The sequence below is a fragment of the Canis lupus genome, chromosome 15 (assembly GCF_048164855.1).
Source record: "Canis lupus baileyi chromosome 15, mCanLup2.hap1, whole genome shotgun sequence".
Taxonomy (NCBI): Eukaryota; Metazoa; Chordata; class Mammalia; order Carnivora; family Canidae; genus Canis; species Canis lupus.
Window position 1 is genome coordinate 5,609,586 of NC_132852.1, and position 72,089 is coordinate 5,681,674.

General features: G+C 47.5%; 1 protein-coding gene across 1 annotated transcript; it reads left to right on the top strand.

Moving 5' to 3' along the window:
* The first annotated feature begins 7,817 nt into the window (after positions 1-7,817).
* LOC140605398 (ubiquitin carboxyl-terminal hydrolase 17-like protein 6) lies at positions 7,818-27,000 on the top strand. The gene is made up of 4 exons (XM_072777665.1): positions 7,818-9,341; positions 24,337-24,530; positions 26,058-26,246; positions 26,838-27,000. The coding sequence occupies exons 1-4, from the start codon at positions 7,818-7,820 to the stop codon at positions 26,998-27,000; spliced, it is 2,070 nt and encodes a 689-aa protein (XP_072633766.1).
* The last annotated feature ends 45,089 nt before the right edge of the window (positions 27,001-72,089 follow it).

The following is a 72,089-nucleotide window of genomic DNA, read 5'->3' on the forward strand; positions in this document are numbered from 1 at the left end:
GTAACATTGCTCGTGAGAGCTATTCCTCAGCCCTCCTTCCCTGCTTGGAAGGTCCTGGCCAGGGGTGAAGCAGGAGGACCCATTACTCGCAGGGCAATATTATCAGAAACTTCCTGGCACTTACAGGGTCACAACCTGATCTACTCTTTTCCAAACCAATATTGACCTCCCAGTAGGGCCTCCAGGCTTCCAATGAAAGCCATGGTTTCCCCAGGTGCAGGGGCTGCACAGGGGATGAGCAAGGACTGCGGAGCATTGGAAGCACAGCACAGGAAAGATTTTTCTCCTTTCCTCAGCAGGCAGTGTCCAGCTGTGGCAACATTAGAGTTGCAAGGTGGGAACCACGTCCCCAGACCTTCTGTCAATACTCATCGTGCCTCTGCAGCTCTAGCAAATGCACACGCTGCAGCCCAAAGTGTGGAGCTGCACACCTGCCAGCCTGAGCAGCTGCACAAAGTGGGGTCCTCCTGGAAGCCTAGGAACAACTTGGGCTGGCCAGCGTCGCCCTCTGCTGGTCTGAGCTCATGGTGCAAGGCTCCTTCCTGTGACCTCCCCTATGCAATGGGAATAGGTGGGTGGACTTGCTCAGGTGTGGATAGCACAGGTGGGAGAAGGTCATCCGGGAGGTGCTGGCCACAGCGTGCAGGGAGCTGAATGGATGATTCTGTGGGTTTTCATAGTGTGGGTGTGTGAGCGTGTGTGTGTGTGTGTGTGTGTGTCTGAATGCAGATGTTAATCCAGCAGAGGTTTGGATACAGAAATTTATACACATTGACTTGCATATGTGGATTTTTCTGTGGCTTTTTCCTTCATCATTCATGTGTCCTGCCCTATTGCCATTTCACTTAAGATTCCTGTCAGTTCAGATCAAATCAACAATAAAAGACACTTCATTGGATGTAGTCATTCAAAATCTAACTCCACTTTGTGAATTTAAACCCTTTAATTCCAAAAATACTTGTCAGTCTTCATTCATCTAGAATTCCTGGATCCAGGGCTGTAGAGGATGGTTGGTTTTCCAAAGCGGCTCCGGCCAGAATGACTGACACAGGATTTCAGGGCACAGAGGGAACTATTTAGGAGGAGATCCACAGCCCAGGCTCAGAGTCACAACTCGACTTAGACATGATTGTTGTCGGAGAGAGAAAATTTCAGGAAGAGTGACAGGTCACTCATCACTAGAATTTTCAGGGTAGTTGGGGCTTTGGAGGACAGGGGTGTGGGATGGGCAAGGTCTGCTCTTCCTCCAGGTAGACCCTCTTTCCTGAAACAAACCCCCAACACACACAGATACTCAAAGAATACACACATTCATACATAAAGGAATGATTATAAATGCTGTATTAGAAAGTCAAATGGTTTTCCACATGTATTCATACCTCATTAGGTCTGGTGTCAATGTATTTTAACTTTTTGAAGCAAGTGACACATATTTATTTTACGTTATAAAAGAGAAGAGGATACTTTCTCTACATGTGTGTGGATTCCTCAGGATAGGGAAACCACCAGCTATGCCTGAGCATCCTCTATTAAATAAGCAAAGGTAGAGTCATCAGATCCTGCCACATCAGTTAAACAACAGTTGAGCAAGAAGCGTATTCTATATCCGATTTGAAAATTCCCAAATAGGATTCGGTGCATTTAACAGAAATTAGGAGGACGGTGGGCGTTCCGGCTTCCGATAAATGCATCCGTATCTACTGTTGGATTTGAACTAAGGTATTGTCATCCTCTAACCCTGTTCCTCTGCACATCATAAACTCAAAATTGATTCATCACAATACTTGTATTTTCATAATTACTTACTGAATATATTAGGCTTTGTGTATGTACCAACTCCCCGAGGAACCTGAGATAATTGATTATTGTTATCGCAAGAATAAATATATTTAAAAATTCAGTGAGCTCAACTGTGTAAAACACTGGCAAAATTACAATTGCAAAGAAATAAGATAGTGAAGGGGCAAGATTGTCGAAAACTGGGGACCTCCGCTCAGCTGGATCCTTGATGGTAGGTAGATGCTATCCGATCGTTGTGAAAAGGTAGGAATCCCACCTGACGTTTAATAAAAGAATTGCTGGAACTCTTCAGTAGAAAAGCGACCACCCTCTGCAAGGTGGGAGATGCGAGACGTGAATCCAAAGTGATATATCAGAAGGTGAATGGCAGGGCGGGCAGTTTACGCACCCCAGAATCGGGAAAGGGAAGGGCCACAGAGCCCACATTGCAATCTGCCTTGGCAATCTGATCCGGTGAGACACAACCTTGCCTGAAATGAGCTCAGGTGGTGAAATGGGCAGACACTACTCTGGACACAGTGTCTCAGAATTCTCAGAGTCCCAGAAAGAATGGGGGTGCCCACGGGGGTGGAGTTCCCAAGCCTTGGGGTGTGGACACTGGTCATGGCCAACAAGAGTGCAAGGTGCCTCACAGCTCAGTTGGCCCTAAAACTGGAACCACTTTGCCTAATCGGCTGACCACTCTCCACATGGGAATCCTGCAAAGGACAGGGAAGTGGGGACCCTGCCCCTTCCCCTGGGATAGGCAGAGAGTGTAGGTGCACCCCCGGGGGACAGGTCTCAGTGCAGAGACCCTGGAAGGAACAGTAACAGGGCAACCCTCTCTCTTCTGGCAGACTGGTCTGGGCACCCACCACAGGCGTCTGCAGCATCTGGCACACCCCAGTGACTCCTGCTTGGCCCTGAGTGCTTACTGAAGAGCGGGACCCTGATCTTTCTGCTCTCAGGCTGGAGATCAGATTCCAGCCATTTCGTGTTGGTCTCCTAAAGAGGCACAGGGGGCTTTCAGGGAACAAAGCCACGCAGGAAAACCAGAAAGAGCTCACAGTGAGCCCAGCCCCGAGGCAAGGGGACGTGTAAGCCGGACCAGGAACAGACCCTGAGCATCAGTGCAGCAGGCCCCTCCCCCGGGAGATCAGCTCACAAGATGCCATGAACACCATGTGTATGGACATCAAAGGGCTGCGTATTCCAGGTGTGGGACAACACAGTATAGAGAATTTGACTGTTCATCTAATGATTCCTATATCTGCAGTTTAAAATTCCGTGATGCTTTTTTGTCTTTTTCCCCTTTTCCACTGGTTTCGTGTTTTCTCAACTCTTTGATTTTAAGACATTTGGTAACTTCAATTTTTTACACTCATATTTTATAGATACATTCTTTATGTTTGGTTCTTGTCACTGGAATGAATTTTATTGTTCTCCATATATAAGTTTTGCTTCTTGACAATTTGAGATTTAGTGTCTCAGGCTCATGGTATATCCATAACCTATGCCAGCTTGTCCAGATAACTCTGTCTTCCTCCATATCTGGATGAGAGTGGATTTTCCATTGGGAAGATAGATTTGGTCTGGTTTGCTTTGGTTTGGTGTTTTGATGGCAGGGAAGCAAAGACACGTGAGGTGACTAGAGGGGAGAGCACAGGCCTGCTCAGACCTTCTTCCGCTAGCCTTTCTCCCTGGTCTCCCTGGGCACATGGACCAAATCCCCTTCAAGCACATGAAGTGCCAGTACTGCTGGAGAGCCCAGCCTGAAGACCCTTTGCTCAAGCCTGCCTGCATCCTCACCCCTGTGCCCTACACACCTGCAGGTCCAAGGATCCTTAGGCTACTTCACTAGCTCCAATCCCGACATCCCCTGTGAGGATAGGCCTTCCTACCCTTGGACCCCTGGGATCCTCATAGGCTTCCAGAAAGTAGGGAATATTTCTGTTGTGGCATGCATCCCTTGAGTGCCCAGGAAGCTGCATTTTCCTCTGAAGCCATGAGGCAGCAATAGGGCAGCTTTCATGGAATGAGACAGGGGCCTGAGGCTCCAGGGACCAGAATCTGACCCGGGTCACATAATGATTGCATGAATGGGAGTTACTTAGGGCTTGAGGGTGGGAGAAGGATCCCACACCGTGGCTTCTCTACTGCCCTCTGACTTTTAAAAGCCTAGTGTGCACATCGAGGAGCTCCTCTACCCTCCATATGCACAGAGAGAGGGAACACCCTTGAACAGGAGCTCTGGAGTGAGGAAAGAGCAGTCAGTTGTTTTTCCTAAAAAAGAAATCCTCACGACACAACTATGGATGTGCTTTGGTTTGGTTTCGTTTGGGTTGGTTTGGTTTTGCTGAGTTTCATTTGGTTTGGTATCACATGGTGTTGTATTGTTTCCATTGGCCCACTTCAGAGATATGCCTGAGAACGAGGGACAGAGAGAGAAAGACAGTCAGAGGGAACTACCCAGTCCTGGGTCCTGTGCTATTTGGACCATTACATGCCCACTAGTCAAACTTTGCCTTCTTAGGAAATCATCTGGAGAGAGATAAATCTCCATGCTCAGGCCTCTGAAAGGAAGCATCATTACCCAACATTGAAGTGGGTTTCAGGATATATAAAGAATGAAACTGTCAACTCATCCCATTACAGACCATGTGCGACCGCGGCCCCATGTGGAGCACATGGCACCCATACTGGATGCTCAGGGATCCACATTGCCTGGCTAGTACTTCACGCAGAACACTGGGTGTGCAGGAGACCCTCAATGTCTACGTATGCCCTGAACCTATCAAGGAGCATGAGAGGCAGCAGGCTGTGGACCCAGGATTCCCATGCAAAGGAGCTGAGCAAGTGCTGATTCCCCATATCAGTCCAGGAGGGGCCACGTCCTCAGGTCCGCAGTCACCCCCTCAGGGTGCTTGGGGTGGAGGATAATGTCCGAGGCCAGGAGCTGGCTCATTCGCTCTCAGTGTCTTCTGAGGATGAGGACACCTGTAGGTCACCGTGGAGGACACTCCAGGGGCCACAGACACAGGCTCCGTCCGACATTTGGGGGGCAGGAGGGCCCTGAGCAGGGCCTGGCTTCTCGGGAGGAAGGAATGAGGGAGCTGCGAGGAACCGGGAGCTCCAGCAGCTTCTGTTCAATCTGGTGAAGACCATTCTCAGGGGCTGAGTGGGGGCCCGCGCAGAGGGCGGCCGTGGGGGCTCGGTGCACGGCTGCAGCGTTCCCAGGTGAGGTGTGGCAGGTGTGGGCTGGGGGCCCTTGCTTGGATGGAGGGCAGGTGTCTTCCTGGTCTGCGGGGGCTGGGCTGTGCATCCATGGGCACGTCTGCTTCCTGGAGGACACAGACTCCCCAATACCCCTAGAGGGGCTTCCTCAATGATCCTGCAGGTGTGCTGGGAGGGCCTCCATCACGGTTTTTTTCGGGAGTTCTGGGACCTGTCTAGGGGCATCTGGGCACATTTCTTGCCTGGAGTCTGGAGGGGCATTTGGGAATTGTCTGCCAATGCTTTGCTGACAGCGGGACGGGTGTTCTCCTCAGGATACTTGGGTGGTGCCTGGGTGTGTCCCAGCCCATGGCCCTTGGAGCCAGCCTGGGGACCCTCAAGGGAGACTCTGCAGGGCCTCTTGGCTCTCTGCTGCACAACCAGGCTGTCAGCCCTGACACAGGGTTGGCGAGCCGGCAGAGGGGTGTCAGTGATCGGCACTTGCTGGGCACCTCGAGGTCCACCAGGTGGGCTGAGGCTAACTTTAGGGCTTCTGAGATGAGAGGTGGAATGGGACGGGAGTCTTATGTCAGGGGGCTGAGTACGTGGTTCCATCAGCAGGGCAGGCTCAGGGATAGAAGGCCTCCTGGTGGTGTAGACGGGCATCGGCATGTGTGGACACTGTGGGAAAAGAGAACACACAGGACTCCATGAGTTTGGCCCCGGCACCAAGGCAAAATGAACATTCAGGAAAGAAAGAAAGAAACCAACAAATGGCCAGGACCCTAGTAACCACCCCCTCCCCCGGAACAGGGAAAGAAAGAGTTGGGATCTGTTGACCTAGGAGTAGGGAATCTGGCTGCAGGGCTCGTCCAAACAAAGGCCTGACAGGATGCTGTTGATGCCCTTGAGACATGGGGGGGACACGCAAAGTTCTGCCTCACAGCGATGCTTCCTCCATTGGACCAGCGCTTCCATCCTCTCTGCTCATGAGGAGATAGGAGTCCTGCTGCTGGAGAGTCATGGTGGGAGCTCCTGAGTGGGGATGGGCAGTGTGGGATGATGTGTCACAAAGGACAGCGGCCTGTTCTTCTCTGAGGTTGGTATGTGCTCCAGGAGTGCCCGCCAATGACCTTCACACGTCAAACAGCCAGTATTCACACACATAGAAGGTGGGAGGCAACATCATGTGCACCAAGGGAAAACTGGGTGCAAATCCACCCTACTCAACTGCCACTGGTCAGAGAGGAAGTGGAGCCCCGCTTCCACCAGGAGGCCCATGGAGCCCAGGGAGTCCCCAAGGGCACAGCCCGGGAAGCAGCGCACACTCACCCTCACATAGTCACAAGATTCCGTGTCTTCCTTCCAGGTGCGCTTCTGCCCCTCCTGGGGTCTCCTGGGGAACCTGTGGAGCAGGCCCTTCCTCTGCTCGGCTTCTTGCCTGCACGAGAAATCAAAGCAGGGAAAGGAGTAGGAACTCCCTTCCCTGGCTTCCAGCCGGACACCTGCTTGGGGCTTGGGCCAACCTGGTCCTTTCCGTCCTCAGCCAATCTACGCCCACCTCTGCCCCTCGTCCTAACTACTGGGAGCTGAACAGGTCGTCCAGGCAGTTTCTTACATACAGAGTCTGAAAGGGTCTGCCTTGGCATGTGCCAAGCTCCATACATTCACTGGTGCAGGGACACTGCTCCAGCCACAAACCCCACACCAAATCAGCAGGGACAGCTCCATCACCCAAATGTGGCCCCTCTTAGCCTGGGAGCTCCTCTGGCTGCCTCGCCCTGCCTGGCTCTGCCCACAGCCGCCCTGCACACTGTGCATGCACACGGACTCGGGGTCTGTCGTATCAGCCCTGGCGTTTGGGTCACAAGCCCCATTCCTCACCTTCGTCTCCCTGCCTTCTCCCTCTCAGCCTGGTTCAACAGCCCAGCCTGGTGCCGCTGGTCCCGCTGACTCCCCAGCTCCACATTCTCCTTCAGCCTCCTGGAGCCCAAGGCAAGGGGAAGGAAGGTTGCACCCCAGTGTGTTACCGGGCATCTGGTGCTTGGTGCCTTGTGTTCAAGGTCCCGCAGTCTTGTACAGGTAAAATGAGGCATATAAACACTGGATTTAGGATATAGACTCTTGTAGGAAAGGGAGTTTCAAAGGAATGTTTCCCAAAAACATTAAACCAGTGAGAGAATTCCTGTTGTGGTGGACCCGGGCCACACCAAGGCAGAAACTGGTATTCATCAAAACATTCACAATCTTTGTAGATTGGAATCATAGTCCAGAGAGATAGAAGTGGAGAAGCCAAGCAATGGATGCCATATTCCCAAATAATTGGTTTCAGCTACAAACATTCTGCTGGTGAGGAGAACGAGTTCCTATGTGATACCTGAGCTCCTTTGGGAGAGTGATCTTCCCTGTCCTAGAGCACTAACGTCTAACACTCCTTGGCTCCCTTGGGGTTACTCAAAGGAAAGGACATTCAAAAAGGTTTCCTCTGAACATAGAAACTCTGAACAAATTCTGTTGAGAAAGGTGCAGGGACAGTTGAGGTGGTTGAGAATAATCTGAAAGTTGCCTGTTGTGGGAGGCAAGAATAGGAGCTGGGCTGACCTGAATGGTCTCCCTCAGGGAGGGACCACACCCAAATCCCGTAATCCAATCAAGCAATTAGAGTGGATTAGAGGACTTTGTGCCTTATCCCAGGGCCCAAAAGCCATAAAGGTGGAGGTGAGGTTCACTATCTGACATTTGGAAACTGGCACAGTGAGAGGAGCATCCCTTTGCGACCCGAAGCTCCTGGTTGAATGTATCTTGTGGACACTGTTTCTGCAGACATGGAGGCTGCCCACCTCCACCCCTCAGAGGAGCCTCAGTTCAGCGCCTCTCCCAAACCCCAGTCATGCTGGTCAAGGAGAGGCGGTGCTGAAGTCCACGGAGGACCCTCTGTGCCCGAGACGACATCCCCTGCATCAAAGACACTCTCCTCCCCGACTGACCCGTTGGCTCCCGCATCAGCAGGACTGCCTCCCACCAAGACGCCTCTGAGTTGGAAGAGCCTTTCCCAGGTGGGAGCCGGGCTTCAGAACATGGGCAACACTTGCTATGTGAATGCGACCCTACAGTGTCTGACCTACACAGAGCCCCTCGCCAGCTACATGCTGTCCCAGCAGCACGGGACCACCTATAGGAGGCAGACATCCTGCATGCTGTGTACCCTGCAGGCTCACCTGACGCGGGTTCTCTGCCATCCTGGACGTGTGCTCCGGCCCCTGCCACTCCTGCTCGCCGCCTTCCACAGACACAAGCAGGAAGATGCCCATGAGTATCTCATGTTCATTCTGGATGCAATGCAGCAAGCATGCTTGCCTGAGGACAAGCTCTCAGACCCTGAGCGTCCTCAGGACAGCACCCTCATCCAGCAACTCTTTGGGGGGTACTGGAGGTCTCAAATCCAGTGTCTCCACTGCCAAGGCATTTCGAGCACTCTGGAACCTTACCTGGACATCAGCCTGGACATCGGGGATGCTCACAGCGTCAGCCAAGCTTTGGAGCAGTTGGTGAAGCCCGAACTGCTGGAAGGTGAAAATGCCTACCATTGTCGTAAGTGTCTGGAGAAGGTGCCTGCGTCCAAGGTGTTGACTTTGCACACTTCCCCGAAGGTCCTCATCCTGGTCTTGAGACGATTCTCAGACTTGACAGGCAACAAAATGACTAAGGAGGTGCAATATCCTGAGCGCCTTGACATGCAACACTACCTGTCTGAGCAGAGGGCAGGACCCTTGGTTTATGTGCTCTATGCCGTGCTGGTGCACGCTGGGAGGAGTTGCCACAGCGGACATTACTTCTGTTTCGTAAAGGCAGGAAATGGCCAGTGGTATAAAATGGATGATGCTAAGGTCAGCGCCTGTGATGTGACTTGCGAGCTGCGCCAACCTGCCTATGTCCTCTTTTATATGCAGAAGACTGATCTGGAGAGAGACCTTGGGAGGGAGTCAGTCAAAGAGGGAGGACTCGCATCTCCCGAGGCAGACCCCACAGTGGTGGGTGAGGCCTCAGGAGAGCCGGCAACGGATCCCTCCGTGAACCTTCCTGCGTTGGAGGAGCGTGGGGAAGAGACCTCAAGGCAACAAATGACATTAGACCAGTGGAGATGCCTCCAAGAATGCAACCGCCCTAAGCCTGAACTTAATGTCAGGAGAAGAGAAATTGCTCTTCCTGCGAACGCAGTCATCCTTCACCACTCCAAATACAGACCTGAGATGCCGAAGAATCATCCTCAGCAGACCGTCGACCTGCTCACCACTGCGGCTGGGATGCTCCCACCTCAGGTGGCCGGGGACGTGGCCAAAGTCCCGCGTGTGCCAGGGAGAGCCCGACCTACCAAGAGGACGAGCAAGAAGGGACAGAGTTCTGGGGAAGCAGTCCAGGGATGTGTCTCCTAACTTTGGTGCACATGGGCGCACACACCCACACACACAGCGTCACTCACACACTCCAAACCCGAACACAGTCCCATACTGGAAATATTTTGTGTTGTGTGAAGTGTGTGTTCTGTATGTATGGAAGAACCATCTATCTGGTGTGTTCATGGGATATGGCCTTCAACTGAAACTAGGAGACACTGATATTTAAACCTGGGTCTTTGTCATGATCTTATATTGGGATAGTGTGGATTTCATATGGGGTCAATCCAGGAACCTGCCTCTCCTTCAGCCTTGTGGAGAGTGGGGGCCACTTGCAGGTGAGAGGCAGTGAGCAGTCAGGGTTGAGAGTGGATATGATGCTGAGGACCTGGGGTTGAAGTCAGTATGTTTGACACTCTCATCATGCTCCCCACTTCCCAATGCTTTTCTTCTATTTATATTGAAAGAATTTTGTCTGAACACATAAGTATGTATTGGGTCTTGCTAGCGATGTGTCTTGGTCAATGCTTGGAAATTGTAGGAAGGAAATTAAGTGCTTACTTTTGGGGCAATAACTGCATCCAGACCTGATTGAACCACAGTGATTTTATTATGTTCCCTTCACTCTCTCCCACATTAAGACTGAAGAGAAGCAAACTAACAAGGACTCTTATTCCAAAGGGAAATGCCCAGCCTCCCACTGAACATAACTTTTTATGACTATTTTGCTACCATCTGCTCTGTGGCACCTCCTGACCCAGAAGCAGTGGACTCTGGATTTCAGACCAGTTCAAATTCAAATTTGGACCTGGGTTGATACCTCTGGAAAACAGTGCCAAGTTCATGAATCTAGCAAAAGCTTTTTGAGGTCAGGTTATAGGTGTTCTGTGTTATCATTTCATTTCTTACAGAGGAGTTTGACAAGTTCTTTGTAGAATGGAAATTATTGCATGACCAGCAAACGCCTCTGAGTGTGACCGTAGATGTGCAGTTGTAACATCACATCATAATGTTATTTTCACTCTGTATTCAAACTTGGACATGCACCCTTACTGGAGAGTAAGGGACAATAGGATCTGTGCAGAAGAAATCACGCTTTTTTTTAGATTTTCATGTAACAAAAACAGATTAGAGATATAAAGTGTCAGGGTTTCTTTCATGTCTGGAAATTGTGTTTCTTTTGACCATTACAGTTTACTGTGTCATAAAAAGTGAGGGAACCTGTGTGCATGTCTTGCCAAGAGTTCCGTAAGAGGACCTGCAGGTATCCCCGTCCTCTGAAGACTGTCATAGGGAATGAGACAGCTCATGGACTCGGGGACTTGTCCTCCACAGCAGAGGACCCTGAGGAGGTGTCTGTGGGAATGAGGATATGTCTCCACCTGGACTGTTGTGGTGAACCAGCAATTCCTCCGCTGAACTGGATGGAAACGGTCAAGTCCACCACGTGCTGAGTGTCCTGCTTTTGTGCGCCTACACATACACTCCCCCCACTACACAGATGCTACAGTTTTTCGTTAGGTAAATCTATAGGACTGTCAAAGCGTGCTTCCCAATCCGGAATGTCAAGTTTGTCTTAGTGAAATCCATTTTCTAACAAATGTAGGGAAATCATCCTGGCAATTTGTAACTTGGTTGTAAACAGAAATTAACAAGTTAATCTGAAATTGTTTTATAAATGTCTGAATTTCTGATTTAGAAAAAGATCCCATCCAGAGTTCTGCAAATTACACCATGTTTTCTCCTAGAAGACATTTTCTGTACTTGTTGATATTATTTCTCTGAAATTGTTATGCAGAATATTGCATCTGCTTTGTTTGTTTTTGCTCTAAAATGTTATTACGAAGTTGTGTGGTTTTTTATTCTTAATAAAAAATTCCCACATATGATTTGGTGTGCAGGCTTTTTCTCCCCAGTATTTCAGAACCTTGAAACAGTTGTTTTATTTCCAGGCTGGCTCCTCACAGAGGCTTCTTTGCCTGCTTCCCCTGAGTGGAATTCCACAGCCACCTCTAGGTCACCTGCAGCTCAAATTCATATCCTCCCCCCATGGGAATTTCTCACTCCTACTCACTGGCTCAATATAGGGGAAGCGCCAGCAGCCATTTAAGAAGAAATGCAATGGGACATAGGGACATTATTCTTCAGGGTCTCTTCAATTATGAGAGCTCTGACCAGGAAGATGCTTGTATGAGAAATTAAGGGGGAGGAGTAGATTGAACCAGAAGCACACCATCTCTGCCCAAGGCTAGCAGAGACCCCTAGGAGGGATGACGGGAGATGGTTGGATAGCACACTGTGGGGACGGTGGAGGCTGGGCAGTCAGCAGATGGATTCTCTGGTTAGGTGTCTGGACGTCAATGCTCATCCTGTCCAGGTATCCATTAGTCAATCGAGGGGTGTCTCTCTATATCAAGATCTATTAGTCATGAGGACAGACCAAAGAATCTGCAGAGCGACCCACAGAACAGATTCACGAGTTCTTTTTTTTTAAAGATTTATTTATTCATTCATTCATTCATTTATTTATGATAGACAGAGAGGGGGGCAGAGACACTGGAGGAGGGAGAAGCAGGCTCCGTGCCCGGAGCCTGACGTGGGACTCGATCCCGGGTTTCCAGGATCATGCCCTGGGCCAAAGGCAGGCGCCAAACCGCTGAGCCACCCAGAGATCCCCAGATTCATGAGTTCTTTCCTGGGAAACTGGAATTGCCAATCCTGGATGGAGTTCTAGGTGGACCTCATACCTGTTTCCAGGCTACAATGTGTTGAGTCCTGGCTCCATCAACCTGCGGCAAGATTTCAGGCTGGAATTGTTTTCACAATAGAAATCTGGGCTGAAACTGAGTTTTGGGGACAGCCCCAAGGCTAGATTCCATGGCAGTATATGGAGGTTTAATCTGGGAGGCCACATCCAATCAATGATCTGTGAGCTTGACAAGGAGGGTAGGTTCCTGGCCATGGTGGGTGAATGTAAGCAGAAGGATTACCTGACTCCCCTTCCTGAGCTTTTCTGTTGTCCAGCAGGAGAAAACAAAGTCAGGACTTTTCACAGGAGATATCCTAGGGCATGTGTCTCGTGGCAGGTTTGAGCTCAGGCAGGAGACAGGAAACAGCTTCTAGGGAGATTGTCTCCTCCTGTGAGGTGTGCATCATCCCATTACCAGCTGCTCCAATAGAAGACACCACAGATGGACCACATCTTAGCTCTGCCTCTCCACTTCATAGAAATCAAGCACAGTAAAGGCATGGAGATGAGAACAATCCATTCCACGGTGATATTATTAAAAGTGCTCATTTTAATGGGAAAAGAACCCCACCCCTGTGGTGATAAGGGGACATAAAATACATTAGCCTCCTGTTACCAGAGGGTCAGATGAGAAGGTTTCAATACAGTGTTTTAGTTTCTTTTGAAGAAGCCATTGCATTCACTCTTCTGGCAGTGGACCGAGCTAATCCTGTCTTCAGAGTGTAGGGATAGAGGAACATTCCTCAGCATCTTAAAAGCCATCTACGGAAACAGCTCAGCAAACATCATTCTCAATGGGGAAACACTGGGAGCCTTTCCCCTAAGATCAGGAACAAGGCAGGGATGGCCACTCTCACCCCTGCTATTCAACATAAGATACCTAGGAATCAACCTACCCAAAGAGGTAAAGGATCTATACCCTAAAAACTACAGAACACTTTTAAGGAAATGGAGGGAGACACAAAGAGATGGAAAAATATTCCAAGCTCAAGGATTGGAAGAAGTAATATAATGAAAATGTCAAGGGTACCCAGGGCGATTCACACATTTAATGCAATCCCTATCAAAACACTGAGGACTTTCTTTAGAGATTTGGAACAAATGATCTTAAGATTTGTGTGGAAATAGAAAAGACCCTGAATAGCCAGGGGAATATTAAAAAGAAAACCATAGCTGTCTTAAAAATTTTTAGTGATACTGTGTGTGATACACGATTTGGAATATATATGGAATCAATACATTTTGTTGCATTAGGGCTTTTTCCATTTGGAGACATCTCAGTAAATCAGTTCCACGTGGTGGCTCTAGCATGTTGGGGCTCACATGTCAGCGATCACACAGAAGCAAAGAATTGAAGGACACATGGAACCTGAAGACTCCATAAGCAAGGGAGGGAACTCGGGGAGAGAATGGAATTTTAAGAAATCCCTCACGGAAGAAGAGCATGGAGTGAAGACACTCTGGGTGCACAGACGGGAGACGGTGGTGGATAAGGAAGAGCCCGGCCGTCAGGAGGGAATCCGATGCTGCCAATTCCTTCCAATGTGGCTGCTTTTGCCCTTGGAGTGTCCTAGATAATGTCTGCTTGAGGGCCTTGCTGTCTCATGCTTCTTACCTGGAAATGAAAAGTAACGCCAGACATATGGGTCTCAGGAATGTGGGAGGGAGCCCCGAATCCAGCAGCACGGCCACTGGGGAGTCTCCTTGAGAATCTCTCTCCCTCTCTTTGTCGGGCCCCCTCTCTCCCGCTACTCTGTGGTCTCTCTCTGGTCTCTCCCTGTCTCAAACAAATAAACAAATAAATCTTAAACAGAAACAAACAATGAAACGTGTTCATGTCTTGGCATCTATGTCCCCACATCCAAGTCGATTAGATCCAGGGAGCCCGGTGTTACTCAGTATTTCAGGGTGTGGGAAGCACTGAGTCCTTTGCACTTTGCTACACTGACCTGCTCTCTCGTGTCCGATCCACCTCCCAACTCAGAGACATTTTCAAGATTTTTCCAACAATGTGGTTTGGTTTTGGGGTCTGCCGTGCACAGTCTGGATCCCTGCTCAGTGAGAGGCTCCATCTCACTCTCCAACTGGCACAGATCTATCCGCTTAGCTCTCTATCTCGATCTGTCTGATGAATAAATAAAAATTTTAAAAACCCTGATATTTTCTCTACAAAATTCAAACTGTCACATTATTTTTCTAATAACTGTGATTCGTGAATGTTATAATTCATTCTTAAAGGAAATAATGGAAACATTAAATGCATGTATATGTCACCAAAGTTTAAAACAGCATGAGAATGGCCTCCCAAATCATAAGAATCTGTATAATCACGCATTAATTACCTTTCAACAATGCATTAGTCAATCTTGCCCCTAAGAAATATAATTGTTACATAGCACCCATTAGTTAACCTCAAAACCCACATTCATTCAGTGGAGAATATCTTTCTGAGGTGTCACGCAAGGACCAAAATTGGAGTGGAAGTGATCTGAAATCCTGTGCCCACCTCTTCCTTGTCAGGAGATTGTTACACAGACGGATGACTGTCAAGTGTTCTGGACAGGTTAGAGTTGCTGGGATATGGAGCAATTCCTTGTGGGAGATGGGTCCTTGCCAGGCACCTTCTCTTCAGTCAAAGGTGGGGGTGGATTGTGAAGGGGCTGTGATTCAATCAACATGATCTAATCAGGCAGGATGCATTTAACTCCTGAAATATAAGCATTTCATTGCCTCTTTGCATTTCCAAATATTATCAAACGCCGGGTTTATAGGTTAACTTCTCAATATATATTTTGTGCCCATAATTTCCTGAAAAGAAGTCTGTCGCCATACAAGGCTGTAGGTCATTGACTTACACGGTAGTTTGTCATTTCTTTGTGTAGGTGCTCTGGGTTTTCAAATCGGTGCTGGTTGTATATGACCAAAAACATTGCTGCCAACACTCCACCCACGCTGGTTTGGACAAATGGTCTTTCAATATAAAGAGAAGATAAGCAATGGGATGAGGGATGCATGAGGACACGGTCAGACATGCTCACACTGACCCCAGGTCCTCAGCATCATTTCCACACTCAAAGCTGGCTGCTCACTGCTTCTAATCCTGCCACCTTCAAGTGGCCCCATTTTTCCCCAAGGCTGAAGGAGGGGAGGATTCACCCAATGTGCTTCCAACTGTTCTAAATCCATCTATTACTAATATCCATAACCTATACCAGCTTGCTCAGATAACTCTGTCGTCTTCCATATCTGGATGAGAGTGGATTTTGCTTTGGGAAGATAGGTTTGGCTCTGTTTGGTTGGGTTTGCTTTGGTTTGGTTTGGTTTGGTGTTTTGATGGCAGGGAAGCAAAAGACATGTAAGGTGACTAGAGGGGGAGAACAGGCCTGCTCAGACTTTCTTCCGCTAGCCTTTCTCTCTGGACTCCCTGTGCACATGGAAGGAATCCTCTCAATTGCACATGAAGTCCCAATTCTGCTGGAGAGCCCAGCATTAAAGCCCTATGCTCAAGCCTGCCTGCATCCTCACCCTTGCGCCCTATATTCCTGGAAGTCCAAGAATTCTTAGGCTACTTTGCTAGTTCCAATCCCAGCATCCCCTCATGATGATAGGCCTTCGCACCCTTGGACCTCTGGGATCTTCTGAGGCTTCCAGAAAGTAGGGAACATTTCTATTACTGCACACATCCCATGAGTGCCCAGGAAGCTGCATTTTCCTCAGAAGCCATGAGATAGCAATAGGGCGGCATCCATGGGATGAGACATGGGCTTGAGGCTCAAGGGGCCAGACTCTGACCTGGGTCACATAATGATTGCCTGAATGGGAGTTACTTAGGGGTTGGGGGTGGGAGAAGGATCACACACTGTGGCTTTTCTACTGCATTCTGACTTTTTAAACCCTAGTGTGCTCATAGAGGAGCTCTTCTACCTCCACCTACAGGCATCTGCACAGACAGAGGGAACACCCTTAAACAGATGCTTTGGAGTGAGAAAAGAGCAGTCAGTTGTTTTTCCAAAAAAAAGAAATTCTCTAAATACAAGTATGGAGGTGCTTGGTGTGGTTTGGTTTCATTTGGCATGGTGTTGTATTGTTTTTTTCCCATGGGCCCATATCAGAGATAACCCTGAGAAAGAGAGACAGAGAGAGAATGAGATAGATAGATAGATGATAGATAGATAGATAGATAGATAGATAGATAGATAGAGACTGTGGCCTTGGTCTCGTGCTATTTGGACGACTTGTCAACCATTGCCTCCTTAGGAAATCATCAGGAGGGTAAAAAATCTCCTTGCCCAGGTCTCAGAAAGGAGGCATCATGATCCAACATTAAAGATGGATCCAGAATATGTATAGAGGGAAACCACCCACTCATCCCATTAAAGACCAACCTGTGACCCAGGGCCCATACAGTACACAGGGCTCCCTCACAGGGTGCACAGGGTCAATGTTCCCTATGCAGTACTTCACCAAGGAGACTGGGTGTGCAGGAGACCCTCAAAGTCTACATATCCCCCAAAACTATCACGCTGTTGTCTCCTCTCAGTTAATTAAGGCTGGAGGAATTAAATTAACTATAGAGAGTTTCAGAATTGCTGAGATTAAAAAAACCCAGAAACCAAATCAAATGAAACACATGCACGCTATTCATCAGTGGTAACATTTTATTAAGGGAAATAAAACACTACACACGATTCTAAATTATGGCTGAGAATAATCGAAATGCGCAGATGAAATATTGCCCATCACAGTGCCCACAAAGCTACCACCACAGTCTAGAAAACTCATCTCAGGAGAAAACACAGTGTCCATTTGCAGAGCCCACAGGGGCTGTTCGCAGCTGAAAACCCAAATGCAGACATGTGTATGCCAATGAGAGCTTAAAGTCTGAGTTTCTATTTCCATTGGAGTGACAAGTGCTCATTCGAAATTCCCTCCACTTCTTGGAGAATCTATTTGCTGAAGAGAAAATTGACATTCCAGAGGGAAGAGTAGCCTTCTCCACAGCACACGGATTTCCCTAAAAAAAGGGCATTGTGTGCCTTTGGGGTTCAGTGTCTGTGCACGGCCCCAGGAGCATGAGAGGAAGCAGGCTGTGGACCCGGAAATTCCCATGCAAAGCAGCTGAGCAAGTGTTGATTCCCCACATGAGTCCAGGAGGGGCCACGTCCTCAGGTCCGCAGTCACCCCGTCAGGGTGCAGTGGGGTGGAGGACAATGTCCGAGGCTAGGAGCTGGCTCATTCGCTCTCAGTGTCTTCTGAGGATGAGGACACCTGTAGGTCACCGTGGAGGACACTCCAGGGACCACAGACACAGGCTCCGTCCGACATGTGGGGGGCAGGGGGGCCCTGAGCAGGGCCTGGCTTCTCGGGAGGAAGGAATGAGGGAGCTGCGAGGAACCGGGAGCTCCAGCAACTTCTGTCCATCTGGTGAAGACCATTCACAGGGGCTGAGTGGGGGCCCACGCAGAGGGCGGCCGTGGGGGCTTGGTGCACGGCTGCAGCATCTCCAGGTGAGGTGTGGCAGGTGTGGGCTGGGGGCCCTTGCTTGGCCGGAGGGCAGGTGTCTTCCTGGGCTGCCGGGGCCCGAATGTGCATCCACGGGCACGTCTGCTTCCTGGAGGACACAGACTCCCGGAAATCCCCACAGGGACTTTCTTTATGATCCCGGAGGTGTGCTGGCTGGGGCTCCATCACGGTTTCTTTCAGGGGTTCTGGGACCTGTCTAGGGGCATCTGGGCACATTTCTTGCCTGGAGTCTGGAGGGGCATTTGGGAATTGTCTGCCAATGCGTTGCTGACAGCGGGACGGGTGTTCTCCTCAGGATACTTGGGTGGTGCCTGGGTGTGTCCCAACCCATGGCCCTGGGAGCCAGCCTGGGGACCCTCGAGGGAGACTCTGCAGGGCCTCTTGGTTCTCTGCTGCACAACCAGGCTGTCAGCCCTGACACAGGGTTGGCGAGCCGGCAGAGGGGTGTCAGCGATCGGCACTTCCTGGGCACTAGGACGTCCACCAGGTGGGCTGAGGCTAACTTGAGGGCTTCTGAGACGAGAGGTGGAATGGGACCGGAGTCTTATGTCAGGGGGCTGAGTACGTGGTTCCATCGGCAGGGCAGGCTCAGGGATAGAAGGCCTCCTCTTGGTGTAGACGAGCATCGGCATGTGTGGACACTGTGGGAAAAGAAAACACACGGGACTCCATGAGTTTGGCCCCGGCACCAAGGCAAAATGAACATTCAGGAAAGAAACCAACAAACGCCCACGACCTTAGTAACCACCCCCTCCCCCGGAACAGGGAAAGAAAGAGTTGGGATCTGTTGACCTAGGAGTAGGGAATCTGGCTGCAGGGCTCGTCCAAACAAAGGCCTGACAGGATGCTGTTGATGCCCTTGAGACATGGGGGGGACACGCAAAGTCCTGCCTCACAGCGATGCTTCCTCCATTGGACCAGCGCTTCCATCCTCTCTGCTCATGAGGCGATAGGAGTCCTGCAGCTGGAGAGTCATGGTGGGAGCTCCTGAGTGGGGATGGTCAGTGTGGGATGATGTGTCACAAAGGACAGCGGCCTGTTCTTCTCTGAGGTTGGTATGTGCTCCAGGAGTGCCCGCCAATGACCTTCACACGTCAAACAGCCAGTGTTCGCCCAAATACCAGGCATAAGGCAACATCATGGGCACCAAGGGAAAAAAGTGTGCAAATCCACGCTGCTCAACTGCCATTGGTCAGAGAGGAAGTGGAGCCCCGTCTCCCCCAGGAGGCCCATGGAGCCCAGCGAGTCCAGAAGGGCACAGCCCGGGACGCAGCGCACACTCACCCTCACATAGTCACAAGATTCCGTGTCTTCCTTCCAGGTGCGCTTCTGCCCCTCCCGGGGTCTCCTGGGGAACCTGTGGAGCAGGGCCTTCCTCTGCTCGGCTTCCTGCCTGCACCAGAAATGAAGGCATAGAAAGGAGAAGGAACTCCCTTCCCTGGATTCCAGCCGGACACCTGCTCGGGGCTTGGGCCAACCTGGTCCTTTCCCTCCGCAGCCACTCTACGCCCACCTCTGCCCCTCATCCTAACTATCGGGAGCTGAACAGGTCGTCCAGGCAGTTTCTTACATTCAGAGTCTGAAAGGGTCTGCCTTGGCATGTGCCAAGCTCCATACATTCACTGGTGCAGGGACATTTGTCCAGCCGCAAACCCCACACCAAATCAGCAGGGACAGCTCCATCACCCAAATGTGGACCCTGTTAGTCTGGGAGCTCCTCTGCCTGCCTCGCCCAGCCTGGCTCTGCCCGCAGCAGCCCTGCACACTGTGCATGCACACGGACTCGGGGTCTGTCGTATCAGCCCTGGCATCGGGTCACAAGCCCCATTCCTCACCTTCGTCTCCCTGCCTTCTCCCTCTCAGCCTGGTTCAAGAGCCCAGCCTGGTGTCTTGGGTCCCGATGACTCCCCGGCTCCACATTCTCCTTCAGCCTCCTGGAGCCCAAGGCCACGGGAACGAGGGTCGTGCTCAGTGTTTTATGGGGCATCTGGTGCTTGATGCCTTGTGTCCAATGGCGCCACAGTCCCTGCACTTCACCTGTGGGAGGAAGGGGCAACGGTCAGTGCATCCACTCAAATGCCAGTGAATCTGTCAAGCACACGAATGGGAGGCCATCCTCATGGAGTGGCACATGGGATGAGGACAGGGGACATCGTATCTGCTAGTGAGGTGTCAGTATAGTGAAGACCTCTGGATGCTTACTCCCCATCCCGTGGAAGGAAGGAAAGGGGAAGAGGGATTGGAGGTGTCAGGTTGAGGACAGGTGGAAACATCATTAAGACTGGGGACAAACACAAGGCTCGATCTGATCTTATGGTGCCCTGGGGCTGATGCTCAGAGCCTCTGAGTGTCCCAGTGTGTAGCCTGGGGGATTTCCTGCCCATGTCACGATGGACAACTGAGTCTGGGCCACGATCTTCTGGGAGCCTAGCCTGTCTCAAGACTCCTGGCAGAGCTCCTGCTTCAAAACCCATGCCAGCCTCCCCACTCACCCTGGGATCCTCCTCCTCTGGACTGGGAACTCTGAGGGCCAGTCCTGCTATCTGTGGCCTCTTGCCTTTCTGGGGTCTCAAGGGACTGTCGGGCCCAAGGTGGGCATGACCAGCCGCCATCAGTCCCACCTTCTGGAGGGACAAGTCAGTCTGCTTCAGGGATGGGTTTCGGGTAGCCTGAGGGAAAAGAAACAAGAGAGTCCTATTCACCTGACCTAGGCGTCCTCACTGTACCATCTTCCCAAGAGGCCTTAGTGAGCTTCAGGACAGTGGTGCCAAACACATTTCCCCCTGTCACTTCTCTTTCCTCCTTCCTGCCTACGCTCTCCTGGCCAAGCCACATCCCCGCTCTGAGGAAGGCCGCCCTTAAGGAAGGACTCTTGTTGACACTATCATTAAGTCTCTCCAAATCCCCTGTGGGAGCAAAACCAAGGGCGGGACCTCTCCCAATTGAGGTCCAGTGGGATGCACCATGGAACACGCAAAGGGCAAAAGCGTCAGGAAAGTGGGCTTCCCTCTCTCATATCTGAATGCCCCTTGTGACTCCAGAGGAAGCCATAGTTAAGTCCAAATTCATTGGGAAAACACATTCTTCTCTACTCGATGGGAAGCTGCCCATCTGAACACTTCCATTCCATGTGTTCGTGGCAGTGCCCCCAATTAACTGCCATTGAAGGTTTGGGAGGTGAATTTCTTTTCACCTTGGGAACCAGGTAATTCTTCTATTGAAAAAAAGGTCAATTATTTATGGGACAGTGAGTGTATGTGTGTGTGTGTATGAGGGAGAGTGATCACCTGAGCTGTAGGAAGGACAGAGGGAGAAGCAGACACTCAGTTATCAGAAACCCAGTGAGGGCCTGGATCCATCTCCAGAGCCTGAGATCACAACCCGACCCAAGTCAGTCCCTGAAAAAACGGAGCTGCCCAGGCGCCCTGATCCTGTGTCTTCTCTAGGTCTGCAGGGCCCAGTGAGACATTTACAGGCCTTCTGTCCCTGCTCGTCCACCACCCCACACCAATGTGACACCTGAGGCCCCATTCCACTGGCATTGGAACCTCCGGGTGTCCAGGGCATTCACAGCCATGCCTTGGTTCAGTCTCTGTCCTCAGAACATGTTAGACCAGAAAGAGTCCTTAACCCGTGGAGGAAAGGCCAATCCCTCCATCATTTCCTCACTGTCCCATTGCTCTGTCAGGGAAGGTCGGACCAGTGGCCCGAAAACTCACCTGAAGTGCACTTGTGGTCCTCACGCCCATCAGGAGAGGCTGAGAAAGGTCCTGGACAGACTCCGCTGCAGGAGACTGGGTGTCCCGTGGGAGAGAGGGATGGTCAGGAATGGCCACTTCCGTTGCTCCCGGACTTTTATACTGCCCCAAGGTCACGTGACATTTCAGCCACTTCAAAGACATCCACCTAATCCTCTTAGCTGCTGCAGGGATTGAGCCAATCAGCAGCTTCAACAGGCTAATGATGTCCTCATGAGAGCGATTTCTATGACTCCGTGTGTGTGCCTGTCTGTGTGTCTCTGTGAATGGAGGTGTGAGTCCATGTGGATTTGGTGGAGATTGGAATTTCTGCAAGTGAAATTATATTGGTACATTTTAGCATCGGAATTAGCCTCAGGACTCATGTTTCCTGAACTATTGGTATTTTACCAACACTTCTGCTGAATTTAGACCTAATGGTATTAAAAATGGGGTCAGGGTTTGAGGTTATTCAAGATGTTATATCCATTTTGTCAACTAACTTTCAGTTAAAAACTGAAATATCATAAAGAGCAAGATCTTCCAATCGGCTATAATTGCTTGATTGGATTAAGGGATTTGGGTGTGGTCCCTTTCTCATAGAGACCTTTCAGGCCAGCCCAGGTCCTAATCTTGACTCTCTCATCAGACAGCACCTTCAGGTCTTTCTCAACCTCCCTAACTGCCCCTGCTCATTTCTGAACCGAATTTGATCAGTTTCTATGTTCAATGGATATCTCTATGAATGTCCTTTTTCTTCCTCAGTAACCTCAAGTGAGCCAAGGAGTGTTAGACGTCAGTGCTCTAGGACACGGAAGATCACTCTCCCAAAGGAGCGCAGGTATCACATAGGAACTCGTTCTCCTCACCAGCCAGAATGTTTGTAGCTGTAACCAATTATTTGGGAATATGGCATCCATTGCTTGGCTTCTACACTTCCATCTCTCTGGACTATGATCCCAATCTACAAAGATTGTGAAGGTTTTGATGAATACCAGTTTCTGTCTAGGTGTGGCCCGGGTCCACCACAAGAAAAATTCTCTGGCTGGTTTTATGCTTTTGGGAAACATTCCTTTGAAACTCCCTTTCCTACAAGAGTCTCTATCCTTAATCCAGTGTTTATATGCCTCATTTTAACTGTTCCTCAGGGAATTCCACCCCAATATCCTTTATATTCTCTTGATTCAGTTGGAATATGTTGTAGGCTTGTGCCTTTTTCCACATTGTGGGCTTGGCAGGTGTAGATGCAGGTAGGAGGGCACCTGGTTAGCTTGTGGTTTGAAAGTGTCATTATGGCTTCTTCCGCCCACAGAATTGCTAGTGTCTGCTGAAACATTTTTGAGTCGTCACGACAATTCATTCCTACTTGTGACCATGATCCTTTGCATTGGGAAAGGAGGCATCTTTGTGCAGGATAAAATAGTGAAGAATAATGAAGTATAGGAAATTGTATAAGTCTAGGAAAGGTTGAAACCTAAGTCTATTTGTCTTCTTTACTGACCAGAGGCCAAGAGAAACAGGAACATTTTGACAGGCCTTGGTCAGTGACTGGGCTTCACAAGCCCTGGGGCCCTGGTGAATTCTTGATGTTCACTTGTCATCCCTGGACACTAAGAGAATAAAAGTGTCATCTCTGAAGCCACCATGTTTTAGGATATTGATTCTGTACCCATGGAGTTCAATAAAAGCTTGTGTAGGATGTTTTATATGATATCTCCATTTTTACCTGAAAGTTTTAATCCCTGAGCCTAACCTGCCAATGAAGACACATACTGAGACCCCTGATGAGACTGTCCAGTCCCATTCCACATCTCCTCTGAGTAGCCCTAAAGTTAGCCTCAGCCCACCTGGTGGACCTCCTGGTGCCCAGGAAGTGCCGATCGCTGACACCCCACAGCCAGCTCGCCAACCCTGTGTCAGGGCTGACAGCCTGGGTGTGCAGCAGAGTCTCCCTCGAGGGGCTCCAGGCTGGCTCCCAGGGCCATGGGTTAGGACACACCCAGGCACCACCCAAGTATCCTGAGGAGAACACCCGTCCCGCTGTCAGGAACGAATTGGCAGACAATTCCCAAATGCCCCTCCATACTCCAGGCAAGAAATGTGCCCAGATGCCCCTAGACAGGACCCAGAACCCCCAAAAGAAAGCGCGGTGGAGCCCCAGCTAGCACACCCGCAGGAGCATCCAGGGAGCCCCTGTGGGGAATTCAGGGAATCTGTGTCCTCCAGGAAGCAGTCATGCCTGTGGATGCACAGCTGGGCCCCCGCAGCCCAGGAAGACACCTGCCCTCTGGCCAAGCAAGAGCCCCCAGCCCACACCTGCCACACGTCACCTGGAGATGCTGCAGCCATGCACCGAGCCCCCTCGGCCGCCCTCTGCGCGGGCCCCCACTCAGCCCCTGAGAATGGTCTTCACCAGATTGGACAGAAGCTGCTGGAGCTCCCGGTTCCTCGCAGCTCCCTCATCCTTCCTCCTGAGAAGCCAGGACCTGCTCAGGGCCCTCCTGCCACCCACCTGTTGGACGGAGCCTGTGTCTGTGGCCCCTGGAGTGTCCTCCACAGTGACCTACAGGTGTCCTCATCCTCAGAAGACACTGATAGTGAATGAGGCAGCTCCTGGCCTCAGACATTGTCCTCCACCCCACTGCCACCTGACGGGATGACTGAAGACCTCAAGACGTGGCCCCTCCTGGACTCATGTGGGGAATCAGTCATTGCTCAGCTGCATTGTGTGGAAATTCCCGGGTCTACAGTGTGCTGCCTCTCATGCTCCTGGAGCCATGCACCCACCCCCAAAACACACCTTGTACTTTCCTTAGGGAAATCCATGCACTATGACAAAGGCTACTCTTCCATGTAGAATGTCAATTTTATCTTCTGCAAATAGATTCTCAGGCCTCGCGGCGGCTCCCTGCAGAATGCATGTCCCCTCTTCCCACCTCAGGGTGCAGGGGCCTTGGCCGGGAATGGGCATCTGATCGCCCTGATGAAGTCCAGCCGGACGGAGTTGCTGGAGCACAAAGTCCGACAACTGCTGCTCGCCTTGCAGCGCAGAGATGTCATCTCCATTTGCAGCTTCTTAGACGACTATCGTGGATTCGCCACCACGGACGAGGTGCTGGACCTGCTGTCCACTGAGTGAGCACCTGCCCCTCCGCAGCCCAGGGCTGGGTCACCTGCTGGTGGGGAGGCTGGGGATGGTGTGAGCTTCCCGGCCTCGGGCTGCTCCCCCACCTGGAGCAGGGTAACCCAGGGCCTAGCAGGTCCTGGAGGGCAGCCCCAGGGCCTGGCCTGTGGCGGGTCGGCCAGAGGGGCTGTGCCTGTGCTCAGCAGCCATCCTCCTCACTTGTGAGGAGACTTGTGCCTCCTCCACCCATCACCAGGGGCCTGAGCTGGCCTGTTTCCCCATTGAAAGGGAGGTTTGAGAGTCCATCGGGGGTCTGTGTCCTGGGGCAACCAGACCGGGGGACCCCGGGGTGCCTCAGGCCCACTAGGATATGGGCCATGGGCCTGGCTGGAGCCCTTTCATGCTCAAGCCTTCAGGAGTCCCCAGCAGGTGCGGGCGATTCTCTGGGAGCTGCCCGTGGCCCCACGAACAGAGGTGACGGCTCCCGGGGCTCCAGCCTAGTCGGGGTCAGAGGGTGACAGCCCCCATGATGAGAAGTCACGTCCCCAGCACAATTCATGGGATGCCCCCGCCCTCCTCTAGATATGGGTGCATCGTAGATGCGTGGGGTAACAATGACATGGTCCTGCAGCGCTGGAAAATGTGAGTGACTCCGGCTCCTGCAGGAGGGCCTTCCCTCTCCAGGAGGGCAGTGAGGGGGCTGTGGGGTGGGGAGGCTGCACCCTCACCCCACACATCTGCAATTCCTGTGACAGGGTAAAGGTCTAAGGCCCCTTCTGGAAAAGAGCACAGGAGAGCAGTGGATGGGATGCGGGCTTGGTGGGAGGCATTGGGACCCCTAAGGAGTCCTTCTCCATGCCCCCCAACCCTCTCTCTGCCCCACACCTGGGGCCAGAGCAGAGGGGGTGGGAAGCATTGCACTCCCCAATCTGGTAGCACCTGGACCAGGGGGCACAGCAGGTGCTCAGGAGGGCTGGTGGGGGCTCCCGGACCAGGCGGCCCCCGCCCCGTGGGAGATGGGAGATTAGAGTCAGTGGAAGGACACCCCCAGGGCCCCCTCGGGAGTGAGGCAGCACAGAGCCACAGGAGGGAAGGTGGCGGTCCTGGGCAGTTCCTGGCAAGCCCTGGCAGGACACAGAGCCCGAGCCCTCCTGGCTCTGACCTACCCAGAAGACAGTGTGTGCAGTGAGGGCAATGACAGGCCAGATGCCCCCCGTCCCCGTACGCCTGCCGGTGGACTCAAGGGGCAGGTGGGCAGGGACCAGGCTGAGGAGGGACCCCCGCTTCCCCAGGAGAGATGGTGATGGTCACTCCACTGGCCGTGGGCTCCCCAGCACAGAGGCTGCGTGCCAGCCCCTCCTCGGGGAGCAGGCCTGTGGCAGGCAGGTCCGCCAGGTGGCAAGGGGACGAGGATCAGGACTTGCCTCCAACATCCTGCAAGGGATGCCGGGTCCCTGGGTCCTGCAGGGCTTCCTCAGGACACCTGTGAGTGATGGTGCCCTGTCTTCTGACACCTGTGCCCTCCTGTCCCTCCCCAGGGCCATCTCCTGCATGCTGGAAATATGGCTGGATTATTTTCGGGATGAATTTTGTCAGCTCCCAGAATTTCCCTCCCTGAGGATGATTCTGGAATTCATGAGGCAGCGCATGCCAGGCTCGGACGTGGAACTCCATGCCCGGCGTTACCTCCAGCAATTCAGACGCCTCCAGCAGCGGAGCCAGAGGGGGTGGCCGAGCGGGGACAGGGGGTGCCCGGCGGATCCAGCCTCTATGCAGCTGGGCCGGGAGCAGGGGGTGGGCTCACACCCCACCCCACGGGCTGTGGGCTGGGGACACCTCCCAGGGCTCTTGCCCCCACACATGTGGAGCAGTGGGAAGAGTGGCCTTGATTTGGGAGGAACGTGGACAGTCTGCCCTGATGGTGATACTTTGTCTTCTTGGAGCTACAGCTTTGGACCGAGCAAAACACCCTGAACCCGCTCTGGAGTGTGCCCCAGCTCTGACCGTGGGGCCTACTGCCCCGTCGGGGCCTGAAGGGATCGAGGCCATCCTGGCTGCTGGGGCTGAGGGCTTGGCCTGCGCTGAGGCACCCACTGGGGAGGCAAAGTCGTCACTGGTCTAGTTCACTGCTCCGCCCTGCAGGAGCCCCCTGCACCCCTGCGAGCCTGGAGGAGGAGCAGGTGCCACCCCTGCTCTCAAGGTCATGGATGTGCCCGAGCAGCCTCCTAACTCGATGGAGCAACCAGCCATAGGACCGAAGCAACCCTGTGAACCACCTCGGGAGCCCGCCCCAGCTCCGACTGTGGGGCCTGCTGAAGCTTCAGGGTGATGGAGCTGGTCCTGGCTGCTGGAGCTGAGGACTTGGTCAAAGCCGAGATGCTGGCTCCTGAGTTTAAGGTAGTGCAGATGCTGGTCGAACCTATGATTCCCTGCCCTGATGAGGAAGAGCCACCTGCACCCGCGGCCACCCCAGAGGAGTAGGCCCAGGAGCCTGCAATTGGGGTCCCCAGAGTGTCAGAGCCACCACCTGCCTCCGAAACAACCTGCTTCGACCCCTGAGCAGCCCCCTGGTCACCTCGGGAGCCCGCCCCAGCTCCTGCCACGGGGCTCGTGGTGGCTATAGCCCAATGGAGCCTTCCCCTCCCTGTCATTGCATTGTTACTCTATTTTATGATTTTCGTAAACCTTTTGTAAGGGTTTATATATTTTATTTGTAATAAGGGATAAGTTAACCTGGTACAAAATTTACTCTGATGCTTCTGAATTTCACATCGTGGTACTTTAGGTCCATTCACAGTGTTGCAAGCCCCCTGGCCCAGGGCGCCGAGGGACACAGCCGAGGATCCGTTGCTCCCCCGGGACAGGCAGAGGCCGGGAGGACCCAGGACAGCCAAGTCACTCCTGCTGCCAGGCCCAGAGCTGTGCAGGTCAGCAGCCCCGCCCTGGAGCACCCAGGCCCTGCACACTGGGGGCTGTTGTAGTTACTGCGGGAGCTGACTCCAGGGCTGCACAGCTGGCTGCCTGCACTGTTGTTGTCCCTCCTGGTGTCACCCTGTACCTGGGACTGAGCAGGGGGCTCACAGGATAAACTCCCACTGAGCCGTACACCTGGCAGAAGGCGGGGCAGCTCCCCAGGTACACACACCTGAGAATCAGCACAGCAGGACCCTCCCCCAGAAGAATTGCTAGAAGGTAAGGGGAAAAGCCAGTTATTGACCAAGCAGCACTGGAAAGTTCCAGGGGAAGTGGAGGGATTTACAGTATATAGAATCAAGATTTGTGGTTTCCTGCCTTGTTAATTTTCCCCATTCTCACTGGTGTGAGGTGGGATCTCATGGTGGTTTTGATTTGTATTTCCCTGATGGCAAGTGATGCGGAGCATTGTCTCATGTGCGTGTTGGCCATGTCTATGTCTTCCTCTGTGAGATTTCTCTTCATGTCTTTTGCCCATTTCATGATTGGATTGTTTGTTTCTTTGCTGTTGAGTTTAATAAGTTCTTTATAGATCTTGGAAACTAGCCCTTTATCTGATACGTCATTTGCAAATATCTTCTCCCATTCTGTAGGTTGTCTTTTAGTTTTGTCGACTGTTTCCTTTGCTGTGCAGAAGCTTCTTATCTCCATGAAGTCCCAATAGTTCATTTTTGCTTTTGTTTCTCTTGCCTTCATGGATGTATCTTGCAAGAATTTGCTTTGGCCAAGTTCAAAAAGGGTGTTGCCTGTGTTCTCCTCTAGGATTTTTGATGGAATCTTGTCTCACATTTAGATCTTTCATCCATTTTGAGTTTATCCTTGTGTATGGTGCAAGAGAGTGGTCTAGTTTCATTCTTCTGCATGTGGATGTCCAATTTTCCCAGCACCATTTATTGAAGAGACTGTCTTTTTTCCAGTGGATAGTCTTCCCTGCTTTGTCGAATATTAGTTTACCATAAAGTTGAGGGTCCACTTCTGGATTCTCTATTCTGTTCAGACTTTTTGGTAAAACTAGAATCTGCATTCACAGCTTTCATATTTGTATCTTTACCTAAATTCACTAGAGATGGGTTCCTTCTGCAAACACTTGCTTCTCCTATTATAAAAAGAAAGGGAAGTGTAGCAGCCTCGAGGGAAATGCTACTGTTAACCCATCACCAAAGAAGAGGATCTTTATCACATAAGCAAAATAGTAGCCCCAGAATGGCCTAGAACAAATCTATGCACAGAGGAAAATAAATTCTCAAATGGTAAGTCAGGAACGTTTGGGGGAACACTCATGGATGGGTCTTTTCTCCCCTCTTTTTTATAACCTTTGTCTAATGCATGCCTCAAGGATAGTCACTCTCAAAGATCAAATATTCCATTCACTTTCCAGGTGAAAGCCTTCATTCATTCAAATCTTTCAAAATAAATTGATTGCATATTTATTATGTACCAGGCACCGTTTAAGCAAACAAAACAGATAAGGGTCACAGCCTCATGGATCTCACATACTAGTCAGAGAGTCAGATAATAAGCAAATAAAATAAAGTTCAATTTTTACACCATCAAAAATGCCCTGAAGGGTCTCTCATTTTCCAATACACACAATCATTATAATTGACAAGCTGACTGCACGATATGTTGAATCTAACTGGGTAAGATAAGGAAATCATTATTCTCAGTATGAAACTAAAAAGATCTACTTTTTTTTTTATTACCATGGTGTGAATTAGTGACCCAATTAAACATCTAACTCCCAAAGCACACCTGTCATCACCAGTGCATTAAATAACAAGGACAAGAATCCATTTTAAGTGCAATTTCTTCCATGTCTGGAGCACTTTTTAGAATGCTTTCATAAAGCAGTGTCTTATTCTTCTGAAATAATTACATTCTCTCAGGCATTGGATTCATAATCTACTCGTAGCCTAAAAATCCACATTTGAATTTGATCATGGTTTTTTGAAGAAATTAAAAGACTTAGGCACTGCAAAGAATTTTACTTTAAGCAAACCAGGGGTTGGGTACCCTGACGTTGGCCACAGAACCTGACACAGGAAGAATACAAATGTATTTTTGTGCCCATCTCCCCACATGCGCCCAGCACTGTGCAATTTACAGGCATGATTGCATGAAATCGTGCAACAACGCTGTAAAGCAAGTGGTGATATCTCAATTTAATAGTTGAAGAGAAAGAGTCTACATGGCTTTCTCAAGACTGTGTTGCTAGTAAGTGATGTGGCTCGGGGCGCTTGAGGCAGAAATTCATGCTCCCTCTCTATATCCTTTTTTTTTCTTGGGCATATCACATCTGGGATTGGTATCTGTATCCCATGTGAGCACGAATTATCAACTTTAGTGTGTTCTTTTAAAAATATGGTAGTGTGTTTCATGAGTTGGTATTTGTTGAACCCAGGGAATGTTGTGCAGAACTACATGATCTACTGACAAAAAAAAAATATATATATATATATATATATATATATATATATATATATATATATATATATTCCTTGACTTCTTCATATATAGCACTTTTCTGTGAATGCATTTCTCAAGGTTTAAATCTGGAAAATACAATTCCGAACAATTGGGCGTGTGTATCAGTGCTAAAGACTTGGCTGCTTGACAGTCCCCGTCGCATGACCATCAGCACCGGCGGGCTTCTGGACCTTGGCCCCTTCCCAGGCCCTGGGAACGCATGTTCCCACATGGCCCACCTGTATTCTTTCTGGGATTGTGTAATATTTACGTAACACTGTATGAAGATTTATAGAAGCAAGTAGACATGTGCCCACTTTTCACTCCCCTCCACTGAATGAAGGCAAGTTTCCAGGTCTTTTATTGTCCCTTGAGCAGCATCAAATATTTCTTGCCATGTTTCTTACCCGGTCATTAATACTCTTATTGCAAACATGCCTGGAGGCGATGTCGAATCCCCTTGCAATTGCATCTCTCTCTGTGAGAATTCTTTTGCTTGCACCTGCTTTGTTTTGACATGTACATTTTCCTTTGGGAGCCATATTCAAGAAAAACTAGAAAATCCTAGGTTTAAAAATATTGCCTCAAGTCCCCTGTACAATGCTGCCTGCCTTTCACTCTATATCCAAAGGTAGATCTATAATGTTCTTAATGCTTGTCATTGGCTCAGGGTTTTTTTTTTTTTATTTTTATTTTTATTTTTTTATTTATTTATGATAGTCACAGAGAGAGAAAGAGAGGCAGAGACACAGGCAGAGAGAAGCAGGCTCCATGCACCGGGAGCCCGACGTGGGAATCGATCCTGGGTCTCCAGGATCGCGCCCTACGCCAAAGGCAGGCGCCAAACCGCTGCGCCACCCAGGGATCCCTCAGGGGTTCTTGTAAGAAAGCCCCGAGGCACACATCTAAAACTCTATGCTCTGTGTTTTTCTGTTTGTAAGTCACACATCACACTAAGGAGCTGGATGACCCAACCATTCCTCATCTGTTTCCAGTGAAATACTTGGGGGTGCCTGGCAAAATGGCAGGTGTCATTTCCCAGAAAACCTTACATTTCACAACATACATAACACTATTTTAATATTAATTCTTGATGATTTACCTCCTAAATTTTGAACAAAAGGAGTATTATTTTGGATGCTTTTATGTAAGCCATTTTTCCTAAATATCGCGGAATTGTGACTTCATTTCTTAAAGTAGTTTTGTTTCTGGATCTATCCGAGGGAGAAAAAGATCAGGAAGTGCTTTCTAGAGTAAATGCCAGTGCTCCCTGGAATCTGACGTTAAATAAGGCACTTTGGAAGGACAGCACACTTACGGCGGGTTGTGAGGTTTTGTGTTAAAACTCGTAAATTCTCTACCCACAAACGTAGGAGACAAAGGTTTTCAAGCTTTACAAGCTCATTTTGATTTTTGTAATGTAGTTTGAAGGAATCTTTTCTGGAACAGCATTCTACGCTCCCATCTTCCCAACACACACACAGTGCCTATCCAATAGGAATATATTTTACATCTCTGTTCTTTTCTTTGTTAGGGGACATAACTGCTAGTTTCTGGGGAAAAAATGATACACAAATGTTTGTGAACAGACCCCCTGTCATCTATCACAATGCTTGCTCTTCATCCCAGAGAAATTACCTGGAGAACTTGATGCCAATGAATTGCATATCTGAGGTATTATTCGTCCCATATCTTTGGGAAATTCAGAGAACTGAGACTTCACTTTTTTTTCTATCAAGAACAGATCTTGTCTTACATGAATGCTGTGATCTTAAATACTTCAACATTCCATGATGATGTGAAGCATCCATTTTATATATTTTCAGGGATATCGGTGTCTTTTGGGGGATCACCCAGTTAAATGCAACTCATAACAACTTAATTCTTGGGATATCACACTTTATCACATGCATTCTCTGCGATTTATATTAATCTAGCTACAAGAAAGGAGACAATAATCATCGGATTGCTTAGGGTTAGATTCATAAGAAATCTGCCCATTTTCTTGCTCTAATATTTTCTTTTACTTAATGATGAGACTGGGGCTTGGGTATACTGCAAAATTTTGATAATTCGCTCACAGTACAAACACAGTCTAGAATTTATATAGACAAAGTCACTGACACTAGGGAGGGGGTGTCCAATATTTGGTGTCTGGTTAGGGCAGTACATTGGTCTGTGCCAGCATCCATGTTCAGAGACTCGAAGCATCTTCATGCTCCCTGACTAACTTGGGAGCACACGGGGACCAGGTGACAAATGAATTCCTGACTAAATCTGTCTGTAACGGGCCCACTCAGTCCACAGACCCACCCCATGGCTATGTCTTCAGTTCTTTTTTTTTTTTTAAACAAACACCCTTGTCTTATTCTTTTTTTTTTAATTTTTATTTATTTATGATAGTCACAGAGAGAGAGAGGTGCAGAGACACAGGCAGAGGGAGAAGCAGGCTCCATGCACCGGGAGCCCGATGTGGGACTCGATCCCGGGTCTCCAGGATCACGCCCTGGGCCAAAGGCAGGCGCCAAACCGCTGCACCACCCAGGGATCCCCTGTCTTCAGTTCTTTTTTTTTATTTATTTACTTATGATAGTCACAGAGAGAGAGAGAGGCAGAGACACAGGCAGAGGGAGAAGCAGGATCCATGCACTGGGAGCCTGATATGGGATTCAATCCCGGGTCTCCAGGATCGCGCCCTGGGCCAAAGGCAGGCGCCAAACCGCTGCGCCACCCAGGGATCCCCCCCTGTCTTCAGTTCTTAAATGAGTAAGTAGAGTGGGCATGTCTGAGTGTGTCACCGGTCCCATACCGGGGCCTCACCTAGTGGCTGAGAAGCTGTCGTATACACATGGTCACATGGAAGCCTCTGAAACTGCCCCCGTCCCCATGTGGCCAAGACCTCACATCAGCGGCAATACCCCATCTCTTGGGGATTAGGAGCCACCCTTACAAACATAAAGGGTCTGGAGGTGGTGCCCGTCATCTCAGCATTTCAGTTGCCAGTCAGTGTCCTGCGAAGCCCATGTTGGCCGTGGAGGGTGAAAAGAGGCTTCTCACCACTTAATCAGACATCAGTGTCCATGCCTGAGGCTGTGGCCTTAGCAGAGTGGGTAAACACAGGTTAGCTGGTGACAATCAGAAAAGGGATCAGAACAAGTTCATATCCACATGGATTAAACCCCCCCCCCACACACAGAAAAAACAGGGTACATTTAGAGCTTGGCCCAAGGCTGGGTTAAATATCCTACCCTCTGCCATAATATCCTCCAGAGAGGCCTGAATTATCTGAACATCCTGCTGATACCATGTTAATCCACTAAATCGGTGGCATCGTGCTAATGTATCATGTACCCGTGCAGAGACAGATGTGTTCCGTGTGATGGGGATGTCCTCCGTGCACGTTCAGAGTCCCACCATGTTATGTGAAATATTTAGATGCAGCTCGGGGGGTGCTGAAACACATTATCAAAATTAAGGGAGAAATCACTGATCACACAGCTCCCATCACAAAGAAGGCTCAACACTGCCTGGGACGGTCAATCCCATGTGCCAACCTGGGTAGGCTAGAGTGGCCAGCTGACCGGTCAAACCCCAGGCCAGATGCTCTGACGAGGGTATATTTCAGATAAGATTAATGTTCAGAAACATTTGAACTCAAATGTTCAGTCAACTTTGAGGACCTTTCATACTATGGGTGAGCTCCGCCCAATCAGTCTAAGGTCTTACGAGTAAGATCTTTTTGGATTTCCCAAAGTAGCGGGAATTCTGTCCCAATTTCCATCCTTCTAAAGAATCCTGACTCATACGGTGCCTCGTAGGCCCGGCTGTGGCCACAGTGTGCTCTACACCCGAGAATACCACTTCAGTTCAGACAGCAGTTGACTCCCAAGGTGGTTGCTCTAAGGGGGCTCCAAACAGGAAGGATCCTGCTGTGGTCCCAGGTGAAGGTTTGAGCTACAGTGACACGTGGGCCATAGGACCTGGCATGTTCTAGTTCTGGAGATATCAGTGATGAATTAGTGTGAGCCCCATTGAGGAGCCCACATCGTGGATGCTTCGGGCTGTGGATCAAGCGCATGCTGTCCTCTATGAGCATGTACGTCTTTTGTAGAACAACTCCCGATGTGCTACTGAGTCTTGATAGGGACAGAGCACCTGTCCCACAGGCAAAAAGTAACCATATGGCCACTGCTACTCTCTGTGAACTAGGCTATCATGTACCCATTCAACCATCAGTGTGGGTGGTCCAGAAACAATCTATTGCAAGATGGAAGGTGAGCATTAAGCAAATCATAGGTTAAGTCTCACACATAGGTAACGAGTGGCCCCATGTCACCCATCACTAACTGCACTCGGCCTGCCAGTCAGCATACACACATATGGGTGATCCTTTGTGACGAGCTGACATGGGAGGAAAAAGCTTGAGCTTGGCTCACGATGGGCCAGCTCAGTATTTGGGTGTGAGTTAGAAATGAATGTCATTTCACAAATGAATGACAGCCCAGCCCAGAGAAGGTACTACCAGAGAGTGGTAAGGCTACCTTGCTTCAAGCAGGGCACCTGGTGGGCCACGCATGTGGAAATAGAAGTAGCCTCAGGTTGGACTGTATAGAGAGATGTGATCTGCGTTGAAGGGCTTGGCTAACATATCCTGGGATGAGAAGGAGAACGGTCAGGAGGGTGGGGACAGGAAATCTTGGTGTAGACATGGTGGCGGTCATATGGGATAAACCTAGAAGGTAGAGATCTTTGCATTGCACGGCATGCCCCCCAGAAAGCATCCACCCCAGCAGAAGCACTAGGCAACAAGGTGGACAAAATTACTTATGACAACATCTGGCCTTTATCACTGGCCACACAAGTGCTGGCATGAGGGTCACATGAGGTGAGCCTGCTGGCAAGAAAGGACACTGTGTGTGAGACTCACCTAGCAAAGGGCATGTAGCTGCTGAAACTATGGAATTCCCAGCTTGCCAGTGACAGAGTCGATCCTAGGAAGCATTTCTTTAGGAGACCTTGGGATCCCTGGGTGGCGCAGCAGTTTGGCGCCTGCCTTTGGCCCAGGGCGCGATCCTGGAGACCCGGGATCGAATCCCACATCGGGCTCCCGGTGCATGGAGCCTGCTTCTCCCTCTGCCTGTGTCTCTGCCTCTCTCTCTATCACTGTGTGCCTATCATAAATAAATAAATAAATAAATAAATAAAAAAAAAGGAGACCACCCACCCGCTGGTGGTAAACTGATTAAATCAATCCCCTTTTACATCAGAAGGGAAAAGCAGTCCATCCTGATTAGAAATGATATGTATTGTGCATGTGAATTTACCTTTCTCACCTTCAGGGGCTTAGCCAACTCCACTCTGTGAGGGGCTTTGGAATATTTGTTCCTCCATTACAAGAATGGACTAACATTAATTCAATTAACTCAGTAACATTAACTCAGGGAGGACCCATTTTACAGCAAGAGAGGGGAATGGGTCCTGCCCAGTACATCCACTGTTCTGATCACAAGCCATACCATCCCAGAAACAGCTGGCCTGTGGAAGCATCAGGAGGAGCTGGTAATGTGACAGGTGATACCGTCCACCAGGAGCCTACACTGTACAAAGATGGGACACCAGGCTCCAGGACGAAGTGCACATTTTGGTGCCATGTCTCCAACAAGAACATGATAAGAGTCTTGGCCAAGGTGCAAATGGAGGGGTTCCTCACTGTCACCCCCAGGGACCCACTTAGGGAGTCTGACCTCCTGTCCCTGAAACTCTGGGCTTTGTAGGTTTGGAGGTCTTCATTAAGAGAGAACACTTCACGCAGGGGCTCACGAGAAGAAAGTTCACCTTAGATTCTGTGCCAATGGAGCTGCGGACAAGAAGAATCTCTCTTCTAGCAGGTATAATAATGGCCTGAGACCAAGGGGAAGATAGGGGGATGTTGTCACCGAGTGGCATGCAGGTGACACCCTTGGATGTGTCTAGGTGCCCATTGCCAACACTGGATGGTGAATGAACACGCACAGCAGCCTCGGCCTCAGCAGCACATACCCTCAGGGATGAGAGTCTGGCTCATGCTAACGAGCCAACAGGTGCCAGTTGAAGATGAGGAGCCTACAGTGGACGGTGGGAGTGGGAGATACCCAGAGTGGCTGCCAAATCAGCCTCTCTCTGGAGTTGGGGGGCTGCTCCTGTACCCTAGAACGCCCCCCGCCATGTTCCTCTTAGACAGGGCCTTTCACTGGGATCTTAGTGGGGCTTCTCTCAGGACAGGAAGGACTTTCTTCCAGGGGAACAAACCTTGTCATATGTGCCACTCATACCCTTGAGGATAAAGATGTATCCCCCGTTACTGGCAGTGCTTTCTAGCAGATGGCCCTGCAGGTATCACCCCACCCGAAACCACCACCTGTCCCAGACCGTGCCCCCACCTGAAGCAGCTACGTCCAGGAATGACCAGCAGGGATCTGAAGAAACTGGCTGAGATGACCCAGCCTGGGCTGCCACTGAAGAGGTGCTGTCCAGACCCCTAGGGCATTGTCAGCCCTCCACAGCCCCGACCTCTGCTGGCCCGGCTCTTGCACCGTCTCTGCCTCCACATGTACTGACCTGAATGCACAGTAGGAAATGTTTGTACAGTAGTCCCTACATCAGAGGCTACGACTTCAAACTCCCATTTTCTTTTTTTTTAATGTATGGGTTTTGTTTGTTTGTTTGTTGTTTGGTTTGCTCTTTAATACCTAGAGTAAATGATAAGTACCAAAATAAAGTAGAAAGAGTCTAGTAGAAAAAGAAAAAAGATAGTTTAATATCTTTTTCTTAATTCCACATTTTGGCCTATTCCAATCCATTCTTCCTCCAAGTAGGTTCGTGCAAGATCTTTACCAAGGTAGATCCTGAGTTTATCGATATTAAAAGTGATAATCTATTATTTTAAATGGTCACATCCTTCTTAAAATAAAAGCATCATCATTCATTCGTGTTCTGAATCACTTGTATGAGAACGAGGTAATTTTCGCTCTTCTATGCTAAGTCATTCCATGAAAAATCATGACAAAATCACTTGTCCAAGGAGGAACATATTCAGCAGTTTTAAATGATGATAAACTATGAAAAGGTAAAAACCAGATGCTCTATAATATGCATGTTTATACCCACAAATAAATCTAAATGCATGAGTAGACTCTCAGCCGCTTTCTGAAGAGCTGTCCTTAAAAGGCTGTTTTCTCATTAGATCTAAGATTTCTCTTGTGTTGAGTTAAGAGACATGGCTACTCATGACCAAATGTGCATGCCTAGGGTCCCTTTGCACTTTAATAAAATTGGCCATTTAAATGGAAATATATCAAAGGAGAACATTATAAAGGATTTCACTCACACTTTTTTTTTCAAATAATATCCCATTTACACCACCACATATCCAAAACCTTCTGTTAAAATTAGAAGTGTAATAGTTGAGTCCATTAATGAAGAGCTTTGTCTTCTGAGGGCTGTCAGGATAAGTAAAATAACAGTAGGCATAGAAGACATACAGGCTTGATGAAGTCTCCTTTATAATCCGTGAGCTACGGTCTTGCAACCTTTTGACAAAAAGTAATTACTTCCTTTATTTTGCCCAAGGGCTAAATTTCTAACAACAACAAAAAAAGGAAATAAAAATTACGGAATGCATGTTGAGTTAAATGCATAAATGGAAAGGAAGGCATTACTACTAAACAGTCATATAAACTCAAACCGAGATTAATTGCTTACTTATATGCTAAAACGCAGAATAAAGAGAAGTGTTTTCTTTCCATCTACATTGCTGCTTTAAATTATAGCAAACATGTCCAAACATTATGTTGTTTTAAGAATTATGAATAATTCAGTTTGACTCACAATGATTAAAGATTTGAAATGAAAAAGAGAGAAGTTCTATTTACTGATAAGTAGATTTTTATTGCAGCAAACATTATTGTCTAAAATAAATATGTACGCCGTGTGTGGGATTTCTAGTTCCAGAGTTTATGAAAAAAATTCTAACTTCTGATTGCAAATAGGGTTTGTTTAGGAATCTGCTACACAGGTGGTGTTGCGATGGTCGCTGGCTCTCCGGGGGTGAATGGAGGAGCATCACAAACAGGAGTGTGGAGAGAAGAAATGTGTTTCACTCTGCTTGCCTCACTTGACACTGATGTCACAGACCAGTGGCCAGGAGGTCACACAATATAACTCTGAGCTTCACGGGTACCCCAGTAGAATAAACTTTACACAGCTGGATAATTTCATCCACTAATCCTCTGAGATCATGGATCCAGAAGAAAGACTCTGGGTCCAGATTAGATCTTCTAGAAATTGAGCAGAGACAAGACAGAAAGGCTCTGTCTTTCTGACCACCCCGAGATGGGATATGTCACCATCTCGAAACTGAGAAAATGAATTGGGGGCATGAAAACCCACTGAAGAGGAAGACCCTGGGCAGAAGGAAGCAAACCAGGTGTCGGTGTACTTTCTGGAAAGCTCAGTTTAGAAAGCGAATGAGGAAAGGGATCTTCGGAGGTGGGCACGTGGTGATGTAATATGCAGGCTGGGTCCATAGGAGAAAGGACAGCCGAGCATTGTAAATGGGCAACACGAAGCCTAGTGGGGCCTCATGCCCCTGGTGTGTCAGTTGGCGTGCTGGGGATGGAAGTGGGATTGGAGCCACGCCAAGTGACCCTTGAGGATTTTTCCAGAACGTAGATGCTTGGAGACCGACCACAAATATCTAATATTTGTGTCACTGTGGTTCCAGAAGGAGAGGAAATAGAAGAGGGGCCTGGAAACAGTCAATGGTTAAATCTTGGCAAATTTTGACAAGACACATAAACTAACAGATTCAAGAGCTGTGGGCAGCCAAACAGGGTAAATCTGTGCCAAGATATCATGATTAATTTTTTTTTGAAAATGAAAGAAAGATTTAAAATCTTGAAAGAAATCACAGAAAAATCCTATAGGTGAACAGCAATTAAAATGACCATAGAATCCTAGGGATCCCTGGGTGGCGCAGTGGTTTAGCACCTGCCTTTGGCCCAGGGCGCGATCCTGGAGACCCGGGATCGAATCCCACGTCGGGCTCCCGGTGCATGGAGCCTGCTTCTCCCTCTGTCTGTGTCTCTGCCTCTCTCTCTCTCTCTCTGTGTGTGACTATCATAAATAAATAAAAATTATTAAAAAAAAATGACCATAGAGTCCTGATCAGAATCTAAATATTCCATGAGTCAAAGAGGAAGTCTCACAGTCGGTTCAAAAATACATTGACTATGGGGCACCTGGGTGGCTCAGGCGGGTAAGCATCTGGTTCTTGATCTCAGCTCAGGTCTTGACCTGTAAGAGACAAAGAGACAACATCAATTCACTACACTTCATCAAAAGTAAACACTTTTATGCTTCAAGTGACTGTTGATAGGATAGAAAAACAGCTACAGAGTAAAGGAAATCCTTGTGAACCATATACCTGGCAAAGGATTAGTATCTAAAGCATATGAAGAATCTCAAAGCTCAACAGTAAAACAAATTCCAAGTAGAAAATGGGTAAGAGGTATTTCACCCAAAGGGTACATGGAAGGCAAATGACACGAAAAAATGTTGGGCAGCCCTGGTGGCGCAGTGGTTTAGCGCCGCCTGCAGCCCGGGGCGTGATCTGGAGACCCTGGATCGAGTCCCGCGTCGGGCTCTCTGCATGGGGCCTGCTTCTCCCTCTGCCTGTGTCTCTGCCTCTCTCTCTCTCTCTCTCTCTGCATCTCTATGAATAAATAAATAAAATCTTTAAAAAAGAAAAAGAAAAAGAAAAAATGTTCGACACCATCAGCCTTCAGGGAAATGCAGATTAAAATAATCAGGAGCCACCCCAGTGCACCAATGAGAATGGCTAACGTGACAAATAGTGATGGTTCCAAATGCCGGTGGGTATGCAGAGAAACGGGATCCCAGAAACGCTGTTTATCAGAAGTGGTACAGCCGCTCTGCAAAACAGCCAGGCAATTTAAAGCACAAGGCATGCCCCTACCCTAACACCCAGTCCATCCAACCAGGGCTTTTGTTCTCAAGAAACCAAGACATAGACCAGCAGAACTCTATGCAAGTATTTACGACAGCTTTGTTCACAGCAGCCCTAACTGGGAACAGCCCAGCTGCCTTTCAATGATGAGCAGGTAAACAGAAGGTCGTACATCAGCTCCGAGGGGCACTGCTTAGCAGCACGTAGGACTAAGCCAGTAATGCACGCCATGACGTGGATGGACCTTTAGAGACTTGCTCTGAGGGAAGGAAGGAAGGAAAGAAGGAAGGAAGGAAGGAAGGAGGGAGGGAGGGAGGGAGGGAAGGAAGGAAGGAAGGAAGGAAGGAAGGAAGGAAGGAAGGAAGAGGGAGGAAGGGAGGGAAGAAGGAAGGAAGGAGGGAAGGAAGGAGGGAAGGAAGGAAGGAAAGGGGAAAAATCCAACCCCAAAATGCCGCAGGTCTTCCCATCCCATTAAGGCTCCTGAGTGAGGAGACCATGGGAAAGGAGCCAGGATTCCGCGGCCCCAGGGGGTCAAGGAGCAGGGAGGGGAGGAAGACAGGTGCGTGGTGATAATGTCCTGCTTCTGGACTGCGTCAGTACCTACGGCCTCGTGGAGGTGTTGTGCAGGAGAGCCGCAGGAGGTCACGGGCGGGGAGATGGGGAGTGAGCACACGGAGCCTCCACGTAGTGTTTCTTACAACCGTATGTGCTTCTGTAATGCTCTCAAAATAGAGAGCTTAATTTAAAAATAGTGCTGTCTCTTCCCAGGAGCAATTTAAACTCCCACTAGGAATATGATGAGCGCCTTTACTCCCACTGTCATCAGCAGCGGGTATTGCCAATCACGCCTTACTTTTTGTCAACCATCAATCTCTATTATTACATATTTATATTTCTCCTTCATTTGCTTGTTCTTGCTTTTGCCTTTTATTTTAAAAAATTTGAGAGATTTTTGTTTTATTTATTTGAGAGACAGAGAGAGAGACAGAGCACAAGTAGATGGAAGGAGAGAGGGAGAGGGAGAAGCGGGCTCCTCGCTGAGCAGGTGTCGGGCTCAATCCCAGGACCCTGTGATCGTGATCTGAGCCAAAGGCAGATGCTTAGGCGACTGAGTCACTCAGGCACCCAAATACGTTCTTAATATCCAACATACTTATGCATCTGATTTTCTTTTTATGTAATAGATTTATAAAATGCTTTTCGTGGTAAGATTTGATTTCTTTTTTAAGATTTGATTTTTCAATCAAAATATTTTTGATCAAAATTACATGTGATAAATACACGCTTAGATACGTGGTGTCTGGCTCTTAGTCATGGTTGGGAAATAATGCCCTAGAAACATTAACAATCCCAATCTAGACACATTTTAAATTGTATTGCAGTGGCACCCCGGGGTCCCTCCCAACGAAAATGTGTGTCATCGGGAAAGCAGACACAGCCCTTGCCCGATACGCTGCATGTTTTTGGAAAATCATTTTATTTAAACTCTCAGTCTTAATGTCCACAAACCAAAACTGAAAATAAGGACGGCACCTGTTCCCTACGTCTGTGGGAGGAATCAATGCGAAAAGCCTTCCAAAATGCTTCAGATCCTGCTTCACGCTTGCAAAGCCCTAGGCAAGCATGTGCTGTGCCATCAAGACCCGACGGCCGAGCGAGGACCGTCCTGACTTCAGGTCGGGACCCCACGCAGCCTCGCCTGCACCCACGCTGGCGAGGTGCCCACGCTGATGCCCGCGGACTGCCGGCCCGTCCCAGGTCGACTGCGGCTCATCGCGGGGTCTCCCCGATTCCCTCTCCAGTCCGCTGACTGCGGGTTCAACTCCCGTCCTCTGCCGCCTGGGAACCTGTGTGTCCACCACCCGCACCCCAGGCCATGTCCTCCTCCGGGCCCGGCGGCCCACACCCGCCAGCCGGCCCTTCCCAGGCGGCCGCCTCCTGCACCTGTCCCTGCCCTGCCTGCTGCACAGGTGCCCGCGCCCAGCCAGGCTGCGGCAGGGGATGCTCCGGCCTGCGACCCCACCGGCTTCCCGGCTGCACCTGCCGAGCGCGGCCCGCTCCCTGCCCTCTGGGATCTGCGTGGAAGTCAGTGTCACGGGGCTCAGATGGCTCGCAGGCCCCTTCTGGTTCAGGACTTCCTTTCTAAGTATTTGTTGAATTCCATCTTCCCATCCCTAATTAGCGCCCCCCAATACTCTTTCCGCATCTGCAGAATTGTTTCCAGAATTGTTCTGTGGTTGAAGAGTTTTCCTATTGTCCTCCCTATTCAATATACCGTAAATTCAGTGACTTCTTATACATAACCTTTAGGCGTTTCCCTTCCAGTTGTCTTATATCTTTCCTCTTCTTTCTTTTCCACCTTTTTGGCCAATTTGCATTAGCTAACCATTTAGAATTCTGTTTTATATCATCTTCATAGTACGATCCTTAAGCTCTGGTGTCATCAGTTGATTACTCTTCAAATGATCTTTTCCTGTTCTCCACTGTCTTACTTTTTAAATGTGATTGAAATATTGCTTAAATTTCTGTTTTATTTTTTTATTTTTTATTTTTATTTTTATTTTTTTTATTTATTTATGATAGTCACAGAGAGTGAGAGAGAAACAGAGACACAGGCAGAGGGAGAAGCAGGCTCCATGCACCGGGAGCCCGATGTGGGATTCGATCCCGGGTCTCCAGGATCGCGCCCTGGGCCAAAGGCAGGCGCCAAACCGCTGCGCCACCCAGGGATCCCTAAATTTCTGTTTTAAAAGTCATTTCATATTCTGCTAATAGTAGCCTCAGAATTTCATAAACAATCTCTAAAAGGATTCTGATGCCTTTATTGGAATTAAATTTGAAAAATTCAATATCTAGTAGTTTAGAAATGAATGAGTTAGTTGATATTACTAGTACGTGGACACTCTTTTCTGCATTTTCAATTCTTTTGTTAATATTAACTGTGATCAGTGACATTAGATACACAAAAATGTCCATTAAATATAATTTTGAGAAGCAAGTGAAAATCTACATATAACTAACAGCTCAAAACCCTGGGTGCTTTCAAACCATGTATTTTATATGTATTATATTGTATTTTATATTTATATTAGAAAGGTGGAAACTCTTCGTATCATTAACAAATGGGTGTTTTACTTGTAAGAAATAAATTTAAAAATGACCAAGTACAATGTATTTTCTAAACAATGGCATCCAAAGGTAATTCTAGAAGCGTGAATCTGGAAGTGAGTTTGTAAAAAAAAGATCACAGGAAGTTCAAGATAGGCTTCCAAACAGCCTTTGTGGTGATTAGTCAGAGAAAACATAGTAGTTTATTTTTACGTAAGATCTTCCTCTATATTTTCTTCTTAGAGTCAGCTCTTGCAGTTAGGTCTTTGGTACATTTTGAGGTTATAAGTTAAGGGTCCATCTTCATTGTGGATATCCAGTTTTCGTATTTCTATTGGAAAGATTATTCTTGCCCCTTTGTATGGGCCTCGCATGTTTCAAAAATCACGTGGCCGTTTACGTGAGAGTTTATTCTGGGTTCAGCATTCATTGGTCTGTATGTCAATTTCTAGGCCAGTATCACACAGTTTTAATTGCTAAAGCTTTGTAATATGTCTTGAAATCAGGAAGTGTGAGACCTCCAACTTTTCCTTTCTCAAGATACTCAGGGTCTTTTGAGGTACCATGTACATTTTAGGGTGGATTGTTCTATTCTGGGGGGGGGGGAGCCATTGGAATTCTGATAGGGATTGCACTGAATCTATAAATTACTTTGGGTTGAATTGACATTTTGGCATCATTAAGTCTTCCAATCTAGGAACAGATCATTTCTTCCCATCTTTTGTGTCTTCTTTAATTTATTTTAGCAATATTGTAGTAGCTTCCAGCGCACAAATCCTTTACCATCTTTGTTAAATTTATTCCTAAATTTGTATTCTTTTAGGTGCTATTGTAAATAGGATGGTTTTCTTAACTTTCCTTCTGAACCGTCTATTGTTAGTGTACAGAAGCACAAGTGATTTCTGGGCATTGAGCTTGTACTGCAACTTTGCTGAATTTGTGTATTAGTTCCGACACTTTTAAAAAATTTTTTTTTTATTTATTTATGATAGTCACACAGAGAGAGAGAGAGGCAGAGGCACAGGCAGAGGGAGAAGCAGGCTCCATGCACCAGGAGCCCGACGTGGGATTCGATCCCGGGTCCCCAGGATCGCACCCTGGGCCAAAGGCAGGCGCCAAACAGCTGCGCCACCCAGGGATCCCAGTTCCGACACTATTTAAAATGGAATTACCCCAGTTCTTAAGCAAGCCAAAACTTTCTATGGCCTCTAAATGCGGTAAAATCAGCATTTTACTCTATAGATGCTAGAGTGGCATCTGGCAACTGCCAGTTAAAGTTAGCCAATGTTATATTTAGGTTCAAATTAGTTGTATTTTAATATTATGTTTTCTACATGGTTTAGAGGAATATGTTGTGGGGAAAAGAATTCAAAAAAAAATTTTTTTTCCTATACAGCTGGATGGAAACTATTTAGGAGTGTGAAACATCCACAGCAGTGAAATTTAGAACTTTTACCTAATTTTGTATTATTATTATTCTCATAAATCTTTTCTATGCCTGAGTAAGGGCAATGTAATCCCCATAAATCAAGAGTTAATGTGATGCTGAGAAAATGCTGTTTACCTTGAATTACGTAGGCTACAAGGGATAATATTCAAAATATTTAAAGACGCTGTGGCACAAGCTTCAAACCATTACTCCAGAAGGCTGGCTCAAACCTCTCTCCCAAGCACACTGACCTTAGGCAGGGAGATTTTTTTTCTCCACGCCCCCTTCCTGTGCTCCCAGGCTTCATCTGAAAGCAACTGACACATCTTCTCTGCGCTTGACCCCACTTTTCTGGAGGCTTCTTCCTGCCCAGCAAAGTGTCCCGCAGGAACAGGTAGGTTGCAGATCCCTGTCAAGTGCTTAGAGCACCTGAGCTGGAGAACATGAGAAAACGTGGATCGACCTTGACTCTTGTGATGTGACCCAGGAGCCTGTGATGAAGCTCAAGGTCCCAAATTTGCCTCATTATTTTCTGTGCTCTGAAGGCACGGTGGTTTTGGAATGCCTTAGCCTCAAAACCTATGTGAATGAAGAAAGGGTCATAGTAAATTTTTAAAAAGATGTAAAAATCATGTAAATTATTACCTTTTATATGTAAAATTATAGCGTGTTATTGATAGAGGACCTGGCTGCCTCTAGAATTATAAGAAACTCTCTTTTCTTTTTCATTCAACCTCTTGGTTCTTGACTCATGGTTGCTTGAGAAAGTCTAGCTGTTGTGTAATGCTGCCAGTTACCCACAACTGAGAAGAGCCCCCGAGTGACACACATACCCATATCAGCGGACATGTCTTTAAAACAACATGTCTTAAAAATAAATAAAAAATAAAAAATAAAAAATAAATAAAAATAAATAAATAAATAAATAAATAAATAAATAAAACAACATGTCTTTAAAAAAAGAAAAAGAGAAAGAGAAAAGAGGAGAAGGACTAGGGGGGTGGGGAGAGGGGAAAAGATCCAAATGAAGAGCCCTAAACACAGGGCTCTCACGAGCTGTGTAAGGATAATGAAAAGGGCCCAGACAGGACCCCATGACCAAAGGTGGAAGTGGCTATTTGGGGCACCAAGGAGCAAAGCAATCAAGGTGAAGTAAGTGAGTGCAGACAGGAAGAAGCTCATGCAAGGGGCAACCACAAGGGTGCACACACTCCGCCTGTATACAGGTCTTAAAGTTGTATTTGATCAACTTAATCAATTCGATGAGGAATGGGAGATGTAATAGAAGCACATACTTTTATTGTAGTCCTGAAGGATAAGACAGTGGAAAGACCTTCTAACGGAGTGAATAGCTGCCCGAGAAGCTTTGTGTAGTATTTTGTTTCCCTTCTCATTCAGGACATTGGTGATGGGGGGCAGGGACGATCTAACAGACAGAGACTGTCTTCTGAAGAGGCAATGATGCTGAAAGACCAACAAAATTCTGTTGTATTCTTCTTTCAAAAAAATTAAAAGAAATAAAAAGAACTTTGTCTATCTATTATATATATACACACATATATAATATATATGCATTACATTATACACAGTATATTTATTATTGTATATATGTCTATATTTTATATATAGTTCTCTTATGTTATATATAGTTTGTGTTATAGCACATGTAATATAATTATATAGTTTCTCAGTAAACAAATTTAGGCAGTTTCCAATGAGGAACTCCGTCCACAAGAACGCCATACCTTCTGCTGTTGCCCCCTTGGAGACAGAGAACTGGAGAGATGGTTGATTTGACCATAATCGTCACTCTTCGTTTTTGTCATTTATAAAAGCATTTCACAAAAGAGGTCTAACTTTAACTTAATCATTGGCAAAGTTGAGGGGATTTTTGCACTATTCCATAAGTTCTGATCCCGTGATATTGTTGCCGAGTCCTTCTACTGGTATTTTTCACGGAGACTGAGTGTACGTTGGCATGAAAGATGTCATATATTTAGAGCACTTTGGGCAGACCATAGGAACTCTGTGGCCTGTGGAACAAAGATGTTCCTAGAGATTGTCACCTACCAAGTAGAGTTTATGATTCTGTAGGATTGGCATTATTATCATATGGGAAGATGGCATTACATGTATATTCTCACTTAATTTTCAATATTTAATATGACCCTTATTTGAGTCCTACACTCAATTGTCCTATTATTTTTTAAAGAAAAATGTGTTGTTGCAATCTCAAAGTAACTTCATGCTGACGAGTAGAAGGTACTTCCAATAAAATGAAATATGGTGAAGACCACCTTGAATCAAAAATCACTAACAATGATTGAGTTTTATATGGCAGCTACTTCTCCATTTGTTACTTTTATTAACTCCTTTGACCTTCAAAACTATATAAACCAGTTTACTATCCATTTCCCCCATTTTATACTTGAAGAAGGTGAGACATAGAAGGATTACTTACTTGGTCCAACATTTCAGAGCTGGATTCTGAATCCTCGGTGGATTCTGGAGCCTATGATCCTAAATACTACTCTCTATTGCCTCCAAATTGAGTAGGATATTCTCCTTTTAACATGCTACTTCTTCCTGAACTCAGTGGTCTACAACACTCTATAGTAAATTATGGTCACATATATTGTATATTTACAGAACTCAGTTAATTTAGAATAATAATGAAATAAAGAACAGGGAATAGACATTAATGGAGTGAACTATTTTTCAGAAGTTGAACCTCAAAAAGAATATAAAGAAAAGCAATGTTAAAAGAAATATGTGAGATAAATAGATCATTTAAGAGCTTCTTCAAAGTATATTTTCAGCTCATCCATTTCCAGAAAATTAATTTTTCCCTAAATATAGTCATTTTATAAACATAAGAAAATATGCCACTATCTACAGTCATTGGTTAAAATAAATAGGGTAGACTTTTATATTCCTACATTTAGGATAAGTTATTTTTGCTTCAACCAAATCTATTCGGAGGGGTTTGTACTTTGTGGTTGTTCAAAAAATTTAGTTGTGACAGAAATGATATTGAAAAGGTTGATAAAGATCCATTTTGACTCAGAGAGTTTAAAACTACCATATATTTGTGTACGATAAAATGTATTGGCATTCAAAATAACTTGTCTGGGAGAAAAAAGATGGTTTCCCACAAAATCAATCTCTAGTGCAATAAATTTTTTTACTATTATGATTTATTGAAAGCCTAGTGTCCCAACTTCAATACCTACAGCAACTTAGATTCTTAGAAACTTATAAAAGAAATTCAGCTTAACTTAAATGAAAAAACCCAACTCTACTTATCACTAGATGCTTGCTCTGATAAGGGACACTGGAATGACCTAATGCAATTGAATATCAAGTAGGACAATTACACTATGGAGTGTGTGTTTGTGTGTGTGTGTGTGTGTGTGTGTGTTGTGTATAGAAATAGATGTTTTCTTTCAATGCTATGTTATAATAAGTATGTAGTCTCATGATGCTAATAAATTATTTTAAGGAATAATTATTGTTTCTGGAAATGCCTTTGTGTTCACAGTTCATATCTTTGGTAGTTTTAAAGCTGATGATATAGAATTCCATTGTGTTTTTTTCCTTTTTTACTCTGGATATTATCTACCATGTGAGTGTTCTGTCTTTAGAGATTCTTATTCTCATCCACCGGGAGACTGTGGGTATCTTAAGAGAAAACATTTACTTCCTTCCTCTCTATATACCCTGAGCCTGTCACCATGGCTGGTTTATAGCAGCAATTCACTTACCTATTAACTAAGGTATTGACTCACACTTCCGTGTTATTTTTTATCTTAATTTTGGTTCTTTTTCATTAGTGGCATGACAATTACATTCTTTAAGTATAATCCAATCTTATCTTTCAAAGTGTTTTTAATGTTACGATGACTACTGTTATTCTTCCCTAAATCAAGAAAAGTCAGACACAGTGTTTATATTTTAACAGATGAGAGAACTATAATTCTAATTCAGGTAAAGAAGGGTGTAGGTCATGCATTCAGGCTTCTGATGGACCCGGGTCACATGGGGACCTGGGAAACTAGCCTGTGGTGGAGACCAGGAGTGTTTGTGGGCAGTTACCAAATCAATGTCCTGCATCAGTCTCAAAGTAACTCTATCTGAGGTTCCTCATCCATGTTATGAAACAGGAAGGTGAGCCAAGATGTGAAGCCTGCTGTGCTAGCGATCAGAGTAAATGGATGATTGGATTTGTAAAATTCTAAAATTCTAAACGGTGGCAAGAACAGGTCTCGGGGAATTCCTGAGCCAGAGCGCAGTAGCAGATGGAACTTGTGCCCAAGTCTTCTCAGCCTCCAATACTGCGTGTGTGTGTGTGTGGGGATCATGTGGTAGGGACAAGCATCCACCGTGGAGTTGGGAATGAAATGGACAAAATGTTTTCAGACTGACATGATGGAAATCCAGTGGCGTATCTAAAATCCCAGGAGACAAAAGTTCAGGAGAAGCCAGCGATTGAAAGGGCTAAGTGCATAGTCAGTCGTTTTTCAAGTTTCACTTGGATAGTTTGGAGAACAAACCAATTACATGTTTATGAAATCCACTGAAAAATGAACTCGACAACTGGGGACAGCATTTTATTTTATTGTTCTATATGATAAAAGAACATTGCGTGAGAGAGATCATCACTGAAGGGGTGAAGGCCATGAAGCCCTCACGAGGATCCTGAGACCCATGTCACATAATAGTCATGGATGAACACCCATAACTATTAAACAGCAGGGACCAGGCTCTCAACAGGAGATATTGTTCTGATGCCCTGAACACCAGAATAGGTTATGAGCTAAAAAGAGGATAATGTAATTTACTGGAACGATAGCTCCAAGTACCGACCACGACCACAAAAACGCTGAGCATATAAACCCTGGACAGGTCTCGAAACAAAGCAGCCCTGAGAATCCAGAGAGGAGTATGTAATGAACGTCCTCGTCAGACAGAACAGTGGAATAAATCGGGCACACGCAGTTTTAGTCAAGAATGACTCCATTCTGGAGTTCAATGTCAGGGGGAGATGGGCTGATCATTTGAGCCGGGGGCCAATCCCTTTCCAGGTAAAGGAGGGGTATCTGCAGTGGCTACTCCATCAGGATTGTGTGGCATGGGGTAGGGGTGACTCCCTCAAGGCAAACTAAATCACCAGAATAGAAGGAATGAGACCTGTATATGCCAGGAAATAAAAATGAAATGACAACCATTAAAATATTATTATTCCTAATGACTGGCACAGTCTTTCTCTAAAATTTGGAAAGTATCAAAGTCCCCATCAAAAACAAAACAAAAAAGCAACAGCCATTACTTTGCTAATTCTTGGCCTCATTTGGTCGCTCTGGAAATCTGCATTCAGATGATAAATCATATTAAATTGCAAAACACAGACAAGAATCTCCTAGAAGCAATCAGAGAAAAATAATTGAAGAAGACTTTTTTTAAGGAGATATGTACCACTGGTCTCACAGTAGGCAACAAGACGGAGTCAAGACAAATGCTCAGGGAACAGTATTTTGCAGAAAGCATTTTTTTTTTTTTATCAAAAGCAGTAAAGGACTTGCAGATTCAGCTCATGCATGTTAAGAGCTTGGAGGTTTGTCACCCACATCCTTGTAACAGGAAAAAAAAGGGTCAAACGAAGACTCAGTATCTTTCCTTACCCATCCGAGAACCGGGATGACAAAGGACAGTGGCACCCTGAATTCTGGAAAGACCGGCACAGCCAGGGTCTGCTTCTGTGGGACAGAAGCTGCAAGGCCGTCCACCCCTGGAACATGCAAGTGCAATGCAGCGTTCTGACCGAACAACGCAGAGGATTCCAGGCCTGCGCAGGCTCCCCGAACCGTGCTCGGCGTGGCTCCCCGCTCGCCTCTGGCTCCCACGTGGAGGTCAGTCTCCGAGGGAGCATCTTCACACTCAGCAAACACCCCGGGAGCCCCAGATGCAGATTGCTGGACCTTCCCGCCCCCTCACTCCGGAACTCCACGCTGCACCCTAACATCAGTTAGCCCGCTTTCCTCCGATGGTAGCCCGGAACGTGCCCCCGGAGAGCCGGGGGCCTGGGGGCTCCTATCCTTCTCGTCTCCTCTTCCAGGGACCGCCGAGCCGAGTTGTCTGTGGTCCATGGCTGGGAAAGGCCACCCCCACGTGTACCGCTCACCTTTCCAGTCGTTTATGGTGGTCCCTTTACCCCGATTAGCTGTAATCGGAAGTCTTCTGCTCTAGTATATTTCTTAAGGTGAGAATCATCTAAATATCAAGGTTTAAGGATATTTAATTTTTTTTCCTTTAATCAATGGATCTTTGAGTCTTTTTTTCCCCAAAATTCATTGGGATATTTTTTCTTTTCTTTTTGTTTTTAATTCATTGGGATGGTATTGACATAGGACACTGTGTAAGTTTAAGGTGTGAGGTGGGGTGATTCGATCCACATCATCTGTGCTCTCTATTCATCCTTCCCTTTCCCCGGCTCCCCACAACCACGGATCCTTTTCCTGTCTCCATATTTTTGCTTTTTCCAGAATGCCATAGAAGTGGAATCATAAAGCATGTAGGCTTTTCAGATGGGCTTCTTTCACTTAGTGATGTGCATTTAACATTCTTCGTATCTCCTCATGGCTTCAGAGCCCATTTCTCTTCAGTGATGGGTCATATCCCCTTGTGCAGATGGACCACGGCTTATTTATCCATTTACCTCCTGATTGGCATCTTGGTTATTTGCAGATTTTGGCGATTGTGAATAAAGCTGCTAGAAACATCTTCGTGCAGGTTTTTGCATTGACAGCTTTTCATTCATTTCGGTAAATACTAATGAGCATGATTGTTGGATCATATTGTAAAAGGATGTTTAGTTTTCTCCTCAAGCTTCATAAAATCCTTTTTTTTAAAGTTCTTGTGGAACCATGATATGATTTTCTGGGGTTTTTTGAGGTTTCAGGGATCATATTTACTCACAATTCAGTTCAATAAATATGGCTTGTGGAAAGGGGTTGGAAGGCCAGGGAGGGTCGTCTGCATTGCTGCCATGCCCCTGGGGTCAGAGTGCCAGAGTTTCCAGCATTTAGGGAAAATTCTCAGAGGCAGACACCCCTTCCAAGTCCTAACCCCTTTTATGAACTATTGCAAATGTGGCCTGAAGAAACAGTACACCCCGCCTTCCAGGAATAACCCAACGTTTTGCCTCTTGATTGGGTGTCGCATACAGTTGATCATCTGTCTGGGCTGTGTTCTCGATGCACAGTGAGTTGCATCACCAGCACGGGTCTTGCACAGATCTGCAGGCAGCCAGGCTGCTGAGAAACAGAACACAGACTTTGAGTCAAATGCCCTAGGTTTTTAGTGTATCTCAGCCACCTTGTATCTCTATGATTTCATGCCAATTACTTGCCATTGGCAATTAGCTTCTTCATCTGTAAAATGGGGATCATGGTAACACAAGTCTCAAAGCAAAGAGTAGATGGGCTCCCACAGACGAGGTGCTGCCCTCATGCACCGCAACGGACCACTCAGGCTGGGTTTGTCAGCATCCATCCTGATTACACTACCTCTGTGGCTGCGCCAGTGCAGGGCTGGGAATACCTGGCCAGCTCCACAGGCGGGACGGTGGGGAGGATCTGAGGTCTCATGACATCACAGTCATATTTTTTTCCCTTTTCTTCAACTGTATCTCAGAATTGCTTGAGTTTAAATGAGTATGATGCAGCTACTAAGTGGGAAGAATTATCTTAACAAATCTTTGCTTTCCCTCATGCTGTATCTCTATAAACCAACTGTTGTCGCTCTTATTAACCAGACATCATGACAATTTTTTAATAAGTAGCCTTGCTCTGTGGGAAAGTAATGCAGCTTTTGCCTCTTAATCCAACCAAAAGTGCAGACAAATCAAAAGAGACATCCAAAGTAACATGTTTTCGTTTTTAATAATTTTCAATGCTCAACGATTATCGGTACTTATGTACTTAAGTTCTCAGGTCGGATAGTGTTGCGGCCATGTACTGAGACCAGAGATTTGACAAAAATAAGAAATTTTACTTGAATATTGTTAAAATAATTGGTAAGCCAACTTTCTGCCAGTTCCCATTACTATTTTTTGATGCAGCACTTTTAGATTGTGAGCTTGAGGTGTGTAGTAAAATACTAGCTTGCATGTAACATGATATGGGGCACACGTTCGTTTATGCTGAGAGGAGCAGCGCATAGCACTTCTGTTGCTATTGCTCAGACAGAACAGTGAGGGAAGGAGGAAAGCCAACAGCTGTGAGATGTAGGTGCCTTATTTCAAAGAAAGTGTGAGTGTGGGTGTTAAAGGAGCCATCAGCATCTGCAGCCCCTTTGTCTCCTCTAACCGCACGAATCAGACAGATAAGGCGTTATTAACTTCCATTTCCCTTCTAAAATCCACTGCAAAAAAAATAAATAAATAAATAAAAAAAAATAAAATAAAATAAAATCCACTGCAGGAGGCGCCTTCAGTAGGCGAAGCATCTGCCTTTGGTTCAGGTCATGATCTCAGGGTCCTGGGATCGGCCCCCACATTGGCCTCCCTGCTCAGCAAGGACTCTGCTTCTCCCTCTCCCTCTGCTGCTCCTCATGCTTTCTCTGTCTCTGAAATAAATAAATAAAATATTTAAAAAATTAAATCCACTACAGGATATGAAGAACACAGCTACTCATGTTCTAAGTTCCTTTAGATGAGTGATGGTGGAAGGGGTCTTCCAGAGATACGTCAGTTTGAGAATTAGATGTACCACCCCTGGGGACATCGCAGGCTGGCCAAGAACACCATGCTGCTTATTTGGGGAAAGATTTCAACCCCTTGAAATCCAGAGGTCAATTAAAATGCAGACTGTTGAGATGATTTTAATACTATCAAGATGACCAGGCTTTATTTGTTGCTGTGTCACTGATTGTAGAAGATGGCAGGAGATGAGTTACCGCCCACATGGAGAGCAGAGCTGCCCTACACAGCACATACGACACGTTACATACACATATAACATAGACCTGCTTCTCAGCTTACTTTAACTTAAATGTAATCCACCTGGGCATGATGTGGTTTCTTTTTATGTTTGTGAATTTAATTTGCTTTGCATTTTTGATTGAACATTTACAAAATTCATGTTATAGAGAAAGATGATAAAAGGGCTCCAAGCTCAGATTATGACCAATATGACAGCCCATTTAGTCAATTGATTCCACATTTAGTTATAGGTCTTAAAAAAGTAAATACAACTAAACCTAGAGGTAATAACGTTTTGTTTTCTATTACTCATAGTATGCCATTCCTTTAAATTAATAAAAAAAAAACAAGACAGAGCTTACTGTGTGACGTTAGGATGAGATGTTGTATGTGCATATGCACCTGCACATATGTGTGACTAGGAGGACACACGGGTGAATGGCTTAAGGGTTCACAGAGTTCTGGAACTCATGGTGAGAGAATAAGATTCATACATAAACAAATACTTGTTAGAAACAACTATATGAAGGAATAAGTTAGGCTACAGTAGGAAAAAAACCCACAAGATTTGTGCACTTACGGAGCTCCTAGTATAGCGAGGGAGGTAGACAAGAGCTTCTAGTATAGTGAGGGAGGTAGACAAGAACCAAGTAAATGTGTTCATGATATATTATCTTCAAGTCTTTTATTTTTTAATTTTATTTTATTTTTTAAGATTTTTTAAAATTTATTCATAGAGACAGAGAGAGAGAGAGAGAGAGAGAGAGAGAGGCAGAGATACAGGCAGAGGGAGAAGCAGGCTCCATGCAGGGAGCCCGATGTGGGACTTGATCCGGGGTCTCCAGGATCATGCCCCGGGCTGGCGGTGCTAAACCGCTGTGCCACCGGGGCTGCCTTCTTCAAGTCTAATAAATTCTACGGACACATAGAATACAGCTGTAAGAGGTCATCACAGTGGGGGTAAATGAAGGCAAAGGGACTTGTGTGCCAATCAGGAAAAAAAATTTTTTAAGTAGGCCCCATGTACAGCATGGAGCCCAAAGTGGGACTTGAACTCACTACCCTGAGATCTAGACTTGAGCTGAGATCTAGAGTCAGTTAACTAGATCTAGACAGTTACCTAGATCTTAACTGACTGAGACACTCAGGTGCTCCCAGGAAAGATCTTTCTGTGGACAAAGCATTTAAGCTGAGCCCCCAGGAGGGAGTAGATGAAGGAAACACTGTGTTCAAGGAATGGGAGGAGAAATGTCTTGGCAAATGCAAGGGCCAAAGGCCTTCAGCAGTGGTAGCATGAGCCAGTGAAGACAGTAGAGGCATGGCACCCACAGAGCGGTTGCGGGGAACGGATATGGCAGGCCTTTGAGGATGCTTAAGACACATGCTGCCCGTCACTCTAGACTCAATCCCAGGACCCGGGGTCACGACCTGAGCCAAAGGCAGACGCTCCACCCCGAGCCCCCTGCCCCCCGGGGAAGTAGGCACTTCCTGTCGTTTCAAGCTGTTTCAGACCCCGAGCACCCACAAAGTAATCTCCATCCTTTGAGTTGTTTTCATATTTCAAAATCAAAGCATTCACTCCTCCTTCTAAGCTTAGATTTACGTTGTCTTTTCTAGGATCTCAGCCTCCATTTGACGTAGCATATGATTTTTGAAATGTCCCGTTTTCTCAATGTACGGTGACTTCGTTTGGAGGTTTCCGAAAGTATCGTCGTCTTGAAGAGACTCCCTGTTTCTCCTCCTCTCACAGGCTCTTGTGTTCAGCTCACCCCAGGGGAGGCCCGGAGGGGCGCCTGCCACGCTCTGTGCAAAGCAGCTCCCGGGACGTCGGCCCGTGGTCCCCGCCAAGCTGGTCACGGCCGTCAGCGCGCGGAAGCCGCCCTGGTGCCCCCGACGGGCGAATGCACGAAGGATCCGGGCAGGGACGCCTGGTGGTCAGGCCCCGGGTGGGGCTGCGAGTGGCACCTGGACGTTGTCACCACCACAACCACGACAACGACAGCGAACCGCTATCTACGGGAGGTGGAGGCTGTGCTACGCAGTCTCTCAGGGCAAACTCCCCCTTGTACACATATCTCGGACCTTTGCACCACCCACCGACCGAAACGTGCACATTCTATGTCAATCGTGTTGCGGTAAAGCTGGAAAAATAATGCGCGTTTATTATGCGGTCTTCTAACGTTCTATAGTGCCATAATTTAGATAAAGCGTCTGAGACTTGATAAAAAAATGAATAAATTCTCTTTCAATTGCGTGGTGCACGCTGGACCAACGCTGGACACGAGCTGTATTTGGAGTCGCGAGCGGCAGCAGGTCAGAGAATTTGGCCGTCGGTCGCTGGCATCCAAGAAATTTTTTTTTTTTTAATTAGGAAACAATCAGGCAATAATGTGGGGTGTGACATACAAATGTCCCCTCCCCACCCCCGGGAGCTGAAGAAGGAGCAGGAAGGGCCCCCCCCGCTGTGCCCCGCTTAGAGGCCTGCGCCCTTGCTCCTCTCTAGCACTGTCTGCGGGGCAGAAAGTTGGGGCGGGAGGAGCAGGACGGTGCTGCAGACGGGACATCCCACGCGGTGGCGGGACAGGCTGATGTGCGCTGAGGACACAACCCTGCGGCAAGGCTTTGGTGCTATCCGCGCAGTTAAAACTTGCTTGAAAGGAATAAAAAGCTTCTGGCTTCTTTTTTTTTTTTTTTTTTTTTAAGATTTTATATATTTATTTGGCAGAGACCAAGCATGAGCAGGGGGCGGGGAGGGCAGAGGGAGAAGCAGACCTTCCGCTGCGCGGGACGCGGGGCTCGATTCCAGGACTCTGAGGTCACGGCCTGAGCCCAAGGCAGACGCTTCCCGCACTGAGCCCCTGGGCGCCCCAGCTCCTGGTGCTGAGGGGGCCCCACGTCCCGGGAAAGGCCCCGATGCAGCCACCGGCAGGTGCCCGCGGCTCATCATGGAAACTGCACGGTCTCCGCCTCCATGTCCTCGTCCCACAGCGGCCTTGAGCTGCAGCTCCATTTCAGGGCGGCGGGCGGCCGTGCTGGCCACAGGGTCACCCGGCATCGTGGGCCCCTGCAGGTGGAGCAGACCCTAGTGGACACACCTGCCGAGAGCAGCCTGATGCCTCCAGGAGGCCCGGGCCCACGTGCTCCTCTCCCGAGTGGCCCGGCATGACCCCGGGCTGAGCCCCGCCGGTGCCCGAGCTCGGGGGTGTGGGCCCCTCCTCGCCCCGGGGAGCTCCCACGCCTGCACCTCCCTGGGCCGCTGCCCCGGGTCCTCCGACCGACCCTGGAGATCGAAGGCTGGACCCACGTCACGCTCATTTCTCCTCTGCGGATTATCCATGGTTCTTTGCTGCGATGTCCTTAACCGAGGGATTTTAAAGGAAGGCCGTCTCGAAGGCCACTCGCCGGGATTGCTCCCGAGGACCAGGATGTGCTGGTTCTGCTGCCCCTCTGGCCCCCCTGGTTCTCAGAAGCGGGTTCAAGCCCCAGCGGCGCCCTGTGGGTCCACGCGGCCCCCGCAAGCAACCTCCCCACGACGGCGTCCCCGCCTCGGGCCTGGCCTGCGGTCCCCCACCCCCCAGCCTGTTGCAACCGCTCTGTGCGCCTCACCCCTTCTGCTTCTCTCCGTGTCACTTGTGGGGACCCTTGGTGCTCAGACCCGGGGGCCCCAGGAGCCTCCTAACCTAAGGAGCTCCTGCAGCACCTCGTCAGTGCTCTTCCCCCGGCGGACGGGATGCTCTGTGCTCTCGCTCTTCTCCCGGGCGAGCCCTTGAGGGTGACACCTTGTCCCCACATCCCCGTCCTCCCAGTGGCGGGCACAGCTCCTGCCCAGGCCGGTGGCTCCCTCCTCGGCTGAATGAAGGCACCACCAGCCCAGGCTGCTGCCTGGAAGAGCCTGTGCGGCTGCGATAATTCCGCTGCATGTCCCCTTGCATGTGCCTAATGAGGCAGTGCTGATGTTTGGGCTCCTAAGGACTCAACATCCATTCTCGGGTGTCATTTAGCTTTTGATTTATTCTCTGTCTCTCTCTCTCGGAGTTTTCTTTTCTTGCCATTTCCTCCCTCTTGAAGGAATGGGAAGCCAAGTATTGTCTCCACCTGGAGCTCACCTGGGGAAGCGATCCCATCTTATCTGTTAAACATCTTCAGCCCCGAAGAGGTTGCAAATTGCCAACTGCCCTCTCCAGCTGCAGCGGAGCCGAGACACTTCCTTGCAACAGGGGACCGTCTTTCTATGATTCCATCGCATCCTATCATTACAAGCGCCGGTGCTGTGATTCAGTATCATTATGTCATTTGCAATGCGACGACATGATGAGAACCAGGTGAGAAAACACCACTTCCTGTCAAAACCGCAAATTGTAAACATGCATTTCTTTGGGTCTCAGAGATTCCGTGTATTTACCACCTGAAAATCCATACTTTGAGAGCTCTTTCCCCATCTTGTTGGAAGGTTAGAGAATATAAGAATGTTGAAATGTTAGATTTAGTGATAGCACGTTTGATAAAATGCCCAATGTCCCCAATGGCTGGGTTCAGAGAAGAGCAAAACAAAAAACACAATGAAAGAAAACAGAAACACAAGACTTCTGGCAATTCTCACAGCTCAGTGCACATTTTCCACGACTGTGGGACCACAGCCGGGTCGTGAGTTTTGCCCTCTGAGCATTCATGGAGCTTGATGAGGGGTTCCATTTCCGGCGGTGGACGGACGGGGATGACAAATGGACAGTCGTGTCTTTAGCTGTAGGCATCTTGGCGTTCGGTACATCTGTTCCCAAGAGGACTGCAGGGCAAGAGGAAGCCCCCTCCCACGGGAGCCTCGGTGATGGGAGAACAGTGAACAGGAGGGCAGCAAGGGCTCGGCTGGGAAGTCTTCAGGAAAGAGAGGTGATGTTTCTACAAGACCCCGTTTTAATTCCCGTCCCGCCCGAGGAGTGTTCTCTGAACCCACTGATTTCTGGTGGTCTGATTGATTGTGTCAGAAGATGCCTCTGGAATCTCCAGCCCTGGCGAGACCTCCAAGTCTGACGCCGACTGAGGAGTTGTGGGGTACAGGAGGGGCCTCATGGAAGAAATGAACAAGCTGCTGGCCGAGAAGGGAAAAGCAGCCTCCCATGCAGACGAGCTGGCTGGTGGCAAGGAGGACGACAGCCCTGCGGAGGGCCGAGCAACCAGCACCCACCTACCTGCTCAGGGAGGCGGGAGCCCCGGAGCAGAGCCCCTCGTGGAGCAGACCATGTCCTCGCTGCTGTCCAGGCTCCATCTGTGGCCAGGAGCCCACAGCCAGGAGCCCTGCAGCAGCAGCCTCATCCTGGGAGGAGGCCGGGGGAGCGGGGGTGACGGGGCCTGGGGTGCCTTGGGCTTGGATCAGATGGAACAGGAGATACTCGAGGAGGAAGTCCGAGAGCTGCACAAAGTGGAGGAGGACATCATCGATGCCATCGGCAGGAGCTCAGGGGACCAGCACCTCGGGACGGCCTGGCCCCCCAGATGCAGGCCTGCGACCGGGACCGGAGGGACTTCGTGTCAAGGTCTGAGCCTGTGATGAAATATTAAAGTGAGGAAACAAGTTCAACTTCTGGATTGTTTTAGATTCTACCCGACACAGGTTCCAGGTCTACTCGCCTTTTTTGTGTTTTACATTTGCCTATTGAAGTGCACATTTCTTTTGGTTCATAGAAGACTCCCTGAATCACGCACTGCATTACACGGTTTCTGAGTTTTTTCCGAGGTGATGCTGTGAGCAGCCTGGCCGGGTGGGAGCCGTCCCCAGCGGTGTGCGCATCTGTCCATGCACTGCGCTGCCTGTGTCCACGGGCTGATAAACTTACGTCCAAAAAAAAATGTTTTTTTTTAGCCTTCCCAAGATCTAGAAAGAACTTATTAAACTCAAAAGCAAAGAAACAAACCATCCAATCATGAAATGGGCAAAAGACATGAACAGAAATCTCACAGAGGAAGACATAGACATGGCCAACATGCACATGAAATCATGCTCTGCATCACTTGCCATCAGGGAAATACAAATCAAAACCATGATGAGATGCCACCTCACACCAGTGAGAATGGGGAAAATTGACAAGGCAGGAAACCACAAATGTAAGCAAAGATGTGGAGAAAGGGGAACCCTCCTGCACTGTGGGTGGGAATGTGACCTGGTGCAGCCACTCTGGAAAACTGTGTGGAGGTTCCTCAAATAGTTAAAAATAGGCCTTCCCTACGACCCAGCAATTGCACTGCTGGGGATTTACCCCAAAGATACAGGTGCAGGGAAACGGTGAGACACCTGCACCCCGATGTTTCTAGCAGCAATGTCCACAGTAGCCACACTGTGGAAGGAGCCTCGGTGTCCATTGACAGATGATGGATAAAGAAGCTGTGGTCTCTGTGTACAGTGGAATATTCCTCAGCCATTAGAAACGACAAACACCCACCATTTACTTTGACATGGATGAAACTGGAGGGTATTATGCTGAGTGAAATAAGTCAATCGGGGAAGGACAAACATTATATGGTCTCATTCATTTGGGGAATAAAAAAATAGTGAAAGGCAATAAAGGGGAAATGAGAAAAAATGAGTGATAAATATCAGAAAGGGAGACAGAACATGAGAGACCCTTAACTCTGGGAAACAAACTAAGGGTGTTGGAAGGGGAGTAGGGTGGGGGTGGGGGTGAATGGGTGACGGGTACTGAGGGGGGCACTTGATGGGATGAGCACTGGGTGTTATTCTATATGTTAGTAAATTCAACACCAATAAAAATGAATTAAAAAAAGAATTTATTAATAATCCAAAGAAAATGGAGAAAACAATCTTATATTTTATTTCTTGGTTAGTGGAGAAATGAAAACAGGATCAGATGATAAAATATGGTCAATAACTTTGTTTCCAGGCCATTCACAGTCAATATACACATTTGAGTGGAATTCTTAACACCTGTAGAGATAAGCTCCTCTGGCTTAAAATTCCTTAAAATTTCCAAGAGGAAATAATTACACCAGAGGATGTAGTAAGTATTCCATTGTATGTGATGTCATTTTATGTCTTTCTCCAAAAATGCTTGGCAGCCCTAGTAAGGCACGCATTGCAGTTCCTTCTATGCTCCTCAAGGAGTACTTCAGACCTTTGCCATTGTCATGCAGTCCCCGTGGACGCTACTTTCACCTTCATCAGATGGTGTATAAATTATTTCATAAATGAAGTAGATAATTTGGGATGTAGATGGTTTCAACCACTAGATTTGACATTTTTCACACTTTCAATCATCTCCCTCAGAACAGGAAAGGAATGACCTTTCATCTCAGGCAATTTATTTCTACATTTGTGTTGGGTTCCTCTTCTTTCTGTATCATGAATTTTAGATATATTTTCTGTATAATTATATATATATCTGTATAATTTAAAACATATACACTTTATTTGAAAGAACTCCTCCCTAATCTGATTCTGCCTCCTAATATTACAACACGTGATGGCATCACCCAGATTGAAATTTTCATTGAAAAACAAAAAGGCTTCAATCTCCATATATTTCCGCCTACTTCTCTCTTATCTTCTTTGCAATCCAAGAAGAGGTAAGGTCCCCTAATCAACTTTTCTCCTCAGCCCACACCCATCTGATTTTTTGGTCCCCATTAATTCATGGACCTCTTTCTTGCTCACAATTCAAATGCTCGAATCAACAAAACACTGTCACACGGAGCGTCATCAGTCTTTATGTTAGTTTCAGCCTCAGTAGACTTTGATTCCTCTTGTGTGCAAGCCCTCTCTTCCCTGGCATCTTTCCTCTGTTGTCCCCGACTGCAGAGGAGATGGAGTTCAGGGTGCTGGGTGTTTCCTAGGCAGTGATCTCAAGGCGAACATGGTTGGAAAGGGTGGGGAGGAAGAAACACAGGCAGAGGGAGATGTCTGACCACTGTGCACCCTCACGGCATCAGCCCACCACACAGGGTGCTGGAGAACTCGCAGGACCCATACCCTTGTCCTAAATTGAAGCCGAGTGGCCTCTGTGAATAATCATTGCCTGTCGGTCACTCTGGGGAGCAGTTGCCTTGAGGCAGGTGGCTCTTTGCAGCTGAGTCAAACTCTGCCTCTGTTGACAAAGTCCTCCAGGAAGCTTATGCATGGATCCTACCATTTCATGTCCCACCCTGCAGGTCAGAGAGGAATAAGTTCGGTAATAATTGGCCCATACAGGGACATCGAGATGTCTGAAGCTGATGGGCCTGGCAAAGAAAAAACAGGTGGCAGAGAGGCAGCTAGCATACAAAGGATAACAGAACACTAGGAGCTCAATGTTGGTTCTAGTGGGGCTTCTGTATACTGGGTGTGGATTGGGTCCCCTGTCTTTCCTTTTTTTTTAATAAGTTAATTTTTTATTGGTGTTCAATTTACCAACATACAGAATAACACCCAGTGCTCATCCCGTCAAGTGTCCCCCTCAGTGCCCTGTCTTTCCTTACATGGAGCCACACCCTGTCAACCAGCTGTCCTTGCTCCTAGAAGGTGGGAGGGCTCTTTCAGGGCCCCGGACCAAGGTCCTTCTACCTTTGCCCACAAGGCCCTTCTTCCATAGTTGGCACACTAGAACTAATGCCCACCACTGGGTTGGGCTTCTTTTTTTTCTTGCTAACAGGCTTTGCCCTCATGGAACATATTTCACTGTTGAATCTAGAACAGTGACCCCAACTACCCCATGAAAAATGATATTCCTGGGTAGCCCCGGTGGTGCAGCTGTTTAGCGCCGCCTGCAGCCCAGGGCCTGATCCTGGAGTCCCGGGATTGAGTCCCACGTCGGGCTCCCTGCATGGAGCCTGTTTCTCCCTCTGCCTGTGTCTCTGCCTCTCTCTCTCTCTCTCTCTCTCTCTCTCTGGGTCTCTGTGAATAAATAAATTCCTTTAAAAAATAAAAAATAGGGATCCCTGGGTGGCGCAGCAGTTTGGCGCCTGCCTTTGGCCCAGGGCGCGATCCTGGAGACCCAGGATCGAATCCCACGTCAGGCTCCCGGTGCATGGAGCCTGCTTCTCCCTCTGCCTATGTCTCTGCCTCTCTCTCTCTGTGACTATCATAAATAATAAATAAAAAAAAATGTTAAAAAAATAAAAAATAATAATAATAAAAGAAAAATGATATTCTTGTGCCCCTCACTTAGGGAAACCTGTCTTCTGATCTCCCATCTCCTTAGGTTATGATTATCATTAGCAATTACAGTTCCCTAACTATGATCATTTTTGTGATTGTTCTTGTTATTCATCATTATTTTCATTATTTTCTTGCCATGAATTGTTTCTGCAGTTGTTTGATATACAACCTTCAGTAGAGTTTGTCCACAGGAAAGCAATCCCTTCTGTACTACATGATATTTATTTTGCTCAGGAGCACCTTGAAATATTCCAAGTCAGCCTCCAGAAGCAGGACCAGCCCTCGATACCACAGGAGCCTCCTGAAGGACATCCTTTACACATATGCCTCTGTTAAAATTCAAAATTCCCTCTAGGCCCACTGGCTGCTTGTGCCAGCCTGGAAGTCCCGGAAAGTTGTCCTTGGATGAACAGAACTGCCACAACATGAGTCACATCAGGGGCCCCCATAGTCACTCTTGCCTTCTTGGAAAGGTGGGAGCTGGTGTCTCTGTCCATATGAACATCCACATGAGTTGATCTGATCTGGAATCCTAGAGCCACTGTAGCTAACAATGGAGGTACAGAAAAGGCTCCCTAGGCCAGCCTGAAACTCTGGAGATCTAAGTCCCCTCAGGTACACAGGAGAGGCTGCTGGTGCAGTACCAGAAGGCACAGAGATTGTGAACGCCCATCCTGCACATCCCACGACTTTTCTCCATCTTCCAAGGGAGCCTGGCAACCACTCGGAAGGCAATGTCCTCCCTGCTAGTATGGGAGTATCGTGGGTGACACCCTCCTACAGCCCAGGCCCATCTGACCCTCTGCAAATATTTTAAGTGACCTTGGAGATGTGAACTGAGAAGTCTGGAGCTCCAGGGTCTAAGTGGAAAAGAAACAGAAGGGATGTTGGGCAGAGAGGGTGGGAATAGAAATGGCAGCTTGAATGTCCACTTGACGCTGGGCTCTTCTGTGCAGGTGTGGACGTGGAGTCCTGCCTGGCCTGCAGACGGACCAAGCTCCTGAAATCGGGTGGCTGTCCTGCTGCACCCCCTCTGCCCCACGGGCTCTCCCTCAAGGGGTCTGCATGCAATTTCCCAAGTTGGCCTAGACCCTCCTTCTGGCTGGCTTTTTCCATCCTGTTATTCATCTCTGCCTCCTGTTACAGATGTCATGTGCACACGCAGAGCTTTAAACTCTCCACCCTGTAAGGCCCAGCACAGTCCCTTTATCATTCACTTAGAGGATTCTATACCCAACCTCCTGATTTATCATTATGTCCCATATTAATAGTAGTGGAATTAATATTATTCATGATGACAATTGTAATTCATTATTTTTATCAATAAATTTTTATCATGGATTATTTTTGTTGTTGATGCCATATAACATTGTGTAGCCTCTCTTTTCATGAAACAGGTCAGATTTTTTGGAAAATGATTATGGAGGGTTCTCCAACAGACCTACAATTCATAATTTACATGCTGCTTCAAGTCCCCAGTGTATGAGTTTGAGTGTATTACTCTGATGAGCCCCTTAAATATTGCATGTCCCCCTCTAGAGACAGTGACGGGGTCTGTGATGATAGGGGAACCCTGAGGAAGATTTCCTTTGCCAGCCTGATCCTCTAAAAAAATATCTGATTATGTTTTTTTGCTTTGTTTTGGTTTTGGTTTTGGTTTTACAAAGTGATATATTTCCATAGAGATGGTAGACTTATATCCTCCTCGCCTCTCCTGACCCCTCTCCATCTCACCAAGGTTAACAATTTGTCATCACTCACAGGGGTAGAACCAACTCATTCAGGAAACCTCCACACTTTTAGAAGCATCCATTCATATTATGTTTTTTTTTTCATATTATGTTTTTAAGTTAAAACCATAGGCTACAGATAAATTGATAAGCAAAATGAGATATATCCATATAATAGAGTATTACTCAGGCTTACAAAGGAAGGAGATTATGATGTACAGATTCTAGAACATCGATGAACCTGAAGGACATTATGATAAGTGTAATAAGCTGTTCAGAAAAAGAAAAATACTGTGTGATTATTCTTATACAAGTCAGATTCACAGTGACAGAATGATGTACGGTGGTCATCAGGGGATGGGGTGGAGAGAGGAAATGGGGTGTGTTCAATGGGGAGAGTTCTAGTTTAGCAAATGAAAAGAGTTCAGGAGTTGGATGGTGGTGATGCTTGCACAACAGGATGAATGTACTTAATACCACTGAACTCTACACCCCCAAATCGTTAAGATTCCTAATTTCATGATACATAATCTTATGAAAATAATGAAAAGAATCATAGGCTGAAATGCTCTTTGGGTCCTCTGCCTGTGACATAATTTTTTTTTTTTTTTTTTAGCATCAGTGATAGGGTTTTCTTTTATGTTGTTGTTTTTAAAAATTTTTGTATATTTTTTATTGGACTATGATTTGCCAATGTATAACACTCAGTGCTCATCCCGTCAAGTGCCCCCCTCAGTGCCCGTCACCCAGTCATCCCCACGCCCGCCCACCTGCCCTTCCACTACCCCTTGTTCATTTCCCAGCGTTAGGAGCTGAGACCTAACTCACTGAATTGATTGTCGCCATGCAAAATGACCCTCAAATTGTTACACCACCTGCTCTGCTTGGCTAACATGCTTGTACCCTTTCTCTGCCTCCTGCAGTGATGTCAACATGAATATGTTCCTTTACTTAATAAGAGGTTTGTTACTTTGAGGGAGAGTCTACAGACGGTGTTTCTAAACGGTGGGCTTGCTTGTATTTTCAACGTGAATAGGTTTCGCTGGTTGCAAAACCCAACATAGCACCCTCATGCTCCTACCTGCAGTGCAAGACACTGTCTCTTTTTTGTCCCCTTCGATTAAGTAGGAGTTTTACTCTGGTTAACGCTGGCATGCCTGAGCTTCTGGGAAATATTATGAGTCACCTCTGGTTCCAGCAACCCTTTGTTACTGCCTGCAAGACCCAGGGAAGGCATCCATGGCCCACCAGGCTCAATAAAAATTGTTCTAAGACCCTAAGGACCCAGGAGTAGATGGAGCAAGCACAGGACGCCAGAGAGGAGGTTCTCACCTTCTGGAGCCTTTGTGGTATTTCTGGATATGCTCCAGAATCAGAAAACTTCTGCTCCCGCATTCTTATGTAGCCCCATACCAGACTGGAAGCACCATCCACGGCAAGGAGGAACCAATTCAGGTGCCAAATAACAGCCCCAGGCTCCAAAGTACAATCTCTTAAATCCTGAACTGAGGCATCCAAACATGCCTGCACATGACTCACCTGAACAATACCCAAGTCTCATAATCACCACAACGGGAAACACCCCTGCCTCAATCCCAGTGGGTCTCTGATGGGGCGTCAGGAAGGAGGTGGGTCATCAGCCCTAGACCAGGTAGGAGCAACCCCTGTTGTCTGAGAAACCACTGAGGCCTGGTGTATCCTGCCACCCCCATTCTCACCCTGGGTCATCCAAAAGACTTTTCAAGTTGAACTTGGAGATCCCAGGTCCCCTTGGCCCCTCCATCCGAACACCCCGATGACCAGTCCCTCTTTCCTTATGATTCCTTTAATAAGGGGCACACATGTGAAGGAGTACATTCTTAAAAAAAAAAACAAAACAAAAAAAAAAAAGGAAGACGCTCCATACATAGTCAAGGGTGAGCCACCCCCCAAAATGAGGCAAGCACTTCCATTAAACTTGCACGGAGGCTGGAGGGAGAAGGGAGGTTTGGGATGCCAGATGTAGGACTTCGGTTTGGGTTTCTTTGGGAGAAGGGATCCCCGTGGCTCCTAGTCCTCTAAGAGGATGGCGAAGTTGACAGCGGTCCCCTGGAGTCAGGTTCCTGACCCTGTACAGCCCTAGTGCTGATTGGACCGTCCAGGGTGGGAGTGGATCAGTGATGAACCAGGGGGTTGCATGTGTCTGGGGGCAGGAGGGGGTGACAGTTACATTTTTTATTGGGGAACATGATAAACCAAACCTCTGAGCACACTCACTGCAGCAGAGGAGGCTGCTCGGCCTCCGGGCTGATAGGTGCAGGAGCGCTTGGGCCCTCACCTGAGCGGGCACACAGGGGAGTGTCCCGCCACCCGCTCAACACTACGGGGCACAGGCCTGCATGTCGGTAGGGAATCGTCCTCATTCCTGTTAGTGCAGGAGATCCTACGAGGCCTCCATCTGTGATGCGCTATCCACGGCCCCTTGTTGCCTCTCCTCCCTGGGCTCTAGCCTCCCAGTTCCCCTGTGAGGACATCTGCCAGCATCGCACCAGGGACCCCACGACTCGGAGCCTGTTCCTACCAAGTTGCCCACCTACACCATGGCACGCTTATCCCAGGGAGGGGTTAATGGTATGCTAGGCCCTGAGACACCCCAACCCCATCTCTAGGTACATCTGCACTGAGTCCAAGCGAGCAGTCTGGTAGCCACTTTATATTCATTTCAGTGAGACCTTTTAGATATCCTATAAAGTACATACCTTTATTACATCCCCATTTAAAGATTTAGAAACAAGTTCAACAAACTAAACAACCGAGGTCACATACTTGCTAAACCAATCTGACTTTAGTCTATGTGGCTCAGTGCCCCCATCTTGCCTTCCCAAAATGAAGAGCAGATGCTTGAATAAGCAGAGGCAATAGGATGGGATTCATTTGAGGGTACCGGGATATGAATGTTAATTTTGATACCCAGGTTCTTGATGAATGAAAAGGATGTGGTAATAATGCCTTCGTGCTGCCAGGTGACAGTGGTACAGGCTCAGGGATGCAGAGCTCCTTTGGTGAAATGACTGCCACCCCTTTCCCTTTGCTCCTGGGGACATTCACAGGGAGCACAAAGGAAAGCCAGAGAAGGAAAGTGTCTGCTTCTGGGCTCTTCTTACAGGGCAATCCCTGTGTTCCAAGCATGTCCCAATCATCATCACTCGAACTGGACACAAACCTTAGGCTGACAGAAGGAACTGTGTTGTCTCTCAGTAACCATAGTTGCTCCTTATTCTTTGGGAGAGAAAACTGAATTGTGAGAGAGAAGGGGAGTAGCAGGCTCCTACTTGCTGGGCCAGGAGGATCAGTGGGAGGCGCCTGCTTTTCTAGCTCCTGCCTCGTGTTCCTTGCACTCCCCCAGCCAGAACTCTCCGAAGATAAGGCTTTATGGATACCATCACATGGGGCCTTGATCCTGGGAAATGGAGCATATAAATGTGCTTTCTTTACTGATTCACTTCACTGACCAAGAACATTCCCCATTTCTCGCAAATATAAGTGAGCCTTCTGTCCTCTCAGAGACCCCAAACCTCTGCTCTGAAGAGGCTTCTCTCAGAGATGATCCTGAGCAGAAAGATGTCTTGTTTCATCTTTGCCTTTCTCTTCGTTTTGGCTCAATTTCTATCAGGTAATCGCCAATGGATGGAATGGTGAAGAGGCAGATGGTCAAGCCGCCGGCTCTTCTGTGGACCATCCTAAGACTGACAGGAATGGTCGGCTCCCCATTGAGCTTCTCATGGGATTTTCTTGAATCTGCGGTGGCATTTTCTAAGCAAACTGCTATTCCCTCCCCCTTCCCTCTTTTGTAAACCTCCCTCCTGGTTCCTGGGAGTGCTGGCCTTCAGAAATAGGATAAAGAAGCAGCCTCTGTGCTCTGCTGTCCCTCGACAGCAGATGGGGGGAGCTGGGAATACTGTTTTACACAGTGTTATTTCCTGCACTAATTTTAATATCCAAAATGTGAAGATTTAAATTTTGGGTGCCAAGCAGAACTTGAATATTCCCAGCCACTTCCAGGAGGTAACTTGAATCCCTCACCTATACTTTCTACCTTTAGGACCCCTAGCTGGTCAGCTTCCTCTGACCTCCAGAGACAAGGAGGGATGGAAATGACAGTGAGAATAGAGTTGCCTGAAATCCCAGATTTCTGCCTCTGCCTTCTCTTCCTCTTGTAGCCAGCATCATACCTGCTTTGCCGTTTTATAGAGAAATCTCTTTGTTACTGGAATGGAATTTTGTCCATAGAGATTTGGAGCTGGTCTCATTAGCTCAGGGTGCTAACTAAAGCAGGTTTAGAGGATCAAGCTTGTACCAGCTAATGAGCAATGTTTAGGGAACATGCTCATCCATCTCCTACCGGCTCTGCTCCCAAACCCAATAAAATGCATCCCAATCTCTGCTATTGGTCTAAGAAGGATCAAATAAAGGGAGATATCATTACCATTATGGAAGATCTGTCCACGATGAAGAGCCCCCCAATCTCTCTCTGTGCTCTCATCTTCTACAGGAAGAACATTAACAACTACAAAAATAACTAATGGGCTACATACTGTTTGGTGAAATAGACTCACCTAAATTACTCCATGTGACCACTAGAATAGCTTACAGTGTAGACAAGCATTTCTAGAATGTCTATATGAGAAATGAGAAAGCGGAAAACAAGCAGTTTACTGAGGACACACCACCACTGCCAGGCCCAAACCAGAACTAAACCTAACTTCACCTCTATTTTCAAGGATCTTTTAAAACCAAAAGGTAGCCCTTCCACCTTCATCATGTAACATTTGCAGAACTATCAGGTGTGTATTTTTATGGTTCTGTCGTATACATGACACCTCATCCCCCTGTGCTTACTTTGACTCATGCAAGGGCCTTAACCACGTGGAGAACAGAGATGGGGCTTATCCCTCCTTCAACGATACCTCTTCCCCAACTCCATCCTGAAAAAAGCAAAGCTCTTTGAAAATCTGGGGCTGGTTCTTAAAAACACTCTTTACAATTGTACAAACCACCCCCACCCTCATTCTTTTGTTGCTGTTAAACTTCTCCTCATTTTCAGGGAGTCCCTGGAAAGGTGTATAAGCTACTATTTCTTGAACTATGTGAGTTTGCTGTTTGTGAGCCGTGCTGGCTTGGCCGGAGCAAATGCAGGAGGATATGCACCGAGGATAAGAAGGTTGTTGGAAATTGCAAGATGAACTTTTTCTGTTGCCGACGGAGGATCAGGTGAACCAGACCAGCCCTCCCCTGGCCTTCAAAGTGGGACTTGGTATTCAAGGGAGGACAAGAGAAGTCGTGTGCCTTACCCAGGTCACACTGTGAGTGAGTCTCAGAATCATTCTCCTGTCTTTCTCCCTTGGTTTTGTTTCTTTGCTTATTTTTTAAGATAATCCTTAAAAAAATCTAGGTCCAAGTGGGCATCGAGTAGCCTAATCGGATACTACTACTATGTATTTGTAGAGTCTCTTGTAATTTATAAATCTTTCCTCCATATTTTCCTCATATGACTCAAGATCGACTTATGATTTCATTATCTCCATTTATATTTGAAGAAACTGAGACCCAGAGAAGCTTTCATTTCTTCAAGGTCATAGCCTGGAAGCTGGAAATGGATGTGCACACCCCTGTCCTGTTCTGTGTATCTATCTTTGTATAATAATTTAAACCAAATAGATAAACAGAAATGACATCTGCATCTCTGTTAATGGAATTACAATTCTATAGCATACAAGAAATTATTCATGTTATTTCTGGGTATATCAATAAGCGATCAGTCATTGATTCTAATATTTACACTGTGTTTTTAAGCAACTCATACCTACTCAGTTAATGCCCATGGCCCCAACTTTGTACTTCTTGCCAATAAATTAAGATGTTAGAGGTCGAATTAAAATGCTCAGCATGGATTGTGCATGTATGATTGACTATCCATAGCTTTTGTTTATGAAATAAAATTTGTAGCTTCATATAACAAGAGTGAAAATTATTCATCTTACAGCAGCTACTGAAATTTGATCACTCAGTTTTCACATATGATTTTAATTCCACATAATGATTTTGCTTTACATTTGAGCTACCATTGTACCATTTTGCACAGATACATTCCCTGTCCTTTCTCTGCTTTGCTCTGTGTAACTGGCACAATTATCGGCAAATTATGTTCCTTTTTTTTCTTTTTTTGCAAACTATGTTCTTCAAGCCTCTTGGCTTATGGTTGATTTCAGTTGATGCAAGTGTGTGGTGGCAAAAGGGTAGATGGGAAGAAGGGAGAGCCGCAGATTTCTCTCCCACACTCTCTGCTCCAGCAGTGGCTTATCTCCCATAGCAAAGCCCCTGCTTCTATGTCCTTGCTTCTCCCTCAGCCTTGATGCTGCAGGCACAGCTCCTGCCAGCCAGTCCTAGTCTCTGGGCTCACACTACAGACTCCTGCTTTTCCCCCTGCCATCGGGCAGTGGGGACCTCCAGCTAGGACTAACATGGGGGCCGCCTCACTGCTCCCTTTTTGCATGTTCAGCTTTGCCAACACTTTATCACTTCCTCTGCATTTAAATCTTCTCCATCAAACTACCTGGTGTGGGAGCCATTTTCATGCTTGGAGTCTGACTGATAGGGCTTTTCCCTTGGTCTTACTGTCAGATCTATTTACATTTGCTCAATTGTTCTCCAAAAGGATCTGAGTGATCACCTCTGCCAACCCCGACTGCTTCCCTCATTTTTGCAGGAATTAACTCAGGGAAGTGGGCAATGGGGCAACATAAGAATCTACAGTTGAATGATCCTCTGTCGGTGGGTACTCCTCCCCAGCTCTTCACAGCAAGAGCACTGTGGATGGTTTAGAGAGGACCATGAGACCAGATATTCCCTACTCATTCCAAACACTACACTCCTTGATCACCCAAATTGAAAACACTTTGGACTCTAACTGGTGTCTCTTTTATGGAAGGATTCATGCGTATGTCTCAGTCATACAGAGAGGTGGACCAGGGGCTGGGCCCTGATATTTCCTTACTAATAACATCCCATAGATGTACAGCATCTATGTATAGCATCCCATCGATGCTCACCTACTCATCAATCACCCCTCTCTATTTCTCTTGCTCTCCCCTCTTTTCTTCACTTGGCTTCTTTCTAGGACTTTTTTTTTTATCCATCCCCCTTCTTCCTGAGACAAGCAATCCTCCTTATAAAATAATAAAATCTCAACCCATAGCAATTTCTTATTAAAATCAGCACTTTCTGGGGTCAAGTGGCTGCCCGTGGCTTCCTCAGATAAATTTCTGTTAATTTCCATAGTAATTCGTGGAGATCTCTGGATGTCAGTCTTCTGCATTTTCTGAAGAAGAAAGTCTTCTATATGGTGGATGAGTCAGAGGGAAATGGTCAGGAAGAGACACTGGTTTTCCCCTGAAGTATCTCCACTCTAGTCTACATAATGCTCCTGCTTAGCATGACTTTACCTCCATTAAGTTTGAAATTGTGGCTCTGGTCTTACTATGCTCACCATGTATTGTCCCTTCTTGATGCGGGGTCCATTTCAAAACCCCCTCACAATAATGGAAAGGGAATGGCAGAGTCTGTAGAACAAGATTGATCAGTTTGTTCTGAATTCCCAAATGTCAGAGGACAAAACATTAAGAATCATCTTCTCTCATATTCCCAACTGAAGTACTGAACCCCAGGGATAGGAATAGCAAAGAAGTTGACCACAAAAT

What these genes read in the sequence shown, in the direction of transcription:
- LOC140605398 (XM_072777665.1), top strand. Translation starts at nt 7,818, where the DNA reads ATGGAGGCTGCCCACCTCCACCCCTCAGAGGAGCCTCAGTTCAGCGCC. An exon ending in ACGTGGCCAAAGTCCCGCGT is followed by an intron (nt 9,342 to 24,336) that starts GTGCCAGGGAGA and finishes TTCCCACCTCAG; the next exon opens with GGTGCAGGGGCCTTGGCCGG. An exon ending in CAGCAGCGGAGCCAGAGGGG is followed by an intron (nt 26,247 to 26,837) that starts GTGGCCGAGCGG and finishes GGCCTGCTGAAG; the next exon opens with CTTCAGGGTGATGGAGCTGG.